This window comes from Scleropages formosus, chromosome 13 (genome assembly GCF_900964775.1).
Source record: "Scleropages formosus chromosome 13, fSclFor1.1, whole genome shotgun sequence".
Taxonomy (NCBI): domain Eukaryota; kingdom Metazoa; phylum Chordata; class Actinopteri; order Osteoglossiformes; family Osteoglossidae; genus Scleropages; species Scleropages formosus.
Window position 1 is genome coordinate 17,121,166 of NC_041818.1, and position 60,948 is coordinate 17,182,113.

General features: G+C 40.5%; 2 protein-coding genes across 7 annotated transcripts; both read right to left on the reverse strand.

Annotated features, from left to right (window-relative positions):
* Positions 1 to 16,204: 16,204 nt before the first annotated feature.
* LOC108936791 (neuronal vesicle trafficking-associated protein 2-like) lies at positions 16,205 to 34,418 on the reverse strand. Of its 2 annotated transcripts, none has more exons than XM_018756360.2 (5): positions 33,883 to 34,418; positions 33,162 to 33,321; positions 29,349 to 29,468; positions 18,721 to 18,831; positions 16,205 to 17,821 (listed from the first exon to the last, which is right to left on the reverse strand). In XM_018756360.2, exons 2-5 carry the CDS (start codon positions 33,288 to 33,290, stop codon positions 17,630 to 17,632), a joined length of 552 nt encoding a protein of 183 aa, XP_018611876.1. In that variant the 5' UTR covers positions 33,291 to 33,321; positions 33,883 to 34,418; the 3' UTR covers positions 16,205 to 17,629. The 2 variants fall into 2 exon arrangements, with proteins under 2 accessions (XP_018611876.1, XP_018611877.1); XM_018756361.2 differs by lacking the exon at positions 33,883 to 34,418 and adding an exon at positions 33,764 to 33,868.
* A 9,771-nt stretch (positions 34,419 to 44,189) lies between these two features.
* cpeb4a (cytoplasmic polyadenylation element binding protein 4a) lies at positions 44,190 to 60,716 on the reverse strand. Of its 5 annotated transcripts, none has more exons than XM_029257540.1 (12): positions 60,636 to 60,716; positions 59,979 to 60,354; positions 58,355 to 59,535; positions 53,098 to 53,188; positions 50,146 to 50,196; positions 49,891 to 49,914; positions 48,984 to 49,154; positions 48,741 to 48,830; positions 48,433 to 48,551; positions 48,017 to 48,131; positions 47,119 to 47,300; positions 44,190 to 45,389 (listed from the first exon to the last, which is right to left on the reverse strand). In XM_029257540.1, exons 3-12 carry the CDS (start codon positions 59,477 to 59,479, stop codon positions 45,162 to 45,164), a joined length of 2,196 nt encoding a protein of 731 aa, XP_029113373.1. In that variant the 5' UTR covers positions 59,480 to 59,535; positions 59,979 to 60,354; positions 60,636 to 60,716; the 3' UTR covers positions 44,190 to 45,161. The 5 variants fall into 5 exon arrangements, with proteins under 5 accessions (XP_029113373.1, XP_018611983.1, XP_029113375.1 ...); XM_018756467.2 differs by having other exon boundaries at positions 53,098 to 53,191; XM_029257542.1 differs by lacking the exon at positions 49,891 to 49,914.
* Positions 60,717 to 60,948: the final 232 nt, after the last annotated feature.

Consider the following 60,948-nt stretch of genomic DNA (forward strand, 5'->3'; position numbering starts at 1 on the left):
GCAAAGAACAAGCCTTTCTGTATTTTTTTCTTCCAAATGCGGTCTTTGCTTTGTGTCCCCAAGCAAGCTCTCAAGTGTTGAAAATATGTTATATTAGTATTATTCAATTTTGAATTATGCTCTCACGCAGGGACTTGAACCAACCACTTTAAGCACCACGTAGGCTACTGCAGCGTAGCATTTCTCTGATGGATGGAACTTGTTCTGCTGGTTATGTAAACTGAAGTCATCTCAGGTTTTTGTCTCGTGTGAGATGGGACACGCGACTGCTTTGTCACCACGAAACCCTGAGCCATGGCTGAGCCAGTCACGATACGGTTCACTTGGCCATAGTTGGCTGCTTCTTAAATCATCGAAATGGTTTCAACTTTCCTTAACTGTTGTAGTGTGGTGGTGCGGTACGAGTCAACATAGCTCACTCTAAATGCACTTCTTCGATGATCGGGGATGACCAGCTGGGTGTTGGTGGGACCTGACGGGGGTCAGTCGGTGTCTATGGGGCAATGAGAAGATCTGTACCGCTGCTTTGTGTTTCTGTCGTCAGCTCCCTCGATTCCTCCTTTCCTTCACAGCCTACACACCATTGCTGATTACTCATTTTGAACGGATGCCTAACCAGGGGTCAGGCCACAGTGATATAATTGGAGATCAACTCCGAGCTCCTCTGCAGCGTTTGAAAGAATGCGAACAGAATCATTTCTCTAAGCGCTGCGTTTCCGGGAAGACGTGACAAGGTGGGGTTACACGAAACGTCGTTTTTTCTTTATCTTCAGATGATAACTGACTAAGACGTGAACCTTACATCACAAATGTACGTTTGAGTTTCAGTTCCATAAACAGTAATACCTTTGATGCATGAAAAGTAAGCATATATCTTAATGAAATAAGAATATACTGTATGTGAAGTTTATTTGTGAAGCTTTAAAATGTGTTTCCGTTAAGGCTTTAAGATTTTGGATTTAAGATGAAGGTAGCTGGTAGAATAGTGGTCAGAGCTGCTGCCTTTGGACACAAAGGTTCAAATCCCACCTCCAGCTGTAGTACTTTTGAGCAAGGTACTTACCTTAAAGTTCTCTAGTAAAATTATCCAGCTGTATAAATAGTAAAATAAGGGTTAGTATCTTAACATTGTCAGCCACTTTGGAGAAAAGCATCAGCTGAATGAATAAGTTATGAGTAAATGTATGATTTAAAGCGAGAAAGAAGCCTAGAGCAGTTGATACAGTAATGAGTGGAGAATGGGGGTCTAAGAAGGGAAAAGGCACAAATGTGACCTATGAAAAAGCAAAAGCGGTTCTGGAGGAGAAACTGCAGGCCGTCTGAGACTTTGGGGTCACAGGGGCGGCCTGGGAAATGAGGCTAATAGAAATGGAACGGAGGGCAGGAAGGTCCACTCTTCTAGTTCTTTACATCTCTCAGTTTCAGAAACTGTTAGAAACCTAGACAGAATAAGAAAATATACCTGGATGCACCCTAATTCTTTTCACAACAAAATGAAAAAAAATTCTGCTTTGTTAAAGGGAAGAAAATATTTGAGGATCATGATGCAACAAGCAGCCAAACGATGCGCTTGTCACCTGAATAAATAACTTTTGTTTTGTTATTCGGCCTGCTGTTCCGCCGCATTTTCCTGTCTATGTGCCCTGATGGTTTTAAAGGCTAACACTGTAATTTCTAATAGTAAATAAAAAAACGAAAGCAGACACGATGAGATGAAGGCTGCCGAGAACAAAAGTCTCATGCATATTCAGTCACGGCCCCCACAACGACCCGCTCCTAGTTTTGTAAAGCATTTGGCTCAGGACTCATGTATTCGCCAAATGAATAATCCTGTCAGCTTATTATTTGTTTAACCTTTTTCCCGGTCCAGGGCATTGCTTTCAGACTCTTTCTGCACATCCCATCGTAAGTAGGACACTCCGCTCACGTATGGCAGCCGTGCCTGTTGGAGTCTCACAGGTTCTGTGATGTTTCAGATGACCTTGCTGGAGGTCACAGCAGGTCGCGTCATCGGTATGTCTGCTGGAGATCTTAGCAGAGGAAGAAATGTCGGTGAATTGTCAGAGGGCGAACAGTGACCTTGCATTCTTACGTTGTTCGGAATTAGCTTTGCATACAGATTGTGACATTGTCACGGATTGCTGTACGTCTGGGTTCCGCGTCGCTGCTACGCGGCCCAGTCTGAACAAAGACTGCTTGTGTCTCCCTGTTAACGCCAAGGGGCAGCGACGGAGAGTTGGTGCGGTGAGTGCCTTTGAAACGTTCTGTGAAGAAACCCGGTTGATTCATTCCTTTTTCCGAAGCTTGGTTTGGTCGCCCGGCCTTGAAAGAAGCTCCAAGTTGTTATAGGAAATGAGGCTACCGGCGCGCCCAAGCAGGCCTGCCTGTCCCTGAAGTGCTCAGAAGAGCTGCTAAGAAATGGTGCATGAAACAAGACCGTCATGGTGCACTGCCTTCGTCTTTAATACATCCAACAGCAGCTCATTTTCATAGTGAACGAACAGCGCAAAATATTTGGGATTCAGTGAAGAAAGCTTCGGTAGGCAGCCCGTCCCAGCAGGAAAAACGAAGGTGGCGGAACCATATGTTACTGTGGCAGCATTAGGTATGTGTCCAGCTCGTGTGCAATAAGGTTACTTGAAAGGGCCGATATTATATTAATAACCAGCATTACTCTGAGCAACATAATGGTTAATATGGCGCAGGAGCCCGCAGATGATGGATGAAGGGTATGAAGCTTGGTGGTTATAAATATGTGCATGACTGAGATTTTCAAAATGGACACAGCATCGCCGGCCGTAAATCACATGAAGTTTTGTGAGAATGCAATTAGGTGCTTTGCAAGTTAATTGGACACCCCAAGTGATGTGGAAAACCACCTGCAAACATCATACAGACATCTGCTCTCCGTTATTCAAATTGATCTGGTGCTTGTTAATCAACCGCATGCAAATAGTAGCAAATGCAAACAGGCATAAGAATAAATCAGTCTAATACAGCGGGAAAAAATGGCTCCGAACAGAAAGCAATTATTCTAATTTCAACAGGGATTTCTGCAGCACTGCGGTGTGATGCGATTTTACTAGTTCTTCATCTTGACTGGACTGAAACTGTGCTAATGTAACAAGGTTAAAACACAAAAGTCGAGTTGAGTAATGTAATCATGGTAATGGTGCCTCGCAGAAAACATGGGATACATTTACTTTGCTCTTTCCACAGTGATACTTTACCGTCCTTCCACTGGGCTTTTCTTCCTCATCCATTTTATACTGAGAGTCCAAACATCAGAGTTGACTTGAAATTAGTGTTATTTTCATTATTCCTCAGATTCTCAGAGGAATTTTCAGAGATCCTCAGATTTCTGAAAGAAGTACAACAGCAGGGTCCCTCCCATGACTTGATCCTTCAACCTTTCAGTTGCCAAACCTTTATCCTTAACCTCTGCACTGTCTGCTACCCACTTCCACCAGTATGACTGATGGATGGGGTTGTCTTAGTTTAGATGCCAACTATCACTTTTAGTAATGGACACCCAACAGCGTTTGCCTCAAAACGCACAAGGTCTATAACCTGTGTAGTGATCAAAAGACCAGCGTCTGCTAACGGTGCTGTGACTAGTCCTGTCAAGTTACGTATCTGTTTATGGCTAATACTGCCTCATATATTTGTAGTTGCACAGTATCAAACTTTGAGCCTCAGCTGTGAATGATCTGTATGGTCTTCACGTGGATGATGGGGGGGGGGGGGGGGGCGGTGGCATAGCAAGTAGAGTTGCTGTCGCACAGCGCCTGGATGGTGCAAGAGGACGTGCATTTGATCCCCATTTAGTCGGTGTGGAGTTTGCGTGTTCTCCCCGTGTCTGTGTGGGTTTCCTCCAGGTGCTCTGGTTTCCTCCCACAATCCAAAGACATGCTGTTCAGGTTCCCCCATAGTGTGTGAGTCACAGACAGTGTGTTCCACTGATGTAGGGATGAGTGACCCAGTGTAAGTAGTGTATCTAGCAGCGTAATTCACCGCGGTGAATAAGGTGTGTGGGCTGATAACACTACATAGAGTTCACTGGAAGTCACTTTGGAGAAAAGTGTCTGATAAATAAATGTCAAATGTACCGATCGGTGCGGCCATTTGAATTTACTTTGATTGAAAGGTGGCTACAGTACGTTGCTTTGACCTTGCGGAGAACGACACAAACTGCCCCAGCTGCCTTAAAAGGAGCCACCCAGGGAGCGACAGACACAGTGAGCTCGCTCCATTCTTCCCTGCTGCGGTGCTTTTACACTTCACAGATCTCATCTCCGGCAGCGGCAGGCTGGGTGCTTTCCGAGCGTTTGTCTGGGGGTTCGCTGGAGGCGTGCTGTTCCCTCCAGAAAGAGCACCGTTCAGAGGGAAAAGTACGACTCACGACTCGCAGGGGAAAATCAATTGCTTTCGAAATGATCCCGCCGCCCCCTCCACCCCACCCCACCACAGCCCACCACAGCCCACCCCCACCCGTGGCATTTTTCTCTTCTGTTTTTTTTTTTTCTCTATTGTTTAGGCAAAGCATCAGGTTGTACAGAGCAAGTCCAAACATTCTGAGGCAGACATGAATTTTGCATGAGATGTATATTCTTCTTTCCAATTCTCCCCTTTGCTTTTTCGGTCTAGGTACATCAGAGAAATCATGAAAACGGACAGTTGCGTTTCAAGTGTCCCCGTCTTCCCGTTGCACTGACGCAGCGTGTGAGATCTCTCCATATCTTATAAAACCGGGAGGGGTGCGAAAGGTTGTTTTCAAAACTTCAGGGTGGAACAGCTTGCCAAGACCCAGATATTGATTAGATTGTTTTGTTTTCATGCTTTGAGGAACATTCAATTATCCCAGTCCACTGCTTTATGTTCCCCTGAAGTATGGGATGATAATTAGATCTCCAATTTCCATTTCCATGCATTCATGTAACTGGTGCAGTGCTTCCATTTTGGAATTGATTTTTAAAACGCAAACACTTGATCCAGAAACAATTTCCTTGGGATAGACATCTCAGATAAGGCTTAAAAAATGATGGAAGGATCAGTGGAAATCCATGGAAAAGTGTTGGACATTCATCTGAGGGTCGCGGCTTTAATGTTTTAAAGGCCTCTCGTTACGCTGTAAGAAGAAAAATGGAGATTGTTAAAGACGGGGTGCTGCACGGAGCAGCGTGTGTCACTGTGAGCCTTTGGGTGCTGCCTTTGTAAGTGTCTAACATTGTCAAGGACAAACTCTATAAAGAGCATAAACACGACAGGCTGAGTGTTTGTTTTGCTGTTTGTTCAGTGTAGTTCGGTGTGAACACGAAACAAGCTGTAACAAGGAGCAAAGACACATATTTCTTATATTTTACAGACAGTACCGAGCCACTCCCTTTATTGACATTAGGAGGCAATGTAGAATTACTAAAAACATTAAATTCTGCCCCCCCCCCCCCCCCCCACCTAAGGTGTTTCTTAAAACTGGAATTTCTCATAAACTCTATTTAGTGCTGCACAGTTGGTCTGGTAAAGCCAAATTACATTTATGTACATTTCTGATAAAATTATAGGTTGTTTTGACACGCTTTTTTTTTTTGAGAATTCAGTGTTGTTTTTAGAGAGAACTTGGTCATTTCCATGCTTCAAATTGATTTTGCTTTCCACTGGGATATTATGTTCATTTTCATATTGGTTGGAGTCCTTTCCAAAAGCACAACAAGATGTTCGAGCCTAGAATCAATAATAACAAAATGAAATTCAAATGTCTGTTATGATTTTATCAAGCATATAATCCAGTTTTATGCTGTACATGTTTTAATACTGATAAATACTGATAAAGCATTAAAATGTTTACACTGCAGCTAAAGGACTGAAAACACTATTCTATCACCAGGTCCAAACAAGTGTATTTTATATTGTTTTCTATTAAAGGAAAAAGTAATGACACACTAAATACTGGCCGAGATTGCTTCCATATAGCTGTAAAGAAAATTTTCCACTTTTTGGTACTTTCTTATAAACAGCCTCAGTCACTACAGCTCAGTGCTATCATAACATTCATAATTTACACTTTTTGAAGTAATGTAAACTTTTAAATCTCAAAATATAATCAAACTCTGCATGTGAAAATTCACTGATGACGCTATCAAAAACAACAGCTTTTTGAAACCTGCAGAAGTCAAGCAAAAGTTATTAATCCTCCTAGATTTTAAGATAGAATGAATTATACCAGAATTTAAATCATAAGATCAGTAAGAGCAAGATTTTTTTTGCTTTTGTTATTCTTAAGGATCGGATCAGTTTTGTGCAACTTTTGTCAAAATTTCATGTTGCTGTTTCATATTTCTGTAAAGTGGGTAAAGTCTGTTCTATGCTTATCCCACGTGGTGCTTCCAGGTGGTGTCTGAAGAAGTAGAAATAACTGGGTGCTGTCAAAATTTTGAGTAAATACTTGCCTCCAAGGGCTGCGCAAGCCAGAGGCCAAAGATGTCACTTGACCAGGTAATAACTGCCAGCGGAAGACGGATCTGCACAACCACATCTCCTTCTTCACCTGGATACATCAAGACATAACTTCAATGAATGAAGTGGTCAGAAGGAAGAGCAAAGTACCTCATAGATGTCATATTTTCTTTAGAAAAAGGAAAGATACACTCTTCCCTGTATTAAATTATACGAACGCTGACAAAATTCTGCATGTTACAGAAAAACAGCTATAGTACCTGGGTAGCTGGTAGTGCTGGTAGTGCAGTGATTGGAACTGCTGTCTTTGGACCAAACGTCACATGTTTGAATCCCACCTCCAGCTGTAGTAACCTAGAGCAAGGCACTTATCTTAAATTACGCTAGTAAAACTCCCCGGCTATTTAAATGGATAAATAATTGTGATTGTAAGTTGCTTAGGAGAGTAGTGTCCTGTGAACGTGAAACTTTAATTGTCACTGACTGGTTGAAACAAGCAAAACCTGAATTGTGCTTATGAGATATCAGATGTTTATCATGAGCTGAACGTTAGATCCAGTGAAGAGTTGCATTTTGAAACTACCCATCACGTAAACTCTTACTTTATCCGGTAAAGGTCTAGTAGAGTCGTGTCTTCCAAAGAGAAGCCACATGCACCGGTATGCGGGCAACACATGTAGAGATTAGCTCCCATTTCCCAGCAGATACTGGGATTGGAGGTAGCAGGTGAAGGCACAAGATCTGTGTGTGTGTGTGTGTGTGAAGGGTTTGCGGTTGCAATTATGCATGTACAGATCAGTGCAGCATCACTGCTTCAGAGACACATTTATAGAGGTTTTCAGTGCACAGAGAGTATGAGCACATGATGGCTATTCAATCTGTTCAATCTGCTATTATTTATTTATTTTCTATTTTTTTTCTCCGACTTGGAAAACGAGTGTAATAATCTGTCATTTGCCTGGAGAAACATTCAATCTAATTCAGACATGGTGCAGCAGGGGAGAATAAACATCTGTAAATACTCAGCTTCTTTCATAAGGCTGCAGGGTAATGTTAGTACATGTTTGTTTTTTTTTTTTTTTTTTTGGAAAGAAGATTTGTATGTTCGACCTCAATCTGTCGGCGGAACGCACATTTGCTTGAGCAGCGCACGTGGGTGAATTCCAAGTGCACGGAGGTCAGGGAACAAGTAGAACTGCACATCTGAGCTCACTGAGATGCGTAAATGTAGGGCTGGTGCTCTCCTGGTAGACTTAAATCTGCCAGAATGAACGTTCACGCTAGTCCCTCAACCCCACTGGCCTTGCTCGTTGTACGACTGTTTGCGTCATACACATACGGGACCACGTGCGCTCACAGACACCAAACCTTACACAAAAACACATTCTCCTCACACTCCCCACAGCAATTATCTCTCCTCAAGCTGTCTGGCAAACATCTGCCGGCTCCTGTGAAGGGTGTAGCTGAAGTGGATCTCTGTGCCGGGCTGTGGGGGAGTGGGGGGGAGAGTTGATGGGGATGTTGGGGGAACTAGGTCATGCAACCATCTGGGTCACACTGCTTCCTCGCCTGCTGCTAATGTAGAACTACACATTGCACACACTCCAGGTGACAGGTGTGCCATGTAAACGTCTTCTGCATGTCTGGGTTCAATGACCTGCTCCAGCCTCTTCCCTTCAACATCCAGAACCATCTGCAGTGATTAGGTCTGAAGAGTCCGCATTCCCGCCCATCTCTCGAGACAACCATTTGGCACCGACGACTCCAACCTTTAAATTGTTAAAGAGGCTCCACTCTCTTTCTCAACTCTTCGTGTCGTCTTGCTGCCTTGTCATTGACAGTCAGCTGCCGTTCCCTTGTGTGATCAAAGTCATGTTTGCAAAGATCACTCCACGCGCTCTTTCTAGGCAAATACTAATTTTTCATTCTTCTCTGCTAGAGCTGCTGTCCAGTATTGCTTAAGCACCAGTTATTCATTTTTTTGTTCAAAAAGTGCTATAGATTTTGCAGGAGTTTTCAATTCTGGACCTGGCTCTACAAGCTACGGCTCTTGTACTGTACATGTTTATTGGCGATGATAGAAGATCAAGCGGAATCATTCTTGTCTCCAGTAGCAGATAACTCACAAAATACCAGCACTGAGGGAAAATTTCATGTCTTTAAATAATATACTTTGGATGAAGACACCTCGTGATGTTCAAAAGTTTTCTTACATCTAAAAAATGTGCTGTTTGTTGACGACATGGACCTATTCAGTCACTTCCTGTGTTTCACACAATTTAATGGGAGCGTGTGATATGTGTGTGGGTGGGGGGTCTGAGATTCACTGGCTTTAGAGGAAAAACTGAGCTGGAGGCAATGGCCTTCTCAATGCCTACCTCTGCTGCAGCGTAAAACATCATGCTTTTGCAGTATCAGTATTGTGCACTATTTTTTGTATTCTGCGTGTCCTATGTCTTTCGTGTCTTTCTGGGTTTGCCCTTAATTTGTCCTTTCCTGCAGCTTCTGCACAGCATCAGCAGAGCATCAGCACTGCCAAATGTTCCAGAAACCAAATTCAGTGAATCAGATGAAAATGCTTAAGTAAACCAAACTGTGCATTCATGTCCTTTGCATATATACTTCATCAGTCCTTAACCATTTGATGGCTGAGAATTTAGTTTATATTCTATGTAAGTACCCAAGGAGAAGCTGTCATATCTGTTGTAATGCAGTCCAGGGGCCTGGATACCCACTAGTACATTTATTCATTTAGCTGATGCTTTTCTCCAAAGCAACTTACAATGTTAAGGTTACAATTCATTACCCGTTTATACAGCTGGGTAAATTCACTGGAGCAATTTAGAGTAAGTAGCTTGCTCAAGGGTACTACAGCTAGAGGCGGGGATCCAAAGGTAGCAGCTCTAACCACCACACTACCGGCAAACACATGACAACGTGGTTACAATAATATCATACACTACCAGCATCTAAGTGAGAGGGACAGTAGATATGGGCTCTTTCTCATAGCTACTATATCATTATGATCATATCAGGTTCACTGACTAACCTTGTCATAATTCTGTAATGCCTGGTCTGTTCTTTTAGAATTTTTCGCAGTTTTTTCATTTACAGCAGCTTCTTGAACAAAGCAAACAAGAATAATAATAATTGATAATCCTGCAGATAGGCAGTCTTGTTCATTTTCCTCTAGAGTAAGCGATCTGGGAATAAATTATCTCTGCATAGGATCCTTCCAACCGTATAATTACAAATAGGCCTTCAGTGCTCCGCCTGTACCTTTTAATTAACCCACAGTTTTCAGTCTGTCAAAATGAGAGCAGATTTACATAATTGATTAAAAGCATTATTTCTGCTGGATGTTACCCTTGGATTGCAGAATGTAAACTTTAATCTAAATCGTAGTGAAACAGGAGATTCTCTGCCTTCATAACTAGTTGATCCAATTCAAGTAGATCTTGAAAAAGTTACAACGGAAATATGGTACAGGCACCGAATTGTTTTCTACTCCTTATACATTTTGTTTGGTTTTCTCTATTTTCAACGTGAGCTGTATGTAGGTATGTCGCTATGCGTTTGTTTATGGTTTGTGTTGCTGACGTGATTGCAGAATCCGCTTTGTTCCCACAAAAATCTTGGGATCAGCTCAAAATTGCTACTAGTCAGCGAGCTGTCTGTCTCGTCCGGTGCGCGCCGAGTTCTAGCAGCTTCTGTCCTGGTTTGAACAGAAGCATGTTGTTTGGATGCACTGTTGTGCCGCGAAGTTTCGTTTCCTTTTTGCTTTCAGACCACATCTCCGATGAGAGAAATGTCAGAATTGAAACCAGAAGAACTCGTTGACTGCAGAATAGTGTGCCTTTCTGTCAGCTGCTGTTTTATTCCCCGAACTGTTTTCATTTTCACTCCACAAGTAGATTTGTCTTTCATTTGTAAGATTTTATACTGCCTTGTTATTGAATACAATCCCCCGTTGAATAGGTGAGAATTATTGGTATATCTGTGGCTATGAACCCTGTAAGTCAAAACATCAGTAGGCTTTGCACAAACACTGGGATCCAAGGGCAACGTCTGCAAATATACCATTATTAACACTGAGCCTTAACATCGCCGTTATAACTTTTTTTATGTTAGCTGTTTATTTCTTCTATTGGTTTTTTTATGTTTTATTCTGATTAATATTTCTTTTAACATTTTCTTACATTTATTCGTTTAGGTAACACTTTTCTCCAAAGTGACCTACAATTGTTTACCCCTTTATATAGCTGGGTTATTTTACTGGGGCAATTTTAGGGTAAGTACCTTGCTCAGGGGTACTATAGCCAGAGGTGGGGATCGAACCTGCGACCTTCGGTACAAAGGCAGCAGCTCTAACTACTAAGGTACCAGCTGATCCATACGTGCAGAACTGTTTGATCTGCTTATTTGTATTACAGTTTCTATATGTATCACACACATTGTCTGAAACCGCTTGTCCCGAGCGGCGTTGCTGCGAACCGGAGCTTAACCCGAACAGGACGCCAGTCCATTGCAAGGCACCTTAAGCAGGGCTCGAACCCCAGACCCACCAGAGAGCAGGATCCCACCCCACCATTGCTATGTATATAAAGATTATTTTGAAGGGTCAGTTTTCTGCCTTCTTTTTCTTGCTCAGCTTACTGGCTTAAAGGGGGCAATAAATGACAGCCAACTGCAAGGTGATGTGCTTCCTGTAGCAGCAGATGGCAGGCAGTGCAGTTTATGGTTTATGGGGCTTTATTGTCTGTGACCTTCAGCTCTGCTGTTGTCCTTCCCTTCTGCCGTCCTGGAAAACACAACAGGGTTCATGACCATTTACTGCAGATGCATTTCCCTGTGGCACGTGAGTCACAAAAGCGTTGGGTCGCGTGGTAAAGTGTCGCATGTGACGGGGAGGCTGGATGCCTCACGGCTGAATTTCAAATACATGAGGTGCCATGCAGGTAATTTCACAGCTCAGAAATTAATCAAATATGAAAATTTGTGACCTCTGGTTTATGAATAGATGCATAAAGGTGGGGTGGGAAATGTGCTGAGGCTGGAGGGGGTGGGCTGGGTCCGCAACAGAATTTCTTAGCAGCTCCCTAGGAGTTTGAAAAAATGCATACTGGAAAAAATGTTTAACCAATATTTTACACGTATGTCTGACAGTTCAGGCCATAATGGCTAAGAGAGAAATGGCTGCTGAGAGTATGACAGGAATGATAAGCATTACAGATGTCTCACTATGTCCTGAGATCCACCAATGCGTTACACTCGGTGACTTTTAGGACCGTGCACGGTGGCTGACTGAGCCTTCATGCTTCTTTGTGACTCATCCCATGGCAGTGTGTACCTATAAACGGAGACATTATCATCCTGGTACACAGCCTTGCTAACAGGAATGAATGGTCTGTTGCACATGATCCCTTTTGAAGGCATCAGAGTGCACCATGTGTCCATGCCTGCTTTTTGATTGAGTGGACACACTCGTGCCAGGAGGATGCGCTCTGCATCACTGCAGACCGTTTCTTGAAAGGATTTCTTCTGGAACCAGAGGCATTGAGCTGTAGGGTGGCCCAGGCTGTCACCACGCAGGCAGGAGCCATTTGTCAGGAACACCTTCGTCGACTCTATCTTATGTGTCTCTACACCTGTAGCCACAGTTTCCTGATCACGCGTCATAAGAATCGGGTCAGATTTAAACACCAGTGTTTTCATTACGGCATCATGCAACATTTTGCCGTTTTACATTTTTCTGTGTCTAAGCATTTGAATCTTTTACCACTAAGGACGAGGAGAAGCCTCCAGAGATATTGCAACTGCTAATGAACCAGCTTTCTTCGATTTTGCATCTCGCTTATTGCAGCCACTTTGTCTTTGAGCTCAGTGCGAGTGAGAACAAGGTGGAACACATTGCATGTGAGAAATGTTCCGTGAGAGACCTGCTCAGACAGACTGGGAGCCAGCTGCGTTTCCATTGTGACAGTCGCTGCAGCTTTCAGTTCATGAAAGGAGAAAGTTCTGAATACAGGAGACAGAGGGATTCATCAGCTGTTTTTTCATCTATGAATCTCCAGGATTAATAAGAATGGCGAATGCTGTACAGTCTCCAAGCACATAATCATATCTCTGAAGTTCTGCCCTGGGGTTTTCAATATGTCTGCAGTAGCTACTGATGGATTTATTTCTGCATCATGGCAATAGATGCCCATCTCAGGTTACCGAACCTTCTTTGAATTAGGCTTAATTGTCTTTAAATCGTACAAGAGCATGGCCGTGGTGGTGAGTTAGCCTCTAATTAAAGCAGACTGATAACATTCACGTAGGAGAGTGTTAAGCAGACAACAGGGCGATACCACTAAAAAAAGGACAGTTAGTTGAATGAAAACTACATTTTCAGAAGCTCTTGTACTTGGCAGTCAGTTTATCAAAAGCCACCTACGCACTGAACCCTAAAATAACAGTATCCTGTGCAATGAAAAACCACTAAAACGGCTTAAGAAAATACATACCCTTTTCTCATGCAATTAATACAGTGCAACACCATTTTTGCCATTATTCAATCTTAATTCCACAATTAATCTTATTTTGTACTGGATTGTATCACTCATCTTGCATGTCAAACCCAAGGTTTATGTCCCTTAGTTCTATCAGTCTGGTAATGTTTCTTCAGGTTATTAACATGGTCACACCTCTTCAAAACCATTTACTTTACATACCTCCTGTTTCTCATCACAATTATAATCAGTCAGTCAATTATCAGTCAGTCACAACCGCCGATTAAGAAAAATATAAATCACAGCAGAAACAGTTGATTCAGTACCCTTTACTATTATTACTGTAAATTCATTCATCTGAAACGTTTCCCCTGAGCGATGTAACAGTGTTAAGGTGCAAATAACAATTTATCTTTTTATACAGGAGAGTGATTTTTACTGGAGCAATTCGGGGAAGTACCTTGATGAAGGATAACAGGATTTGAACCCCGCAACTTTGAGTCCTTAAGGCAATAAACCATTAATGCATATGTAATGAATCCGTTGTTTAAAACATATAAACATCTTTTATGACACAAATGTCCTTTCTATAGCATAACTAAAGCTTTAATCTTGCAATTGAATAATCTTCCCGTGTGAAATATTTGTTAGCAGGGTTACACACAGCACCTGCAATGGCATAGCATTTGTGTGCTTGGCTAAGTGAAAGACACAGGCAGTGATCTTGTGAAATTTTCCTTTATATCATAAACATCTGTGCCCAATAACGGTGTCTCAGTTGAGGATGCATACCATCTCACTCTGTGTTTCCTGGATGAATTGCGGACCTTGGCGATCCTGCCCAGAACAAGCAGTTAATAACAATGGTTGAATTTTTTAAAAAATATCATTAAAAGACAAGCTAGCAATACAGCATTTCCTACAAATATTATATTTGTTGCTGTTATCATTGTTATGCAGAAAAATACCTTTTATTTTCTTATTGTAATTAATTAGTGGGGGCGCGGTGGGTTGGGCCGGGTCCTGCTCTCCGGTGGGTCTGGGGTTCGAGTCCCGCTTGGGGTGCCTTGCGACGGACTGGCGTCCCGTCCTGGGTGTGTCCCCTCCCCCTCTGGCCTTACGCCCTGTGTTGCCGGGTAGGCTCTGGTTCCTCGCGACCCCGTATGGGACAAGCGGTTCTGAAAATGTGTGTGTGTGTGTAATTAATTAGTATTACTGTTTTTTTATTTTAATTACCTAATGTTAGCTTTCAATGCTGTATTTTCTTTTTTTTTTTTTGCTCCGGAACCATATATTTTTTCTGTAAGAAATCATGTTGATTTGACAGCCTTGCAAAGAAAATTTGCTTAATATGGCCATTTCACAGCACAAATTAACCCCTTAAATGTGAGGAACAGGGATACAGAGGATGACCTTTGCTTTTCACCAAGAATGCTTTTTAAAAACTCTAGCTGTCTGCATCATCAGAACTGGCTTTCTATATTAAACTGAACTGGGCAAATTTGTCGGACACCACAGAGACGATTGTGCTGTGGCAGTAAGATGTGTTAGCCTGTTTGTTTAGATGAATTTGGACAGTCTAGACAGAGGCTAGTGTACAGTAGAAGGGTGTATCCTCTAAATAATTTAGTGTTACCTTCATTCCCTAAATATTGCATACTCCGAGCTGAATATATGTCCTCCGGCATGGCAGAAGATTAGTGCAAGGGTAACCAGGAGGCCTAATTGTTCCACAAGAAGTAGGTCATGCTTGAATTACTTATAAGCAAGCAACACCTCATGGGATTCAGCAGGTTCACAGGCTAAATGAAATGAGCAAAAGTACAAGAAGACCTATGGACGCTCCCAGTCCATGCTGTGTTATATCGTTCCAGTGAGCAGGGAGATTCCTAAAGGTGCAGCTTAATTGTTTATGCAGCTACTCATGTTATGTACATTAGTTCATATAGTGGAAAGTAACAAATTAGCTGTGCGTTAGAATGAAGTGTCTGCATCTGTGTCTCTCTTTCTCCTAACGTAATGCACACATTGTATTTTCTGTGAGATGTACGTCCCTTTGGAGAAAAGCGTCTGCTAAATGAATAAATGTAAATGTAAATGAGCCTTCTATAAAGGCCTTTAACGGCAGTAGAAAGTGGGGCAAAGTTTCATATGGAAGCCTAAAGAATCTCATCTACTGTGATAGTTTTAATTCCGCTCTTCGGAATGCCCATACCTGCGAACTAATTACTTACCCAAGAAACCTGTCCAATTTTATCACTTCAGATTAATTATTACATGCATTATCACCTCACACAAAAGGGTTTATGAGCTAGATTAGGCTACTGCCAAAATAGCAATGGTTTGCTGTATAGTACAGCCAACCATATATCAGTGAACTATATACTGTGAGGAAAGTGGATCTCTGAGCTTATCATTCTTTTATCTAAGGTCACCATTTCAAAATGTCCTACTTTCATACGTTTCCTACACCTCTGAGTGAGCTGCTACTAAGAATCAGGTACTGTACTTGTCTGGTTTTACAGAGCGATGAGAGACAAGCTCCCTGTGCACATGACAAGACTCCCCTTCATCCTGCTGTAATGATCAGAGCTTCATTCATCAAACCTAGTGGGACATATAAGGTAGATGAAATATTTCTTGCCAGGGGCTGAGCAGTAAAACATTTTACATGTTCATATTATGTTGCAGTTTAAGAGTTTTGCAGCACTGTTATAAAAATAAGTTTTTTCTTTGCTGAAATTTGTATATATGATAGATATACACATGCACAACATACTCTGTGTGTGTATATATATATATATATATATATATATATATATATATACACACACACACACACACACACATTTTCAGAACCGCTTGCCCAATACAGGGTCACGGGGAACCGGAGCCTAACCCGGCAAGTCAGGGCGTGGGGCGGGGGGGAGGGGACACACCCAGGACGGGACGCCAGTCCGTCGCAAGTCACCCCAAGCGGGACTCGAACCCCAGACCCGCCAAAGAGCAGGACCCAGCCAAACCCGCTGCACCACCGCACCTCCCATTGTGGAACTAGTAGTATATTATTTTCTTGTGTGTATGTGGGTGTATTGTTGGTGTTACATAATATGAAATGTATTTTCTTTCAATTATTTGTTACACAACATGTAAATAAAACCCAGAGACTAAAAACAGCTGACCCCTTCAGAAGTAATGGAAAATTTTTACAGTAAATTATGACTCGAGTTGTAGTAAACAATTATTTGACACAGCTTGTTTTTTATTTGCCAGAGAACTTAAGAACGCACAATGAAAATACTAAGCTTTGCAGGATATCAATCTACAGCACAGACTCATATTTTTCCCTGTTATTAATTTTTTTTTTTCCAGATGAAAAAGTGAAAAAAAAATGTTTTCAGAAGTTACTCGGGTTTGGACTGAAACAGACTTTGATCACAGCAAAGCTAAAAAAAAATAACAGACTAAACATCACAAAAAGTGGTACTTTGGCAGTAACAGGCTTATCAAAATGTGTAAATGAAGGAGACAAAAATTACATTTCTTCTTATCCTCTTCTCTGGATTGTGATGTCATCAGTCAGCAACTAAATGGTAGCTGTATTATTCAGAAGTAAGACCCCTTATAAAAGCACACGGAGATGCCTGTTCCTAGAAGGAAGGATCAACAGGTTTAACTGTATTTGACTGAACTGCGTTTTATTCTCCGCAGCAATTTCTAACAGTCGTAAATTTGTGTTGATTTTTTATATAAATACATTTTACCAGCAAGCAGATAATGTGTGTTACAAATAGATGTGTGCTCTAAAAATTCTTTCTGTGTGGTGGATAATTCCCACGAAACACACAGGAGCACTTTTGAAAATATATTAATTGGCCTTCCGATTGGCTATGTTTAATTTAATTTGCAAAAATATCGAATCACATAATTTTCTAAGAAAAATTTTCATTACATCATCCTTGAGTAAGCCCTTGGACTCTTGCTATTAACTACGTGTACAAATGCACACTTAAAGAAAAATCATTAACTGTCCAGAATGCTTTACATGTGCCTCTATATTAACAGTTTTTACTGAAATTCACAGCATGATTCAACTCTTAGTTAACGGTATTTAATATTAATGGTTTATAATGAATATAAAATATCAACAACAGCTACTTCAGTGGCTAATCTGTAAATATGTTAAAGGGACCGAGATGAATTTCGAGTATTGATTTTTTTTTTTTTTTCTCCTCAGTAAACCAGGCATCCACAGCAATAAGAAACAAAGAGCATCAGTGCGTAGTGAAAATTCCTATCACAGAATCCAGAAACAGTTCCTTTTTTAATCAAGGGTGCATGCCATTTGTCATGGACAGTAGGAAACATCAAACCTTGAAAGATGCCAGCAATTGCAGACAGGTCCCTCTAAAAACCGTATCAAAAACAAAAATGAAATGAAACTCAGATACATGTACAATTCCACTAACATTATTAATTCATGCCTTTTTACAAACACTTGGTTGTTCAATACTGAATACAAAACAGCAATAACAGGAAAGGAACAGAGAAATCAAAAGGTGAAATGGACAGCTCAGGATGATTCTGGGTGGTACTGGCTTCCTGACGGCCATGGGTCGACCTAAAGGTGATGGGGTGGTATTTTCTCTCTTTTCCATTAAAAAGGTGCCTTCGAGAGGCACTCAGTGGTCTTCGGGGCTGGGCGGCTTGGCATCGTGCTGGGCAGAGCCCACCGGCTGCCATGGCGACACAGAGCGGGACGTGGTCTGCTTGGCCATGCTGTAGTGGCTGATGACCGTGTAGAAGCGCCCCCGGGAGTTGGTGTCCTGGGCCGTGTAGTAAGCTTCGAGTGATGCAGGGATGCAACGCTTATGCTGTGCCCACAGAACAAGAACAGTTTGCTTGTGACATTAGGTTACTTCAACACGGTATAAGTAAATTAATTCCCTTTTAAACATCCACTTAGAATTTCAAGTGCAAAATGAACTAAACACAACAAGAACACTGCAAAACAGCGTCTAAAAAGAAACATGAATGTATATATGTGGGCTGGTTTATACTGTAAAATACAGTTTATATCACCACAGATAACCTAGGTTTTGTTGATTTTTATTTTGTTCCCTTCTTTGCAACAAATCCTTCTGTTCCGGTTCTCCCTTTTTCAGTCTAACTGGAATATACTCCAATCTGTCTTTACGAATAAAAAACTTGAATTAACTGAGCCCAGTGAAAATGGAGCTTCCCTCAGGCAGTAACCACATCAAACTCTGCTAAGATACACTATTCCCAGATGATTACAACTGTTTATTCTCTCCACTTACAGTAAGTTCAAATAGCAGCTTATCCCCTGACTGGATGAATATTTTAAATGATGATTACCGAGAAACAGGAACAATTTAGAGAAGTGCATTGCGGGAGCTGAGCGAGCCTAATTAAATGGGGATAATTTATAATATAATGCAAGCCCTAGCTCAAAGTATATGGATCTGCATTTCATTTCTCAAAGGAATTGATTAGAACAAGGAACTGGCAAACTCCCATGGACACTATTAAAACGTGCAGACCATCTCTGTGAACGAAATCCAGATCAGTTTTCTGACTGATCGTATAATTTCTGAAAATGCTCAGGATTTTAGCGAAATGCATAATGTGTTTTTGGTCAATGTGACATTTTCATGAAGTACTCCCTGTTCATCCTTCATTCTGGGTAGGTGTACGTTGTGTGATAAAATCAATGTGTTTGCACTATCTGCCAGGCTGTGAATCATGTCACCTTGTAAACAAAGCCGTCCGGGCAGCTGTGGTCGTAGGTGAAGGCCTTATACACCACGAGGAACACTATGCAGGCCAGGAAGGCCAGTGCCAGGAAGATGAGAACGGTGACCTGCAAACAGGATGGATGGAGAGGGTCAGATTACAGCTTCTTATGAAAACATCACAAATTTTAAGGTCCTTATCCATCTTTCTGCCCAGTCAACACAGATTTTGCGAGAGCCAGGGCTGTACTTAGAATGAGCAAAGAGCTGCTGTCATCTGCTGATGTCCAGCTTCGCCAGATGCTCTTACTTTGGGAGATAAAGGTGCTCCGAGCTGACAAGCACCTCTGCATTTGAATAGCTGACTCAGAAGAGAATGACTCAGACACGCCATTTTCTAAAGCATCTGTAACAGCAAATTAAGGTAAAATGCATTTATTTCACTCGGGGGGGCATGCGGTCTCTTCAGCACAACAGTGACTTTGGTCACATGCGCTTTTTTGAAACAGCAGCAGCTTCCCAGGGTGCTATTGTTGTCCACCGTGGGCCATTTGACGGTCCCATCAAAGTCTGCGCGCCGTGCGTCCGCTCACAGCAGAGCGCCGCTGATTCGGCAGCGTTGGCAGTCATCGCCCTCAGCAGGACTTTGCTCCCGGTGACCAGAGGCTGAGGTGTTCCGGAAGGGTTTACGGTGTTCAGCTTGGCTGCTTGTTTTCCGCCTACTCGCGAGATCACTGGGGGGGTACCCCTTGGTGGACCGTGCAAAAAAAATTTTAGCGCTATTCATGAGGTGGCCCTCTGCATGTACGAGCCTAAAGAAAACATGGTAAAACAATGTAACATCATTTGCGCTTTCCTCGTTCTCGACAAATTCGTTACGAAAATACGCTGCGCAACGTTGGCTGTGCCGAGTGTGGGGGTTGTTGCGGCCGACTCTCATACGCGCAGATTCTATTAGAAGTTCCTCACAGACCCCCTCTCTACAGCTCTCCTTGTGTGATTAATGGATTTTTATCTTCTTCGCCACACAGCAAATTCTCTGGGATGTGCTCCACATGACCCAAAGGGGTGAATACAATATCCTCTTTTCCCCCCTTTGATTCCTCCCTTTGTCGCACACCACGTGTACGACACTCCGCGCTTTCTGTCTTCTTCAAACACGCCTCATATTTTCCATACTACAGCAAAGGCTTCTATTGTCTGCTTCTTTTGTTGGAGGCAAACTGAAATCCTCTTAGCTTATCCTTTGTTTGTTAGTTTTGCGTTTTAAGTTGAGAGCTAGAAATGGTCTTTTAAGATGGGTGGTGGCGAGACAGCAGCCGAAAAGGCAAAAAAAAAAAGATTGCATTTTTAGCGCTTCCCGTCCGATAGACTGCTCGAGCATCCTGTGTACCTGCCCGTAGCGTTAGCGAAACGGCGAAAGCGCTAAGTGTAAAGCAAGGTTCAGTTAGCGCCGTTGCTAATTGTGTCTCTCTCACTTCCGCCAGCCTCATCCAACTGTTATTTCTTTTATAGCACAGTCAGGTGATTGCAGCCGGGGGAGGAAAAATACAAATCTGAACATTACCATGATACTGCGACTTGACTTAAACACAAAATGGGATACAGGATCTTGACATTAAAAATATACCGTATCAGCCTGTTTTCAGTTTGTGAGATTAGTGGTACCGTACACAGTAGTGTTACTCGTGAGAGTAACCGGCGTTCTTGTTTACATGCGTGCTTATTTACGTTTAACCTATGAATCGCGCACATAGATGGATTTCTAAAGGAATATAAAACACTGTTAGAGCTGCTGTCGGTTTCCTCCAGCTTTCCTCCGCCGTGGAGTCCCATCCTCCTATTACCATGTCCTGTACCCTCCTTTTCATGCGCATTTCTTATGACGTATCATTTAAGCAGGGTTCGGCCATTGTTTCATCTCAGTTTTAATCACGTTTGACTTTTCCTTACAGGACAGAGGTTTTCATATGGCTTTTAGGGTATTCATCCCAAGGCTTGTAACAACACTCCAATGGCGTTCTGTCATCCTTGTGGTGCTCCGCCAGAGTGCAGCTGTCAAAAGTGTGTAGCACTCAGCCCCGAAGAGCCTCATATTAGAAGACCCCCTCTCCCCCTGGCAAGTAGCCAGTCACAATAATTACCTAAAACCCTCTCAGCAGGAGCAGCGCGCTGTTTCCCTATTGCCAGGGGCCCTGCTATTTGATACAGGTCAATGGCATATGGCCTCTCGCCCACAGCTTGTTTAATGGTGCCACTGCCCAGCTGCTCAGAGAACATGCAGCCCACACATCCAGACTGTGGTCCTTGACTGCATTAATGGAATATTGCTTCTTCTTTTTTTTTCCCCCTGAGCCATCATTTTTACAAAAAGAGACATTTTTTTATTCATTCATACAGCTGGGCATTTCATTGAAGGTGTTCAGGTTTGGTAACCTGCTGAAGAACATTTCAGCATTTCAGCAGTACCCTACCTGGGCAAGCACTGGGCTGCAGGTAGCTGTTGTATCTTCCAGCCGCAGTAGTGTGGGCCAAAATCTCTGAAGTGGATGGTTTTTATGCTGTAGGTCTATATAAATGTGTGCTGCTTGTTGGTCAGGGCACACTTCTACACTTCCCTTTACTTTGCTATTTATTCTTTTAGTAAAGTAACGTACAAGGTGAATTTTGCACACGAAGCAGCTTTTCCTATTTACACAGCATGGTCATTTTTACTGGATCAATTCAGGGTAAGCACCATGATCAAGGCTACTACAGCGGGAGGATGGATTCAGACCCAAGTCCTTCAATTGCAAACAGCTCTAACTGGTATGCAACCAGCTGCACCTTTATACACTCCCCTCATTCTCTATTTTCAGCTTAATTTATATGATAGAAGTAATATGTACTACAGCCCCTTGAACTGGTAAAGGCTCAGAATATGTGATCATATTCCCATGATAGTACAGCAGTCATTAAATGCTTTAAATGTTTTCAATTACACAAAAAATATCAACTAATAAAAACAGTTACAGCTTTCAGAGTCTAGCTGGTCTCCAGACAGTTAGCTAAAATGCAAATAAAAAAACTAATGGCAGCAGGTTAGAAAGTTAATGTGAATTGCTGGATATCCAATCAGGTACTGCTGCACCACAAGGGGGGGAATTAATTAAAAAAAAAAATACTGAAAAATGTAGGACTTCTTGGATGATAAACATTATAAAGAATTGAATTAAAAAAGAAACAAGCCAATATACTTCTTGTGAATTTCAGGAAGATCACCAGTCAAATACTAATTATTGTATATTGTATAGTTAGTTTTTCACATTTGTTAAATGTAAGACAGCTGCATAGTAAATTACATCAGGTCTAAGTTGAGCTAATTACCTTGTTAGGATTCTGTTAAGATCACTTCAGGTCCAAATTGGTTCAAACTAATTTATTGCTAATTTCTCCAACTGTGATAGGGATGTGTGTGTGACTTCAGTAAGAAATCTGCAGACCTCAGAGACATTTCTAGGGGATGTAACTCAAGGCCTCCATAAACCAACATATCCAGAGATGATTAAAATAACAAGACCCACCGCTTAGTCCCTAATGCACAGCAGTTCTTTAATTTGTTCCATTTATGAGTCACGCACTCTATGGTTGTACTGTTCATAATTTACCCAGCTCCAGAGTGCATACCATATCTGATGACACACACACCCAGGTTTAGTCTATTGTGCTGAGAGAACATGCAAGACAGACAGAAACGTTCAAAGTATTCTGGCAACATTCAATAATGAGTGTCCGATTTCAAGTGAATCAGGCCAGTGGTTCCAAAATGACCTTTAACTTTTTTAATAGCTCCTCACCAGCAGTACTGATTTTCTTCTGACAGTTCAAACAAACACCAGAATTTAGTTTCATACCAAATTCAAGGTTAATCACATTTGACTTTGATCAGTTAAATTTCTGTGTGTGTATGTTTCTTGAAAAAAACCTGTGGAATATCGAGTGAAAATGGATCCTACTTCTTTGGGGTTGAGGTGCAAAATGAGGTCTGTATGGCTGCATGTGGTGAACTTTCCAACACAAAATACATGTTTGAGAAGGTGACACACATTTGTTCTGCCTTTTAATATCTAAATTTAAAGTACAGGTTGTCCCCGATTTACGATGGTTTGACTTACGATTTTTTCGACTTTTCGATGGTGAGTTGGCAATAGATATTCAGTAGAAACCGTACTACGAATATTGAATTTTGATTTTTTCCCGGGCAAGCGACGCGCGGAGCGATACTCTTTTGCGATGCTGGGCAGCAGCAGCAATCCACATCTTCCAGTCTGTCATGCAGAGGTGTGTATTAGGTGTATTAAATGCATTTTCGACTTATGATGTTTTCAACATATGATGGGTTTCGTGGAACGTAACCCCATCGTAAGTCGGAGACCACCTGTATAATATAAAGATTTCTAAAAGCTATCTACCCTGTGTGGGGGGTGTGGCCAGGTCCTGCTCTCTGGTGGGTCTGGGGTTCAAGTCCTGCTTGGGGTGCCTTGCGACGGACTGGCGTCCATCCAGGGTGTGTCCCCTCCCCCTTCAGCCTTACGCCCTGTGTTGCTGGGTTAGGTTCCGATTTGCCGCAACCCCACTTGGGTCAAGTAGTTGTACACATTGTGTGTGTGTGTAGCTATCCTGTTATTATCAATAACTACTTGGGTTGCATTGATGTGGAGTTTGTCCTGGAAACACACATACATTAAAGGCAACCTAGAGTCACCAATTCACCTGAAGCACAACACACACAGACATGGAGGAGCATACAATCTCCACAAAGACTAAATGGATTCAAACCCACATCAGACCCCCCAGCCCCAGAGCTGTGAGGCACCAGCACTACCTGCTACTCCACTGTACTGGCTTTTTATAAAATTTGTACCAATTTTAATTATTTTGTAACACAAAATTTCATCCAATAAGACTGTATTTCGAAGTTCTTTGGATATTATTTCAACGAAATCTTTACATTAATCCTTTAGCACTTCATCACAACTCACCATTAACACTAGTTGGTGGGGACCACTATGCACATTTTTGGACTTTCAACAGAAAACAAGTCACATAAAATTAAATCTGACTTTAACAATTTCTATGGGTTTTGCTACTTTTCCTGAGCCATAACCAGAGGTGACTTGTAATGCAATTCTACAGAAGAGCATGGAGAAATGAAAGTGCAAAGAGGACCCACCAAAACATCAGGCACTGGCAAAGCCCACCAGCACCAGCCTACTTTGCAGTGATAGTTTTCAATCACTGTGATGGCATTTTATGACAAGCATAAATTAAAGAGGTGGACTTGCTTCTGTACAGCACGCTGCTAATAAGGCTCAGATGATATGCAAATGAAGCTAAATGTAATTAGCGTTTGTAGCTGCAGTATTATTATTATTGACAATAATGTTACTGAAGATTAACGTTCTTTCTCGGAGCTGAAGGGATTTCAGTGGTAACCTTCACAGGAGAGAACCAGAATAATTTTGAATGTGTTTCCTTCCTTATGACAAGCTCATTAATATCTATCAGTTCATTGTGGCATATTAATTTCTTTCATCCTTGCTTCACAGCTGAAATGAAGAAAGGATTAGCCACATGATTAGATGGAAGTCCACAGTGTGTGCTGAACTTCTTTCTTCTGCCAAGGCTTTCTAGTGAGAGTCATCTTGGCACCTCGTACAGAGCACTGCCATGGTACAAAGCTGTTCCCTCCTGGAGTTCAGATGACCACAGAGTCTTCCATACAGAATGGGATTCTCAACGGGTTGTGAGCACTACCACTGATGATTACAAACAACTCCCTGTGATCTTCCATGTTTTGTCACTCCAAGGTCTGGACAATGTCCGCCAGTCATTGAATTGTGTCATTTTTAAAAGAAAAATGTCAAACAAATGCAGAAAGCCTTTTGGAAGCTGCTTTATCTGCATCTCCTTTTGAGAAATCAGAGTTTAACTGGGAAAGAGTATGGTGTGTGTTCATCCAACTGAAATCTGGCTTTTTTTCATTATACCCTGCGGTGCTTGGGAAAAGCCAACAGCACAGAGTATTCTTTGGGAGGATATAACATGAAATTACATGAAATTTCCAATTACACAAGTATTACTATGAAAATAAAAAAAGTGTAAATGCTTTATATGTTTCTTACTATTTGAAAACCTTTTCAGGCTGTTTTATTAATCTGCCAACAATCCAATTTTGAATACTAAAAATATTCAATGAACACTCCGTCGGAGAAAAAGCCCAGTTTTGAAATATTCTGAATTAAAATTCTTAAATTCATGCACAAATATTTAAAAAGCCTACTGAAGGGGGAAGAAAAACATTTTCAAGTTCAGAATTAAGATGAGACTGAGTGTTGTAAATCATTCTGTTGCAAAGCACACCCAAGAGTACAGGCAAAGAGAGCATACAAATATCTTGCATAATTAATCAGAAAATAGCACCTCTAACAGACTACCAGTGTTTTTATGTATAACTTCCTCCCCTTTCTTAAAATGCAAATGGATATTCATAAATCTCCACCTAACAGAGGAAAAGACACACTGTGATAATGATAATATGTGGTCTTTGGGTACAACAGATACTAGGGTCTTGAAACTCTACCCCAGCTCAGTGTAGTGAAACACACAGCTCTGCAAAAACCTGTCAAATGTATTAATTGACTAAAGTGGTATTTTTGGTTTGATTCAAATTTTATCTCCAAATTTCTATTTTTTTTCTTCATTTTATACAGTTCATCTATGTAATGTGGCGGAAACCCCTCGAGCACCAAAGGACATTTTTGACTTAGAGTATTTTGGGTTATGAAACTAACTTCAAACACAAAAGGAAATCTCTGACTCACTCGAACAGACACCATGTAAATTTGATAAATTACGCTAATTAAAAACCAGTAATGTTCTAAACGAGTTTCCTTTCAAAGGCAAGGCTGGACTATTTCTGAAATATAGGCAGAAGGCAATACTGAACTTTCAGCTCTGCCACTGAGATCAGCCCACACTGTTGATCGTTCTTGACCTGATAACTGGAGACCCTGCCGCTGCGATGAAGACAGACGGGAAGGAAATGGAAGGCGTATTAAAGATGCATGTAGAAAACAAAGCAGTGACTATTAAAAATTCAAACATCTCACCCCCTCACTCCACACTCCCATCACCCCCCTTCCCCGCACAGCGTTTCTGCCTCGCAGCCTACCTCCCCTGTACCTCAAAGCTGTGTTAACCAGCCCACTTCTCCCTCTCTGCATGCGGTTAATGCCAGGGTATAAAAAGGTGGACGGTGTAGCCCAAAGCATCCAGCACCAGCGCTTCTTCCGTTTCACCTGCTCCTCATCGAGATGCTAGAGGGTCCTTTAGTCATAACGAAACACACACACCAATACTGTATGGACCAGGAGGCCTTTGCAGGCTTTTCACAACTACTCTCAATACCAAGTGACATCTGGAAAACACCATTACCGTGAGCCGGGAGACGCACGGACATGGACGGGCATTGACTCCTCTCTCGCCCTTAGCTGTCTGAACCGGTAATGTTATGAGCCTTCATTTCTCGTTCATCTCCAGATTGTCTGGAAAAAGCAGTCTGTTTTTTCCTGTCCTTGCAGAGCACATCATTTCTAAACTGCAAACAGCCAAACAGACAAAGGCAGCGCCTGGCCACGGCATTTAATTTAGAGCTCTGTAAAGTCGAACGTAAAGTAATTATAGAATAATTGCTACTAACAAGCATTTCCCTGGCGTGTAGTGTGGGCAGAGGTCCAGATACAAATGCCAGTTAGCTCTACTGGCAAACTGTGTATGTCAGACAGCTAGCTGGCAGCTGAAAAAAACAAGCAGACCCTCAGCTTTGCGTACTCTAGAACACCCGGAGTGAGCAGCAGAACAGCACCACTCCAAGTTAAAGACGCCCACTCCTCCACTTAATGAAGCTCTGTTCTTTTATTTCTTAATTTTTGCATTATATGATAATCTGTTCCACCATTTTCCTTAAGACCACTGCGTGTCTTCCTTGTACATGCTCAGCAAATACACTTGATTAAAGAGTCACTAGGGGAATTTGGATGCTCTCTATGACGGGAATGTTGTGGCGATTAGCAGTTCACAATTAAAACTGCAAACAGCCCATGACAACAGAATATAAAGATTCTTCCCTGGTTTATAATAACTGTTTACATTTTCACATTCATTGCGATATACAGGGATTCCCATAAGGCTGGAATCATAGTGGAAAATAATTGCTTTTTTTTTTTTAAATTTATTTTCAAATTTTTCGCTGCCCCACGATGTCTGTAAGTGAGGAAGAACAAGTCTGGGTAATTTCACTCATAGGAAATCAGAGACAGGTAGAGATTGTTGCTGAAGCGAAGCATTAGTATTACTGGCTTTTATTATTTGTCCTATGATTTCAGACTTTTGCGACACCCTGTATATTAGAGGATATCAACTCAAGCTCGAGGGAGGAGCTGACCAAAGTTTGCAAAACCAAAATCAAAAGTGCATCGGACTACAAAAATCTCAATGTATGAGAAAATACATTTTAAATAGTTTGTAAAGCCAAGCCTTGTCATATTTAGCCTTATGAATAATTCCACAACTGGCCCTCGCTTGTCTGGGTTTTCCATTATCCTGCTCCGCATCACTCCTATGTGTGTGCCGCATGAACAGGGCACGGTTACCATTTCTTTGGACTGGTGGGAGAAAAGCATCCTGGTCTTACAGCCTCTCGCTTGCCTTTTAATTATTTTTAAATATTTTTTATTCAACACATATCTTCCCTTTGCCAAGCCCACGTCTCAGATGCAAAACTTTTCCTTTTCTTCCATTTTCTTGTTCCTCTTAATGTTAGCTGAAGTAGAGCAGCTTCTACGGCTCTTCTCTCTTATTATTCAACAGCCCCTCCGAGCCATTCATCCCTGAAGTTACCTAAAAAGGCCTTTCCTACCAAGTGCCATGCTGTTTGTGCTCAATTCTCATTAAAATATGAGCTCAAATGGTATTTAAATGGTGGATCAGATCAACCAGTTTCATTGCTAGAATAGTGCTTCTAATATCAATGCAAGAACACTGCATTGCCCTTGGGTAAGATCTCTGACGGGCACAAATTTGCATTTTGTGTCTTTATGTTCACTGCTCTACAGATACGAATCTTGGGAATCTAGTCTCACTACATATTCACCCACACGTAGAGTTCTGTGCAAGGCATTTATAGACACTCTCCTACGCTGGCATTGTGTGTATTTCCAGCAGCCGAAAACCAATTCTGCTGCCATGGAAACTTATTCTGAACACTATCTCTACAAACCTGAAGAAGCATGTTAAAGCCCACATTCTGTAGCAGTAGATTTTTTTTTCCAAGTTCTTTCTAGGAAATAACAGAAAGCCTTGGAACAGAAAACAATGTCTGAAGAGTTTAAACTGTGTTTTAAAAAAGTTTTCAAGAGGGCCCCCTTTCAGGAAACGGTAAAACTGTGGTGTCGCTTCTCATTTCAGGATGATTGATGTCCAGTTTCAGGCTGCCAGACAGTAAAACATTGAATTACTTTTCACCGAATGATGACTGGCATGACCAAAGAGGTGTAAAGATTTGTTTTCTTTGATCATCCTAGGTTTCAGACATATATAAGCAAGCTTTTAACCATGCTATCTTACCATGATTTTATTCTTTCATTACAATGTGGAAAGCAGAGGCAGACACAACGACACTGTGTAATGTGTAACTTTACTGTTCCAAAGCAAGCTGGATTCCAGTGGAGCAAGTCGGAAAAGCACAGAGGACAGCGTGGAAAATATGCACAGAGAATCTGCGGGATATGCTATTAGCATAGTGGTTAGAGCAGTTGCCTTGACACAAAGATCGCAGGTTTGAATCCCACCTCTAGCTGTCATGCCCTTAAGCAAGGTACTTACCCTGAATTGCCCCACATTATAAATGGGTAAATAACTGTAAGCAGTTTAACATTGTAAGTCAGCTAAATTAATAAATGTAAATAAGTGCCATAAATGTGTGCAGCAATATGGAGTGACATAGTCTTGGGAAGAGGGTACAGAGAGAATGTTCAGCTTTTTCATACTAATTCAAATATCTATGAAAAGTTTGACAAAAACAAAAAAACAAAAGAATTAAATAGGAGAACAGAAGGCAAACATTAAATGAGGCTGGCACTTTCTCCCACCATTACCATTATAAAACACACTAAATGAATACATGATCTCAATAATTGTAAATAACTTATTTCACATCATGATGAACCATTAGCTTCATTTAGTTATTATACTAGGATCTTGTCTTCCCAGGAAAGCTTTTTAGAGCAACCCTTTATGAACTGATTTAAATGGCTTTCAAGAAATACTATTACTTCAAAATCAAGATTTAAAAAGCTCCATTATATTTAATTCTGTCATAGTGGTACCCTTGATTAAAGGGCTACTTTTCAGAAACAACTTAATTTTCTCAGAATACAGCTAAAGGTTTTCATAATTACCATATCATTACTGAACTTTTAAGCAGATAAAATATACACTAAAAGGCACAGTATTTTAACCAAGATTATCATATAATTACAGACTTGTTGAACAGACAAACTATACATTAGGGTAACAGCTGTATATAGATGAGAAATAAATATACCTTGAGTCTTTCTGACACGCCATCATTGAAGCTTATGGTGAATTCCTCCACCTTCGGCACCTTCATCTTTCCCTTGCTCTTCTGCTCCGTCTGATATTCGGTTCTTGTCTTCACCACAACCTGCAAGACAGAAATAAAATATCAGTTCACAAATGCACTCAGTTCTACTCTACATCGTTTATTTCATCATATAGTTCCAGGTCTACTACAGATCATTCTCAACAGCTCTGCCATTTCAACCAGTCCATTGTACTACTTATAAAGACATTTTGTATTGTTTTTCACATGTAAGTTTTTTGTATCTTCTCTATGCCAGACACTGAAAATGTAACCTAAGTAAACGGCAAAAAATAGGAAGAGAAAAAAGGCCCATAAATAGTGATCGGTTTGCACTGATCATATCTAAATTGTGAGCTTATGTGCCATATTAATTTAGTGGATTTAATACTGTCACCAGGAGAAATGCCTTCCTGCTCCATTCAGCCAGTACAGGTTTAAATTTGCCATTGCTACTAAACACAACCAACCTATTGCTCAGATTTAGTGACTCAGCCAAAGCTACAGCCACCAGTGATGAAGGATCATGGACATGTTTGTTAAAAGATTAAGACTTGTGTGGCCTCTCATCTCTCATTTAACAGCAGACCTTGAATCAATACTGTGTAATATCCCAAAGCCTGTTGGAGTAGCTCTAGCCCCTTGACCCAACCTGCTGGTGAAATGTTCTGATCTGCTTCCCGTCCACCCAATCCACATGAATGAAAACTGGCTACTGTAACATTTCCCACTGCTCTTCCTTGCAAATCATACTGGAGTCTTTTTTTTTTTTTAAACAATGTGAATCCATCTGTCGCATCTATTTCTGAACAATAATGATGTGATAGAACTTCTCCTGAAGAGTTTGCCTAGTTATACATGGCAGAGTTAAAGAGGACAATACAAAGGACATTTATGAGTTTTTTGTTCTCGACCTTGATGCTGACAGCTGAGCTGCACAACCGTGAACAGCCTTTCAGATTCATGTCTCAAAAACATCACAGTGAAAAGGCACAGAACATAACTTTTTCAGTACATATCTAGCACTCCATCCCAGTAATGTGCATAAGGTGGGAAATAAAAAACGTCCAACTATCCAATAAAGATGGTTTCTAATGTCAAACTGAGAAGCAAGTATAGAACATTGTTATCTGCCCCCCCTTTCCCTAATTTGAAAGGTTGCATACTAGTGCATGATGAAATAGCTTTACATTTTCAATTTGACAGGGAGAAGTAATAGATTACAAGTGTTCACTTCCTTGACTTAATGTCTTATCTTCAGTCTTTCTCTGATGATGTAAGTCAGACAGAGGTAATATTCACACAAGCAGGGTGGTCCTGTTCTTTCATTGACTTCCATACTTTCTGAAAAACTGTCAGACCAAATTATATGAAAGGCTTTTCCACCCAAACCATTTTGCACTGTAGCCATAATGAAAGCCACTAATGCGCTGTTGGGTTTCTTGGAACACATTAATTACACACATGTTAAATCTGAAGCACAGTGTACTGTCAGCTTAATAAATAGTGTTGAGAAGACCTCAGTGTTCTCATGAATTATAACTACTCATGAACCATAAGTTAAATTACTGGAATTGCACCCAGCTCAAGATGCTGGAGACCCTGCAACTTCCTCACACAGATACTGGGAACAGACTGAATTTCTCTTAAATCCCCTAGAGAGTGTGTCACTGTTCCATCTGCCTCCCCAGCTATCCTTCTGTCTCGTGGTGTAGCTGAAAATGTCGGCCCATAAATATAACCCAACAGGGCTGTTCTTTGTCATAAATAATCCTTATGAGGAAGAGGAACCAATATGAAAAAGTGAAAATGAAACCATAACAGTGCTTGTGCTCTCATTGTGGGTAATATCCATGCATTTGTTTTGCATAGGAACAGAAATGCAGAGTTTGTGAGCACTGCACACCCTGCTGGCTGACAGCTTCTGCCAGGCCACACCCCACAGGGCAGTGCACTTGATGAATTGAGAGAATTAAACAAATGTTTCCATGGTAACTGAGTGTGCACAGAGAGGCGTGATTCTCCATTCCGAGCACAACCCCTCTGTACCGCAGTGATAAATGAGACAGCTGGAGGAGGCAACATTTTGGCCTCTACAACCACATACCGTGTCACTGGTTGGGACCCTCCGGGCAAGGGTCATCTACTGCTGCAGAGTATGGCCCCCGCTGACCTCTCCAAGTCCCAGCCCCACTTCTCTTTGCCAGTCTAATATGGCCAGTATTTATCCATAATTCTTTTCCAGCTCTTTATTCATAGTTTCAATGCACCAAAATATATAATACACCCTGGGACCAATATATATCAACATTTTAACATTTGTGTTACAAATAAATGAAAGATGGAAAAAGATGCAAGTGTATTTTTAGTTTCTTTATTTCAGGTTTCTTCATTTTATTGCTAATTTTTCATACATATTTTAATTTACTGGTATGTCTGCAAGGGTTAACTCCCATAGTCAAAAGACATGTCTTTCAGGTAACTCTAAATTACCTGTAATGTATGAATGTGCGTGGCTGCCTTGCTGGACTGGCATTCCACTCACTGTGTAAGCTGCCCAATGTGCTATCCTTCTGAGATAGGCTTCAGACCACAGTGACCCTGAACAGAACAAGCAGTTTATGAAAATTACGCATTATTTATTCTTTCATGAATATGGAGTGAATAACTGCCATGCATATTGGCTCCAACTAGAGGATAAAGGTAGAATTGTTTTTAAAGACAGACAACTAGGAGTGCAATGTTAGAGCTGCTGCCTTTGGCCTCAAAGGTTGCAGGTTCAAATCCCACCACCAGCTGGAGTACCCTTGAGCAAGGTACTTACCCTCAATTGCACCGATAAAATTACCCAGCTGTACAAATAGGTAAATAATTGTAAGTAGCTTAACATTGTAAGCTGCTATAAAAAAAAAAAAAATAAGCTGAATGAATAAAAGTAAAGAAATACTGCAATGTACTCAGAGGCATTCAAATAACAGCTTTTGAAAGGAGACATTTCAAACTCTGGATTTTTTTCTGCCTATCAATCAGCCACTATGTCTTTGTCAGTGTAGTGCATAAGAAAAGCAATATGTGCATTAAGACACAGACACTTTGACAGCGCCTACTAGACCATCCTCCACAATGCTTGAGGGCAGTTGTGTTACCAGGTGTGTGATGTGAGTGTGACCCAACATCTAACAGGGCTGACCACTCACTTCTACATAAGTGCAATGTACCGGGTCTCTAATGTAACAGGCAGCTCCAGCTATCAGAGCTACAGTGAAATTGTCTCCTCTGTGATGCCATGACAGCACACGTCATTTTCTCTGAGAACACTTTGTGTGTAGGAGGTTAGTTCACACCAGCTGACAAACTTTGGCCAAAGGCATGCAAATATATCTCCATTAGCAAAGTTTTTTTTTTTTTTTTTTTTTTTTAAATGAACACCACAGTTAATGATGTCCCATCATACCAGAAAATTTATTTAACTGAAAGGATAGCGGTGGTTATTTTTCCACTAATAGAAGAAAAAAAAAAAATCACAAAAAAACCTTGTGGATTTGCCATCTGACTACTTAGTGGGGGCTGTTCGTTCAGTTTGATCTACACCAGGTACAAGCTGAAGGTTGTTGGTTTGAATCCCACTCTCACTGCAGTACCCCTGAGCTAGGTAAGCAGGGTAGAATACGCAGTATGAGTATGCTGTTTACTGCACATGGGTAAATGGCTGTCAGAGGCTTTTTGTTTCACACTGGAGGACGTCGGGGCTCCTACCTTGTCCGGAGCTCCGTACTGGAGGTGGTTCACGTCCAGAGGCGTGATGAGGGGAACGGTCTGAAATCCATCCTCCACACTCGCCGCCTTGCTGCCTTTCTCTTGTAAATTACTTCCCAGTTTCACCATTTTTCCAAATCACTTCTGTTCCCTTGTCCTCCTGAAAAGAAGCGAGCGTGTCGCATGAATCTGTGCCCGTTCGCTTTGTTCGCACATTCCGACAAAGCAGCAAACGCCGCACAACCCTTTCTTCGCTAATCATCGCTCATACACAAATAAGATCACATTAAATTAATTATCTACCACTGTGGATGAAAAACTGCCTTTCGTAAATTACGCCATGCGTAGTACAGTAGAGTAGTACATGCAAAGCAGGCTCCAGATTACGGTAGTATAATAATGTAACCCCGCAACTGGCTCTCCGACATTGAATAATAACTTTTAATGGGTTGCTGAAAACCAAGGCCATTTCACAAAGGTTATCATTCCACAAGGTGAACAGAGCATATCAGTGAGAGAACATAAAATGAATGCATAATCAGAAGGAGTCAAGTTGTAGGCTAGAAACTTAAAAAGAGACGCGCGCAGCCTTGCATTCATACCGCAAATCCTTACAAGACAGCAGAGCAGAGAACTTCTTCACACCGCATCCTCCGGCAGCATGACGAACACGCCGGACTTCCGAAAAATAAACATCGCAATCGATGGAAAGGTTACTTACAGAAATGAGAGCTCCTGGTGTGCTGCGGTGTTTTATATCCGTGCGATGGGTGCAGCGCGTGCGGGATGCGGCGCGTGCTGGACGCTGGAGGGGAGCGCGCGGACACAGTGGTGCTGATGAGCAGGCTGCAGCAGAGAGAGCGCTCGAGACGAGCCGCCACCTCGCCGCCCTGCGCCACTAGGGGGATTTGCTCCAAAGGCCCAATGTGCCCCTTTCAGGCGTCTCTGACGGATTTTCTGGTTTTACCACAACATCTCGCGGCGGGGCGCTCTTAGGGCGGTCTCGCCTGGGCATGCCATCGGGGAGGGAACGTTAACTAGACATTTCGAACTGAACACATGAGTCGGACTGGGGATCGATCGGCACAAAGAAACGTTCAGAGTGGGTAACATTATACATAATAAAGAAACACGCATCAAGAGCCGTGTCCTGCACTCTGTTCTTTGTTTCAGTACACACTGCCCGCTCCTCTCGCACGCACTCTTCCTCAGTATCGAGGTCCATTCATTCGTGCGCGCGCCCACAGCGAGCACGTATCGATCCCCGGGCTCAAGGCTGCTGTCCCGACGCGCATGACAATGAAATCGTGTACCGCCGTTTCGAGTTCCTCCTCCGCCACCTGTCGGCCGAACGGCTTCAATACCAGCCGGAGCAATCGTTCACATCATCATCATCATCACCACCACATTACACCAAGTGTGTTATGAATTTTATTTTTAATTGACAGAAAATGGCTCTAAACTAAGCTCATATTTAGAAAACTCAGCTTTCAAAACTTGCCATGCAAGATAAATTATTTAACTGAAGATAGCTTACTGATAAACACAAACGAGACAAAACATTTTTAATATTGTTCTCATATACATAAACACAGATACATTAAATAAATAGTTAGAATTTTGTACCATATGTATGCACGTTGCGCTCTAATATTATATGAAGTATAAATACATAGAATTACAATTATATGCAATATGCAACACAACAAAGTCTGTTACACAACTCTAAAGAACATAACATCATACATCAACATTAATGTTACATAAGTTTAGATATAACAGAGGGTCACCTGTAAATTATTAAAGAAAATGTTTGTGAACTTTTTCTTTGACTTTTTCAGACTACTACCCTTAGGAGGCTAGGAAATGTTTTTATTGAAGTTAGCCTTTCATCACTCCTCTAGATCAAACCTGAAATGAAACAGAATACAGCTATATATTAAGATTAAATTGACAGCAGCATGCTGTGTCAGAGTCTGTATGTTGTCCATGTTTTGCCAGCTCTTTCCTTCAATTAGCCAAAGACATGTTGTTCAGGTGAACTGTTCACTCTAAACTGTTCTTGCTAAATGTGTTTTATCTAGGAGGATCCATGTTTCTGAAACTATCTTGCATGAGCATGAATAAATATTTAAAAATCCATACAGACAGCATAATCATATTCAGGGCACAAGCCAAACATCCTTATAACCAGAGATTTAAAAGTCTGTGACAGCTGTCATACTATTGAAAAGCATCCATCACCACAGCCACAGGGACCCGGACAGCACTGTACCTCTGACTCTCTGCTCTGTTTAAACGAAGGTGGTCCAGCCGCTTTCTGATGTGCCCATTTTCCAAAAGCATCTTTGAGATGGTTCTCAGAACATCCTTCTTCACAGCAGGCTGCTGTCAAAAACAAAGAAAGACAAAAACCCAGAAGATACAGAAAAACACAAGAATTTACAGTCATATTTTAACAAAAGGTTTTCTGTTCCTATTATTATTATTATTATTATTATTATTATTATTATTATTATTATTACAACAACATACCATTTTTAAAGGTGTACCTTTACTGCAGAACAAAAAATTGAAAACATCTCCATTTGGTCTGCAGCGCCTCCCTGAAAAAAAAGCATCTATTTAATCTGTGTGAAAATCCATTTAACAATGTATAGTTAATAATGATCATCTACAGTTAAACTGTGTACAAACCTTGAGAAAATGCAAATCCAACTGTTTTCATGAACATCTTCTGATCCCAAACAAGATTCTTTGTACATTCTGCGTGCAAAGCACAGTGGCTTTGAGATGAAAAAATACTGCACAAAAGTAGTTTCAAAATGAAAACACAGGGTGCATATATGAAAAATGTGAAATGTACTATGTTAGATTATCAGATATTCTGGCTATCAATTCAGGGTGTGCACCTCGATCAAGCGCACTACAGCAGGAGGGTGAGTAAAACCTTCAACTTGCAGAGTGCAAGACAACAGCCCTACACGATACATTTGATCTCCCTCGATAATATAATGTAGAAATAATAAGCTTTGCTGACATTTCTATTCTTGTTCCATTTTAATATGGTAAGAATTTAATCATTCAGTTCCACTATATTCATCATCATGTTTATTCATAAAGTTTGAAAAAGATTTAATCAGCTTACACTGCGGCCTAGCAACGAATACACAAATATAACACAGAAAGAGTTCTTCTGGAAAGAAAGTAATGTGCTGTATGACATGCCCTGTAGTGAGTTATCATGCTTACTAACTGAGATAATCATGGTAATTTATCACTAAGTACCAGTGTCCCATCATCACGGTGCCATTTCAATCAATGTGCATTTAGGTAGCAAACCATGAAGAGGCTGGAGTATAGCCTGGGCTTGTAATGTCAACACAAATGTGTGCCAAAGACACTTAATTTTTAATGCAATCTTTTTCATTGTTTACTGTCAGAGTAATTTCTACACTTTGAAAACGCAGCGAGGTTAGTGGTAGACAGACACTGTGCTCGCTGCAGTGAGCTATAAATCTTTCCCGTACAGTAATGGCTGCCTTACTATTTCCGGTGACGTCACCAGGGGGCAATGGCGCCAGGAAGTCCTGTTCTTGATTTTCTGCTGAGGCTTTTTCGAATAGGTTCGGGGAAATTATCTTATTTTTACTTGTGTCAATGGGGTCTGTTTTCTCTTTTGTCAGTACTGGTATGGATTCAGAACTTTTCTTTGTCACAGCGTTTAATTCTAGGGTCTCGCACAAGTTTTCTTTGTGCGTTAAACCAAGAAATTCACTCGTCTGTCCATCATCACGATGATCATCATGTCCTGTTTTCTTGCATTTTACACCCGACCGCGAAAGAAACTGAATCCCAAAGTTACGCGTAGAAACGGTCTGAACTTTTACCTTTACCATTTTGTTCGTTATTTATGCTGGCGAAATAATCGCTTTAGCCTCACAGTTATGTAGAAGAAAAGGCACAAACGGTTTGAAACTGCGAACCAGTCAGGTTCTTGAGGACGCCGGCCGGGTGGGACGCTCGTTAATCGCGGCTCGAGCGCATGATAGAAGGTCAAAGGGTAGCAGCTGTACATTATTTCAAATTATTAATTACTATTATTTCAAATCTTTTCATATAAATGCAACAGCATAAATGTGCGTCTAATATGAATGTAATCAATGGACATTTGGACGTCAGTGGAATTTTCACTATATATTGTTCCTGTGTCTTGAACAAAACCTTGGCGCTACATTTGAATATATATAATATATTCAATATAATATATTAAAAAACGCAGGACACCAAAAAGCCGTATTATATATAATACGGCTTTTTGGTGTCCTGCGTTTTTTCAGATTTTTGGATAATTAAAGTTTATGTATGTGTATAATTTGTTGTGTAGCTCACAGTATGAATCCACTTCAGCTTTGTACTCCTATGATGTTGTCTCAGGGCCTTTACTGTATGATCAGGTTCAAAAAGTACAAGGATACTACTGGTAATGAATATTGGCTTAATAAGAAATCACAGGTGGAAACCAAACCACAAACAGCGTGGGGAGGCTATGAAGGAGAGGAAATAAAACTCCTAAGGTTGGAGAAATGGAACAGAACAAACCCTTAAAGCTCATGCCAACAGGCTTCTTGCCCCTCCTGGGCAAGATAGTGCTGTGAAAATGGTGTTTGTCCTCTCTTCAGTTTTCTGTTTTTGCTACAGTTTTATTTAACACTAAATTTGTGTGAACTGAAATGCCTCCACAGTGACATGACACCATGGTAAAGTGCTTGCTACGGGTATCGTTCACTTGCAGTCATTGCAGCTCAATGTGCTACAATCAGTTTACATTCATTTATATAGCAGATGCTTTTCTCCAAAGCGATTTCCAGTGGATACTATGTAATGTCATCAGCCAATCAATCAGTTATTGCTGCAATAGGCAGGTATTCTATCTGGGGGGTGTCTTGCTTGTCCTGGTGCCATGAGCTTCTGGAACACCGTTTCTCGCTTGGACAAGTGGTTAAGGCAAGCGAGCAGGTGAGTGAGTTTGCTTTTGACCGTTAAGGCGCAGTTATTTTTCTTATAACACCTATTATTGCACTCTTCATTATCTTCTGCACAAGAAAATTACATAAAAACAATATTGCTGTCATTTTTTTCTCTATAAAGCTCCACAGAGATCTTGTTTGGTCAGACAAAAAGGTCTGTTGACATCAGAACTGATGTCAAAAATAAGAAAAACAAAAAAAAAAAAAAAAAACAGACAAGAGGGAGACTGTTTTTTCACAGCGCTGTACCTCTACCTGTTGTTGAAGTGTTGTGTGCACGGTGTCAAATGTAAAGCAATCAACACATGGGAAAAAGAGTAGAATAAGTCCTTCGGGGTTGTACTTGACGCTCCATGTTTTCAAATGGAACTCTTGCTATAAATACCGTGTTCTGAATCTCAGAATATACAGGTTTGGTTGAGATTGGGTGACAGAGGTGTCAATTCCAGGTTCTGCTTATTTGCAGTGGTTTGTATTCCTCAGATGTGTCTGTCTCTTTGTGAGTTTTTATTTGTGAGCAGCATTAGCTGTACCTGAGGTGCTGAGTTACTTTAGTTAAGTGATGGAATGCAATTTGATTTGATGTCTGTGGCAACAGCTGAGCACCCTTGCCTTGGAAGGTTGGACCTTTCCACCTGTAGACAGCAGTATTCAGCCCACCACACTCATTCAATAACAGCAGCAAGAAATCACTAAAGTTCCTCTACATGCAGCTGCACAAAAGAGATGTCCTTCGCTCACAAGTTGCATGTCCCTAGGCTGTCGTCCTCATAGTGTTCTGCCCTTGCAGCCAGCTTTAGTCTCTCTCTCTCTTTTGATTACTGCTGGGCCTTTTCCCATTTCGCTTTACTTCATGAGCCATTATTAGTCACTTGCTTTTATTAACTACTTTGCCTCCAGTTTTTTGGGCAATTTGATTTAAATTTTGCGTTCTTCGTGTATGTTTGTCATCAGTGAATGGGGCAATATAATGCAAGCTATAATGGACATTAATAGAGCTACATACATATGTATGTATGCATGTTTTGGAAAGTAGGTTTTATTTCCGTTTTATGGCTGAGTAAACTTTGTAATGTTGCCACGAGAGGGCGCATTCTTTACAGAGTTATTTTGGCAACAAGGATTTTTAAGTCTGGTATTTTTTATTAGACAATTTGTCAGAATTATCACCTACTCTTTTGTCTTCTTTCGTTTTCAGTACAAATTAGCACTGTTATAAATCTTGGTTTACATATGTTTTATTCATCTGCCAAGAGAACTCCCCATTCAGTTTAAATTTACATTTATTCATTTAGCAGATGCTTTTCTCTAAAGTGACATACATCTCACAGAAAATACAATGAGTGCATTACTTATGGAGAAAAAGAGACATAGTTGCAGACGTGTGATTCTTAAGTACAGTTAGTTGGTTTCTTTTTCCATCATATGCACCGATGTTCATCACACAAGTAGCTGCATAAAACTCAGAATATCAACGATTCCTTATCACCTCCTACTAAATGTTTTTTTTCTTTTTTTTCTTTTTTTTTTTTTTTGGAGATACACAAACATTTACGTACGTTAGAGGAGTAGCTGCGTAAAGACTTATCTGGGCGTGATCATGTTATGATGCGTGAACATTTACACCTTACATGAACTTAAAAGATCATGAACGAAGTGAGTCTGGAAGAGGTAAGTTTTCAGACTCTTCAAATGTGGACAGAGATTCAGCAGTTCTGAGGAGTGAGGGGGGAGGTCGTTCCACCACAACAGAGTCAGAACAGAGACCCTCTAAGCTTTACCTATTGTAATTTGATCTAAAAACATCAAATGAAGTTCATCAGTACTAAAGCCATCTCCAAATATTGTTGTGAAATTAAATTTAATGCCTTGCTAATTTCTGAAGTAAAATGCATTGTTCCCATCATCTCCATCCTGCATGGAATGTCCAGTCCAGTTTTATGCTGAGTTATTGAACTAGCATACTTTGAAAAGAAAGGCATTGTCATGAATTTCATCTGCTAACATGAGTTGTGTCCACTGATGGTGGCATTTCTCTCCAGTCTGTTTCCTGGCCCCTGAGGGCAAGCATCCACACTGGACTGGATTCTCTCAGCAGAACCTTTGTTTGTGCAGACAGAGAAATGGATGATGTCATCAGAGCTTTTCATCTACAGTATGGCTGTTGGGGGCCATTACTGTGTGTTCATTTTCCTGTATCAGAACAGTTTGGCCACTGCAGTGAGCACAATCCTGCTTTCACAAATCAGGAGCACCAGACTTCTTTCAGTGCTTCTTAAGTGTGTATACAGTGATCCATTGAGTCAACAAAGTTGGCTTCTGTATAGCCCTAAGACAAGTGGTGGCATAGTAGTTAGAGGTGCTGCCTTTGGACCCAAAGTTTGCAGGTTTGAGCCTCATCTGCAGCTGTAGTACCCTTGAGCAACATGCTTACCTTAAATTGCTCAAGTAAAATTTGTGCCAAGCTGCATAAATGGGTAAATAGTTGTACCCTTAACATTGTAAGTCACTTTGGACAAAGCATCAGCTAAATGAATAAATGTGTAGCCCCTATGCATAAAATTTTTTTTTTGTGGCAGAAGAGCAGGTATGAAAGATGATCATGTCTTCAAGTATTAAAGCAAAATATATTGGAGTGATTACAGCAGTGCAAGATGTTGAATTGTTTATAAAAATGTTCTAAAAAGTTTTGCAAGACACAAATAGTTGTAGTTGTAGTGTTCTATTGGGACCATTAAAACATTAGCTTGGAATAAATACAATACTAAATAAAAAGGTTAAATTAATGATTGTGTCCAGTCAGTCAATGTTACTAGAAGTGCCACTAGATGGTGGTAGCTGGTCCAGGTGCTAGTTGTATGAACTGGGTGAACACTGCCTCCAATTTTGGATGTGGCATAATGCTTTTGCCTCCCCTTTTTCCCTCCATTGGAAATGAAGGGGATGAGCTGTAACCAAATTAGGAAACAAGAGCTTCTGTGTTGCACATCTAGGCTGTATTTGCTTTTTTGAGGAGCTAGAATGAACTCATGCATACTCACATTTGTCATATTATGTATGTCTTTATGTAGTCATACAAACTGAGCTGAACTAAAAATACTTGATTTTTGGCTAAATACCAGACATGTTTGTTTGTTTTTGCAACTGCCATGAGCCATTTTTGTTACACAATGTCTTTGGTACAAAAGAAAATCCAAATGCAGTGCTGATGTCAAAGCGTTCCCTAATTATGATTTCTGGCATGCAGCAGATACCAAGCACAACCTCTGGGTGTATAAAGGAAATCTATAATTAAAAAATCTATTTTAACTGAATACAAAGTAGAGGCATTGCACAGTAGATCCACTTAGAAAAATAATCTTTTGCAATAGCTTCTCACAGTTAAGTTTATTCATTCAACATTTCACATTACAAATATTTAAAAATTATGCATACTGTTATAAATAGTTGGCTGCAAACAATTAAATAACATTAGATTTCTTTTTGTGTCACTAGCACTTCTACAGACCAACTAGAAATATGAACATTTGTATTACATAACTTAATTAGAAAGAAAAATACAAAAATAGGAACTTATAAATGTGAAATGACAGTAAAAATTAAGGTGATATCTTAAGTAAAAAAAGATTCTATTAATAAATACAACAACCTTCCCATACACAGTTAAAAACTATTGAAATTTACCATTAGGTAACATTAACAGACATTTATTTTTTTCCTTCTGAAAATGTGAACCATATATTGTGGAGCACAATATAGCAATTAGTAAAAACTAAACACTATAACATATTAAAAGCCTCACCTCAAAAATATAACAAAAATCTGATCAAATTATAAAAATTAATCATACATTCCAATCAAAAAATATACCAGTAAACTGCTAAATACATTGACTTAATTACAATGCTATCAATCACAGTAGCTTGAAATAAAGTAACAAAATAAGCAAATGAGCACAAAACTTTCAATGTTTTAAAAATAATTTTGATTATTTATATTAGTACAAATAGTTTGATTTCTTTTTCTTTTCTTTTTCTCCTTTTTTTTAACAAACACCAGCATGAAAAGGATTACAATAACAGTAGAAAATGACCGTGAAAAACATTAACATCTTCTTTAAATGTCTGCAATTAAAAATGGCATTAAGGAATTACATTGCAAAGATTTCTGTATCTGAAATTTAAAAAAAAAAAAAAAAAAAAAAAAAGTATTGCACATAACAACTTGAAGTTAACTTGCAACATTTACCACATTCAAGTCTTAATGTTCCCCTACAGTGTCTCAACACAAAGGGGTACAAGCGATCAAGTCTTTCCAACTGATGCTTAAGTCCTGCACTGCAAAATTGATTCAGAATTACATGTGTGCATCCTGCAGAGGCCTGTGTATGGGGAAGGCAGCGAGATTAACACAAGGGGAGGCAACAGGAGGTGTGGGACTTCTTAACAAATCAAAGTTTCCAAACACATCTGTAGCACAATCACAACAATTAGTTTTCAAAAGCTATTTCCTGTAGTTCATCTCATTTTATGACATGCATGCTAAGAATTACAACAGGACCTAGTTAGCAGTCCAAGAATATATATCTTAAATGTTAAAATATTTAAACACCTAACATCCATTCTTGTGATACAAGATACAGCCTAACATTACCCAAATTAGTATTATTCATGTTATCATATTCCAGCTACCCAAGCCGAGGGAGGCATTACTTTTTTTCTGTCTAGAATAGCAAGGTGCTGAGCTTATTTTTTAGAAATATTAATATTAGTTTAACGACAACTTATTCTTGTCATGCTGTAAGATCTGATACATTTTCTGCTTTAAAAGAAACACCTAGTTTATAAGACCTTTAGCAATACACTTTCAATCTTTCCTCTGCAGAATTGAAGTCACTACAACACCAGTGCACACATAAGTGTTTTAAAAGATTTCTCAGCACTGAAATGTATAAAAAGCAGAATTTAAAATAATATATTTATATATTTATATATATTAAAATCATTCTTTTCATTTAAATGAAGTTTACCATATATGCAGATCTCTCAGTAACAAAAGTACAAAAGCTACTTTTCACAATGTGAAAAATTGAGGTATTGCAAAAAGGAGTTCCCATTTGTGAAAAACATGCCTATAATGACTGCTGGGGAAAAAAAGATTAGAAAAGTAGTGCATAATAAATGTATATATGTGCATGACAAAATAATTTGCTAAAAAACACTGTACCAAAAATCAGCAGGCCATGTATAAAAGAATTCTCATTAACAGCAGAGTCTTCAAAAAGTGTTAAACTACTAAATGTTCAACCATCACACCACTCCACAAACATAAGTCTGGTAGAAACGGTGCAATAGAACACCATCAAGCCAATGTGAGGATAAGTTGTCACTAGTATATTTAGTTATATTTTAGCACTAAATCCCTGACAAGTAATATGTAAGCATATGTAGATATTACTGTAATCACCAATGTTAGCTCAATTATTCCCCCTTCCCAAAAAACCTGCTCATTAGAATGCCAATAGGTTCTCCAAGATTTTGACCTTTGGAACGTCGGGAACAATGAGACCCCTCAATCTGTAAATGAAGCCATCTCACCAGTGTCTCTTAGGATTACGACTGCTATAGATCACTTTGAAGTCAATCTTTGGTTTGCCCGTCTCACCCTAGTAAGAGAGCCAGCCAAGAACTAAGTAGAAAAATAAAAGACTTGGGAAATGGGGGAATGCTCTGTCCTTCAATGTTGTACAACCATCTTTGGTTGGAGTTCTCTAAAGTGTCCAGGTATTACCTCTTTATTGCAGTCTGAGTGAGGAACTTGCAAAGCGGCCACGAGAATCTAAGGGCACTGGCCTGAGCACGCAAAGGTCAGAAAGACTCATAACGTGCCACACGCTGTTATTGAAAAAGCAGGTAACAGCTAAGTTTGCACTCATGACAGAGGAGCAGTCAGATTATCGCATTTTATTCCAACATACAAGCACATTGTCGACGTCCTATTTTTTTTTTTTTAGTGTTGTTCATGGTGTGTTGAACACTTGAAGGCCCAGAAGATTCCTGGCGCTCAGAGGAGTGCTGCCATTATTTTGGAAGGGGACTACAGACAGACGCCAGTGGCCAGTGTGTTTCGGACAACATATACCGCATATCTGAATCCAGACAAAATTCAAAACATACCTTGAAATAAAACACTTCAAATGTACCTTTTGCCATTTCCCTTTGATTGTGACCTTCAGGTAAAGGGAGGGAGCTTTTGTGTGTGTGTGTGTGTGTGTGTGTGTGTGTGTGTGTGTGTGTGTGAGATAAGGTGAGGGGCAGCTTGTTTTATACATTTCACTGATTACATTAGCAGCAAAGCTTGAGGTATTAGGTTCTGCGTGTCAAAAATAGGGGCTGTAATGCTAACAGCTCTAATGGGATCAAATTTGAACAATGGTTTTCAGGAGGATGACCTAGCATGCTGGAATGGGCCACCTGTCTGTACCTTCTGCAATATCTGTATGCCAGTTGTTACCAAGCTTTAGTTCACAACTAGGATAGTTGCACCAAATCTGAATCCTCAAGTAGAGAAATAAGTGCACCCTTCTTTTAGCAGGACACCCTTTAAATCTAGGACAAGATGCATTCCGATTAATCATGAATTAAAAGATCAAGAATTAATGCTAGAATTTCAGTCAACTGGAGTTGGGGGAAATTGCAGTCACATTAGAAGACACGACAAGTCAATTTCTACTGGATGCAGTCAAGAATGCATCGATGTACAAACCAAAATGGAATTAAAGACAGGGAATGGGATTGCTCCTGAATATTTTTTGCCTCCCTAAAGAATTCCAGTTTTAAAATAAGTATTTTGTGATTAAATTAAAAACTAAACTATTCAAAGACTAAAAAGGAACCAGCAACAGAAAAGTGCATTTATATGACATTTTGCAACTACGCAGCCCGCCCCTTCCCCATCTCCATGCCTTCTCTCAATTCCACCGGAAAGAGATGTGCCGGGGCCGGTCGCCGCCCTCCTTTACCAGTGGCTTGTGGAACTCCCGGCCGGCACGCGAGTGGATGGCCGCCCAGCAGTATTCACAGTAATACTGGAGACAGGTGACATTGGCACAGAAGAAGGGGGCAAATTTGCCCCCGCACCGCGTCCCCTGACACTCATCACACAGCTGGTCATCCAAGACATATGGCTTCACTTCCACCTGTGTAGTAAAAAGAGAAGGAAGGAGTGACTGGTCAGACTGGAATTTCCAACTGGTCAGTAGAAGAGACTAATCTAGGCTGACTCTTGACTACTGTGTTGGATTTTTAATGGTATATTTTTGAGGGTGCAATCTCAGTACAAACACTCAAAGGAACATGTCAAAACTAGCTGCTACAAGACTGACATAACTAGGAGAAATAGCATAATATCCAAGCTTGGATCGAACAAAGCTACAGGTGACAGAGCAAGACAACAACTAAATTAATATATATTTTTTTTTTTTAATTCCTATGAGTTAGTTTCTTTCAGAAACCAAAAATATTACCCATGCCCAAATAAGTACCTTCCACAATAAATATATTTATAATAAATTTATAGTAAATATAAATGAAAAAATTTAATCTATATTATGACAAAATATCATCATAAATAATATTGTTGTACCCAGCTTAAAGGTACTAATCAGTTTAATCTATGAGGGTTGGAATCTTTCAAGTGAAAAGAAATGGGATAGACCAAGGCAGAAGTGAGTCCGAAAGAAGTGAATAGAGGCTTCTTTTATGTTTATAGTTATTCATTTAGCAAATGGTTTTGCCCAAAGCAAATTATAACATGGGGCAAATAAAATTGCACTTGAAAATAAGCAAAGAGCTTTAGATAGACACACAACTGCCAAAGCACAGCATAACTTATGGAAAAACTCCCAACAATTTAAAGACTGTAAGGAAGAAAATTTTTGGAGGACAATTAAAAGTGTGCAGTACTAAACAGGTAGTCATCTACTTGGGGAAACAAAACCTTTGTTTGCCTCAGTAACACCATGGTAACTGGATGTAAAATGCTGCTTACAAGGACCATCTGTCTGTGTGTTGCCAAGGATCAGTGTACAGAATCCATTTTGATCTAGTACTGAACTTATGGTGAAACGTCACCATATCCGTTTCTCTTCCTTCTCGGGAAATTGTGTATTTTTTTTTTTTTTTTTTTTTTTTAAATAGCAATGTTATTTTTCAAACTCAACTGACAATGTATACAGAGATACTGTCTGCTTGATGGAACACTTAGCCTATGAAATAATTAACAGAAATATAGCCCCGGCTTCTAATAATTTTACTTCCTTCTCACTTATTTCAGTCATTTTAGAAAATAAAATGCTCTCTAAATACAAGATTCGTGGCACAATTTCTAGCAAAGATTAAACTTCAATTTTAATAAAAATTGAAACTTTACAAAAACTTACAGAACACTGAAATTTTTCTACCTGGCAGATCATTTCAGGTTTCCTTTTAACATAGACTGCCAGTACCTATACATAAACTTCATTTCATTAGAGAGTTTGAGAATTTACTGCTTCCTCATCTTACACCAATGGGATTTTAAATCCAAGAAAAGTACCAAACTAATTCAATAATTTACATTAACAGTAATACCATACACAGTATATTAAGTTAGTATCACAATCATACTTTTTACTTCTTACAAAATGTTGCATGAAAAAAATTGTCACCTCAGGTGTTCTGTATGAATAAACTCAGCTGGGAAATGGAATCACACATGGCAGAATAAGCGCAGACAGATCCTGGTTTCACAGCAACACTGAGAAACCAAACTGAGGGGTTTAAAAAAAAAAATGTGCCCAACACATTATCAGTGCATTATTTGTGTATCTGTACATGAAAGAAAAAGTGAAAGTGCAAACGCTGGAAGGCAGGTCCCTGTTCACTCACCCGTTTATCGATCTCTCCATGCTGCAGTTGTACAAAGCGAGCGCTGATAGCAGCAATGTAACTCTGCTGATTAGAGAAGGCAACCCGCCCTGCGCCCTTTGGGTACTTCAGCTCTGGGTCCGTGTCAATACCTGCATAGCACACTCCTCCATACAGCCTGTCCATGATCATCGCCAGCTCCACTGGGGAGAGGACAAATACATAGACAGACACAGAGACACACAAAATCAAAACTAGTACCAAAAGGCAGTTCTGTGAAATGACACATTGGAACAGCAGGTAGTATAGTGGTTAAAGACTTGGACACATAACCAGAAGGGTTGCTAATATGAGCCCATGAAGAAACCCTGCTGCTGTACCTTTGAGAGAGTTAAATTGCCCCAGTAAAACATGTCTGTACAAATTTATGAAAATCAAGCTGTTTTTGATAAATAATAACAAAAGCAATTAAATAAATGTCTCATTACAAAAAACTGACAGGACACCATTCACACCCGGATCCAATTAATAGTTTCTCAATAACATCATTTCCCATCAAGAGGAGACAACCAATTAAGTAGCAGCTTGGTTATGGGAAAACTACAAGATGCAAACATCCCTGAACTAAAACCACAAGATGTAGGCCTGTAAGGGTTTTAACAGAATGACCCAGTGTTGAACAGAGCATATGGCACAATACTTTGGCCTGACATAATCGGAAGACCAGACAGTCCAGTGCTAGAGAGTGTAGATGGCTGTCTCTGTGAAACCCAACACTAATTTGTACAGCAGTCTTATGTACAACCCCATTATGATAGTAGTGGAGGCAGCCCCTCCTGTCCAAACCTCACCTCCCGTATGAGCAGAAACAAAAAGACTGCAGTTTCCTCACAGCTGCCAACAGAAGCTACCATTTTACCTGCACGCAGAGGACGTGGAACTCCCCCCACGAAAATAGTCTTCCTTGGGTCAAGAGGCTGAGAGCCATCCATTACAAAGTCACTGTCATTGAGATTCCAAGGTCGGATCTGGACCTGTGGACATACAAAAGAACATGAACAACTCAGGAGATCAGAATATCATGCGATCATTCGACAGATGTTATCTGATTACTTAGTAAATATTTTACTAGAATAGGGAACCTCTTAGGATGGGGTAGGGGCATACTCAAAGTTATCGTCAGTACTGTTACCCACTACCCTACTCATTGCCTCACTGATGATGATCTAGTGGTGAGAGTTTCAATGGAAGACAAGGAGAATTCAACAGTTTTTGCTCTGTTTAACGTGAATGCACGATAGCCGAAGCATCTTACTTAATGCTGGAGACACATACTGGTTTGTCTTTGATGGTGGGGCTAGAGACACACAGGTAGAGCTTGCCATCCTCTTCCATGCAAGCGTCAATTAGAGCCTGCACTGAGCTTTCGTCTTGGAAGAGGAGGAATGCATAACCTGGGAAACAAAAGAAAAAATCCTATTAAGCCACAGGTAGCAGCTGTCACTGTCTTCCACTTTAATTTACACATTCCTGCAATTTACCATACTACTACAGATACTAGTTGCCTTTTTACTATGTTGTTTTGCTTTATTAACAAGTTTGTGTTCAAAAGACAAGTTGAGCACGACATCAAAAGAACTCACCTTTTGGGGGGAAGTAAGACTTGCTCTCTGCTTTGTGAGGCCAGTCGACAAAAAGATGACCAAAACGGCGGAAACTCGCAGTTATCTCATCTACAACAAAATGTCACGTACATATTCCTGACTGAGGTCAGAGAGAACATGACTTGGGCAGTCATACCAATTTCCATATTTCTGCAAGGATTTAACTGCAAACATCTATCATATTTAAAAACATAAATCATTAAAAGTTGACTGTGGTCATACCTTCATCTATGTCAGGAGGAAGACCCCCTACGAAGACCTTGCGGGAATAACGCTCAATGCGCTCCCCGTTCTGATGGGGGAAACAGTGAGGTGAACCCAGCCCAGTTAGGCTTTGCTCGGGCCGCTCATCATCAGCAAAGCCGTCCTCCATCGGGAACAGGGAAGAGTGACCTGGAGGTGCGGAGCAGACCATCTGATTAGTCACAACATGTTCCTAATCCTAATTACTCAGTCCATAACTCACTCCATAAGTTACCAAATCTCACAATTACTTTTCTCAGTAATGTTTATGTAATCCTTTTTGCATCATTAGTTTATTTCTTTGAAAGGCACACACAAAGGGGAGGAGGTTTCAAAGTTCCAGGTGACAAGGTGTACCACTGACATGAGAGTAGCATTCTTTCAGTCACCGAGATACTCTGGGGTAAACCACAAGTACTATAACACATTCACCTATTACACGGCTGAGAATTTCATATTGTTATGCTGCTACTCCCTATTGTCCTTTTAGGACAAACATGAAATGAATTGTACAATAAAAGATGTTTATAGGTGTTTACAAGACAGACTTAGTTTGCAGTCTTCTCTGTAATTTCATTACGCCTCAGCCCGAATAGCTTGGCATAGCTTTGTGAATGTCTGTAATAACTGGCCAAGAATTCCAGGCAAACTGAAAATTCACTGACGCAAACACATAGACCAATGCATATACACATACAGACTTGTGCAAACACATCAGACACACCTACAAACTCAACAGTGGCGCTTCTGCACTGAGACATACATAACTTAGCTACAATGAAAAAACATGAATTAACAATGGACAAATTCATATATGTCCCACAAATAGTGACAATGTGTCTATGAAACTGTCTAACCCTATCCCTGAAAATGTGGTAACTTTTACCTCGTCGTCTCCCAAAGTTCCTTGCTGCATGTAAAATAAAACAGATGATCCATGAGTAGTGACAGGACTGTTGTACAGCAGAGGCGACTTTGTTAACCAAATTCTCACCTCTGCTTTAACATCCCCCCCGAAAGAAAACACTGTACACAAAAGAAAAAAGAACACAGCTGGCTGAACAACCCAGCATGTGCAGGTTCCGTTCATAAGTCAGTATATGGTCAACCAGCACAGCCAAGTAAAAGCACATTTATTTACCATTTATGGGCAAAGGACTGTCTCCTCCGGGGTGAGAGAATCCCAAGCGACCTGTAGGGAAGAAACACCAACACTGAGTTTCTGGAGAATGTTTACAAAGATGTGTAAAATTAGTCTTCAAAAACTCAAGAAAAAATGTTTTCCCTTAAAGTGGACATCCTTTAAATCTGCATTGAGATGTGGCTTGGGAAAACAAACTCACCTCACAGATAAAGTATCCCTGACTGAGACGGGTTTGGTACAAAACAATAAAAACAGGAAGTATTCCAGCAGTGAACACAATGAGGCTGCTATGAAGAGAAGCTTGGGTCTCAAAAGCCCCTCTACCCCCTCCTCCTAAAGACTGGCTGCCAGTGGCCCCCAATCCATCACAGTCACACTTTATTAGGAGCACCACGTTTTAACCAAGGGCTTACAACACTGTGTTCAGGTCAAACAAGGCTGCAGAGTGCAGAGAAGCGGTAAAGGAACAGAACGTGTATGCACATGGTCCAAGGAATACCGGACTCAGAAAGAAAAAAGGTAGGTGTGCTTAGTTGTGCTTTAAATCAAGAGAATCACCTACTGCCTAATGAGGTTTGAAGTGGGAAAGAGGATTTTAGGTAATGCAAACACTGCCAAAAACACAACGAAGAAATTACTTTTGCAGTCTCCACTTTTCTCCTAATGCCTCACTGTCTAGTGTTGCACCCAAGAGTAATGCATATATGTATGAGAAAAGAACAGTGTTATAAATAAAACTACTCCGAGTGCTGAAAATCTACACGTAAGGAATTGGGATACACATTTCAGCCAATTAAATCAAACGGTATACATATACAATGAGATTTTATAATATGGAGAAGTATGGTCAACAGAATCAGCACTGGTGAAAAGGATCAAATAAAACTTTTTTTTTTTTTTTTTTTTTTTTTTAAAAAGAAAAAAAACTTCACATATTACTTTTGAAATTCAGAAATGTTGAGTGGGGAAAAACTCCTGGGAAAGAGGCCATGAGACAAGATGAGGTGTAGAAAGGATAACTTAGAAGACAGAGGACCAGAAAGGTTTATACAGCAGAGGCCCTGAAGTGAACATGTGCAGAGACAGGCCCTTGTGAGGTTGAACGTAGCAGCAAAGCAACATGAGAGGAACATAAGAGAGCGAGGACAGGGCCAAGCAGCAGAGATGTATATTAGCTAAACACCATGCCAAGTATAAAAAAGGGAAGACTAGGAAAAAAGTTACAGCTATCTGTTTTGAGACATAGTGCCTTTAACAGGAATGAAATGAATATTTGACCAACTAGTACATCTGGGTACTTCTTGAAGAGTAATTCAGGGTAAATATCTTGATCAAGGGAACTAGAGCAGTGGTAGGAATAGGATTCACACCTGAAACTTTGAGCTTAAACATACTTGCAACTGATTAACTGCTTTGCTCCCTGTCACACAATGGCACAAGGCTCATGTTCATGAAGCCTCGTGGTTCTGCCAGGACCTGGGTGGGGCAACCACTGGTATTGCTGATCGAGAACAACTTGTCCCCTCTCTCCCAGGAGTGCTCCCACAGTGCCACAGCAGTAATCAGACTGAGTGCTGCAGGATGTCAAACCATTGTACAAGCAGCTCAGGCCTGGCCAGGCAGGATGTGTACCCTACTACGGCTCTAATGGATTGTTTTTGGCAGCTCCTCGGAAAAGCCACAAGACCTGATCTCAAAAAAAAAAAAATTTTCCAAAAAGCCCACAAGAACTACTATTAAAGAAACCTGGGGCTTAGAAGTAGGGCAGGAGCATCTGAAACTAATTACCTGTAATTCATTTTATTATTGTACTCATTTCTTGCTGACAAGATTTATTACCTTCATAAACCACAAAATTTTTGCCACCTTTTCCTTTTCAAATGTCAAAATGAAGGCTCAAGTTTGCAAGTGTAAGTGTACTGAAACAGTGAAATTATACAGATTAAACCTATAAGAGATGCTGCATGCATTTAGTCTAAGTCAGATAAAACAGTTTCAACTAATAAGACTTCAAAAAACAAAATGAGAGAAAACTGAAGTGTATTATTCACAGAGGAAAAAGACCAAAATATTCATGCAGCTGTACATCATTCATTCACTTAAGGCTAGGATAATTAATATGCTATGCTTAATCTGCATCTGGAATGAGTAGCTCAAAATGAGCAGCACGGCACACTAAGCAACAGAGTACTGAATGCCTTACGAATTGTTTCTTAACTCATGAATAATAGTAATTCTCTGTTATGCTATGCGATGAATTCAATTTACTTTCAGCAGCCTGATAGTCCTGGTGCGATGCCTTCTTCGGTGGCTGGTTTTGTCATTAATGGTACTCATTTAGGCAGAACTAGCCACATAGCATAAAATGCTAAACAAATATGGTGTGATGCAAACCAATGGAACGCACACAGCAACCTGCACAGAATGCAGAGTGCAGCACAACCCTTAGTTGGAATGACTGGCCATGGAAATATGAAAACCAAAGTATCTGAAGGATAAATATTTTTAGCATTTCTAATGTATTATGTACAGACAAAAATTTTCAAAACAATGCAGTTATTTACAGTGAGAATTTGGTTTACGCCTGAGCTTTCACATCCTCATACATACTTGTACACATACCTAAGGACACATTTAATAAGCTCATTCAACAATATTAGCGTAAATTAAGCTTTTAACATTCCAGCTCATGAATGGCTTCAGATTCACATGAATATTTTCAGCAGACTGTCAATGATTTCAAGAATTTATCGATTTTCCCCATACTGCTGTATCATAAACATAAGAAATTCAGCAAAAATTATTAGTACTCAAAGATCAATTGTAACATCTACCATTATTTTAAATGTAGCCTCTGACTTTAAAAATGGCTTAATTTGCACATCTAAACAAAGTAACAGCTTTAGGGAGAGAGAGAGAGAGAGAGAGAGGACTGGGTGAAAACATTACCTTTCAGAGAATCTTGTTCTGCTCTCATGATGTCTATCAGGGAGTTCTCTAAAGAGTGCATGTTGAAGCCATCGAAGGACCTGGTGCGCTCCTGCTGATGAAAGAGAATTGGTTTGTAGAATTCTGCATCTATGGGGTAATCTAAGAAGGGCAAAACAAAGAGAGCCCTCAAAAATGGTACATAATGTATTACCAGAGACGTATGATTACCTGTGCAACCAAAATGCCACTAAAACTCTACAGGCAGCTACTCAAGTAACATGTGCCTGCAAAAACAATGGTATTAGACAAACTGCTTTCATAATTCTGTGTCTATTTAAAGACTGTTACAGAACGCATTTTTCCCTCAGTTGTACACTACTCTACAGAAAAGCATCTGCCAAATAAAAAAATATAAAATGACCCCAGGACATGTACAACTTAGCATTCGGAAAGAGGGCTGATACCCAAGGGATTAAACCAATCATTTTGTTTGGAATCTACTCATATACAGTAAAAACGTGCAAAATTACTAATACAAGAGCTTTTACAGAATTCAATTCAATTCAAATGCACAGCAGTTGAGGCAGACGCCCAAATAACACAAGGGCATGCAAAACCTGATGACCGCAGACTTTTGCAAGATCTTTGAACAATTATTAACTATTTCACTTTGGGCCAGGAAAAACAAGTCCTATAATTTCCATGCCATAACATTCTGACACCTAATGGAAGACTAAATTATCCTGATGGGATAAATCTGGACCTCAGATAACACAGTAAAACCAAAATGACAACTAATCTGGTTGACCCTATTGGGGTCACTATGTTGGTTACGTTGGAGTTGACCTCAGCTGTAAGGAGGGAACGATAATAGGTGCACTTTAGTGAGGTTCTCACCTCTAAAGGTCTTTCCTAACCATTTTTAAACTTTTTATACTAGGTTTAATGACCTAAACAGTAAAGCCATATGAGCCGGAAGGCAAGTCTTTTGTATGTCACACAATACTTGAGTAACCTGCATTTCATTGTTTTTCCTCATACTTCCAAGGTAAGATGCTATTCATTATTGTCCATGTTTAATGGACCCATGTTTAACCTGACCAAGAGATGCAAAACCACACAGACATGAGTGGGGTTCTATTTAACATGTCCCTTAAGTGAAATACAGGGAAACTAAAGCCTCAGACATAGTGGAACTACTGTACTACTTGTCAGAGTTCCAGTTGCTTAGACAAATGTTTGGACTAGCACCAGTGGTAGCACCAATTTCACGCCTGCCAGCCTCTCCTTCATTTCAGCAGCAAACAGAAAGCTCTGACAACAGACAGACCCCTGCTGACTCCCTCAAAGCCGAACAGGCACAAGGGACATTTCTAAACTATATTTCAAAACATACAACATACAATAGAGTTCTGCTCATAACTGGCTTGACAAATGACCTTTTTCATAAAAAGCAAAAAGGTCAGCTGACTGTTTAACATTGCTATGCCTGTCTGAACAGAAATTTTACAAAAGGTACCTGCAATCAATCACTACTTTCATAAGTTAAAGTTTCCCAACTTCTTGTCAGATTCTGAGATGCACTTGGGTGCTGACCTCACAATAGTCAGTGCAAAGAAAAAGAAATTAGACCAGTTTTAGTGAAGGAAATTGTCAACTAGAACCTCAAGACTGTTGAAGAAAAAAGCATGGTGCTAACTGTGGTCATGGTGATTCATTTTACCCATTGAAATAGGTTATTACAACCATGTTACAACATACAAAGAACAGAAAAGGCCAGAGGAAGACCATTGGTTTTGTTAACTATTTTGCTGTGCAAAGGAATAAAGTATGTTATAAAATATGCACTGACAGCCATATTAAAGGAATAAAAAATAACATGGGGGGTGCATAACACTGACCAAAAAAAAAAGCATTTCAAAGCCTTCCACATAAAATCACTTTAAATTCCATTAATCCACCCTTTCCACAGTTAGGGGCAGGGGACGGCAAGTCTTTTCACACAAGACCAAGACTGACTACAGTGATGAAGTAATTAACTTCTTGAATCAGCACTTCATCAAACCCTTCAGTAAAATATCTGTGGCAGCACTGCCACCCATTCCCTTTGTTATACAAGATGTACCTCTTTTTAAAAACACACAGAATATTTCAACAACTAAGAATTGTAGGTCTTTTATTATCAATTATTTATTCAAAGTATCACACAAAGTTTGAAAGTACTATCAGATGAACCAGTTCTTAATTTATTACTTGCACCTAGTTTCACAGCTGTAGAAATATTTGTATACACACTTCACATGCAAAAACAGCAAAAAGTTAAAAGAAAAAATTTTACAAGATCAAATAAGTTCTAAATTCTGTTGCTAGGATAATAAATACCCACAACACCCACAAGCGAAGAACATTTGCATGCTGGCAACAGCAATTTTTAAGATCAAATTTTAATACAAGAGTGCAAGTAATTACATAGTTCCATGGGGTGATTTAATTAATTCTAACATCAGTTTCCCAGTTAAAATTAAATATGCACTGCCTCCTGTACATACGAACATAACAGCATTAAGTCCATAAAAGGTCAAATCTGACACCTACACCCAAACCAAAATATGACTTTTGTATGTATATTTCATATCCATGACTAGGAAAGATTTATAATAGATATGAACGTACAGTGTATGTCACGAATATGAGATGAAGAAAAACACTGTTTTGACGTTCAAGATGAACGCTAGTGTCCTAACACTCATATTGCATGACTCTGAAGATGAATAACGCTTTATTCATGTTTATATCACCTTTTGAACCAGAGTTAATCTTTAAAAAAAGAAAAAAAAGAAAAAAAAAAAAAAGACATTTGATACTTCAAAACTGTAGTGCGCCAACTTAGAGGGCAATTTTAATATGATCACATGTATCTTTATCTACTGAAGTGACATTTATGTTCATGTAGGTAGAATAATCACATAGCTAACATTTTTGATGTTTAGCTGAGCAGGCTATTTGGTAGGCTGAAAGATTAGCAGGGTAGTTGCGTTCCTGTTCTACAATGCAGGATCACTTCTCACATGAGAAAACAGACTACTCTGTCATCCAGAAGAATATGGGAATTTCCCAATCAGACTGGAAATAAATGCCACATACATTTCAATTAAAATGTGAGTTATGTCCTCCACGGAATCAAAAGACATGACAGTATTGTCAAACAAACAACCACAGGCTCCAAAACTTTCACCGAACAGAGCGTGGTCCAGTGCTGTATTTCCCTTGGATAGCCACTTTTGCAGATTTGCTCGACACACAAAACACAAGAAACCCACTAAAATGCACAGGGAAAAAAAAAATACATCTGTAAAATAATTTTCACACAAAGTCTAAGAATAGTTGACTGATTAACAAGTAGATAATTTGTTTTCCCTCTTTTAAAGTCAAAAGGCAACGTGAAAACACTTTGGTCACAGTGCCAGTTTCATGCCCATTACTGTCACTTCCATCCTTATTTTCGCTCCATGCCACTGGTTAATTGTAGACACTGTACTCCACCAGAGACTGTGTACTACAACGTAGGCCGTAATGGAGGAGCAATGTGTCCATGGCAGAGGGCCAAAAAACGTTGACAATCTGTTTTACAAAATAGTTATGATAAATAAAGGCATAAACCCAAATTTTGTTAGTGTCAAATAACTTCAACTGGGAAAATGACAAAAAAAATGTATACGTGCAGTTTCTTTGGAGTTTTGCTGCTGAAACTGATCTTACTTTTTGACTCTTCCTTAACTGGCCATTAAGAAACACTTTTAAACTTGCAGAGGGTAGCTTCTCTGCACCAGGCTTTGACTGGGCTGAAAGGGAAGAAAAACAACTTAAGACAATCCTTTGCCTGTTCTCCAAATGAAACTGAAAACAGGGTGAGTGGAACAGTGGATGTTGATATACATCCTTGTGACAACCAAGAGTGTTGTCAGTTGTTCAAACTCATTACATTTTATTCAAAATAGGAAGAGAACTTCAGAATCAGGACATCTAAGTAAATAGACACGGCTCGTAAGCGTAAATATTAACTCTGAGACGTACTAGACGAAGCAAAACAAACCAGAGTTTTAGTCACCTAAAATTAATTTACTCTTTGGTGGGCTAGGAAAAGGAATGAAAGCAGACATTTCTGTGTTATTTATATGGCCTGAGAGGGTAACCAATATTTCCTCAAAGACCCTGTTTATGAAGCAATTTCTGATATCTTTTTACACCAGTCTAAGTCAAGACAAGCGCTAACCCAACCCATCAACAAAATAAAACATTTTCTCAATATTTACCAAGTCACTGAGAGCAGCATGAAAGGTATATAAAAAAAAAATATGTTTTTTTTTTTTTAAAGGAACAAAGATATTACTTCATAATAGATCTAGTTGTACTAGTTTTTCTCAGGCATTATTTTCCACTACTGCCTGTAGGGCAAGCCTACAATTAGAGAACTGGGTGCCAAATCCCACTGTCATTCCTCTGTCTAACGTGGCGTAATACCAATTATGCGAGAGCAGGGATAACTCCCGAAAGCTGGCGCTACTAAAAAGGAAAAACAGTTTTCCTGCTCTTTAAAATTAGGACCAGGCAGGGCGGTGGTGGATGATACACAGTGGATCAGAAGAGAAGAATGGGATTCTGGGACAGGGCTTCTCATGGTCATCAGGCCAGTTCTCAGAGGAGTGTTAATAAATTCCTCCCCTATCTAACTCACTCTGTGCTGCCTCTCCAATCCCTAATCAATAGAGGAAACGCATCATCATGACCTCTCAATTGCTCATTTTGCTGTTGCTGACAAAATGGAATGCAAAATATGTTAAGAATTAAAGTGTCATATTTGCTGAAAGTTAAATCACAGGACCATAGAATCCATTTTTCCACTGATGATTTTCCACCATGATCATCTACATATCATCAATGAGCAAAAAGAAAATTCTTATTTGTTCTATCAGTATCAGTTCTCTAGACAAAGAAGCTAATCTGCTTTTGACATACTTGCCCTTGTCTTTTTATATCAGCTAAAAAGAGTTTACAGAACTGGAGTGGCAGGGTCACATTACTCATCCAGGCCCCTGGCATTCAGTGCACACTGCTTTGATCTATTACTGCAATCCATCTATCAAATGAGGCCACAAGAAGGACTTGTGATAATCAGATCAGGCCTGACCAAGCAGTTACAAGGTTGGCCAATGTTTTATTTTTTTGTTTAAACAACTCATCTGTTGCTCTTTTGTTTTTAATAGCTTCACCTCACCTGAAATGGAAAGATGTTGTCGCTTCGACTCAAGTTGTCCTCCATCCAGGGTTTAGGATTGAAGGCAGGGCTGTTTCGGGAATACTTCTGTGATGACAAGTGATTGTTAGCAAATGACTTCTTCAGGGGAGAGATGGAGTTGAGGGGTGCCATTCCGGCATTTAGGCCCCTACGATAGTCCCGGCTCTGGGACCCTCCTCCCCAGCCACCATAGCCTCCACCAGGGCTCCAGGAGGTGGATGAAGGTGATGGCGATGGACTTTGGTAGCTCCCCCATGGAGAAGGGGGCTTGTTCAAATTATTGGACAAATGTGGTAACTGGTTGAAAGCAGCATTCCTGTGGGGGAAAGGGGGAGGGTGGGGGCTTGCAGGAGATCTTCTGTGCTGTTGGTGCTGGTTGTGAGGGTGCTGAAAGTGAGGGTGTGGAGGGGGATGCTGAGAAATGGGTCCAATCTGTGGGGAAAAACTGCCTCCAAAGCCTGGACTGACATGATGGGAGAAATTCTGGAACAGCAGAGGACCATTGCTGGCAGAGGCAGCGGGGTTAAAGAAGCTGACATCTTCATTTATTATTGTGGAAGGATTGGGCGGGATGGCAGCTGACCAGTTGTTAAAACCAGTCAGAGAGGAGGCGGACGAGGTGCTGGACTGGGCAGCAGTGCCCAGGCTTGATGTCTCCTGATAATCAAACCCTGTGAGCACTGGGGACTCCATACGAAGCTTCTCCTTCCCATTACTGCTCTCCCCAGTGCCATTCTCCCCCTTGCTCTCCTCAGGTCTTGCGCTCTCCAACTCAGATATGATACTGGTCTCCTGGTGGCCTGGGGAAAGCTGCTGTTTTTCTTGTGGTTCTTGTATTTCCTGTGGCTGCTGCTGGCCTTTAGATTTTTCTGGACCCAGAATCTCATCTTGTATGTTGCTGTGGGTAGCTGTAGTGGGGAAAAGCCAAGCCGACCCAGCACTACTGCCATTGGCAGCTGCACTGTTGCTTATAAAGGCAGCGGGGCCTGAAGACGCATTCTGATGATGATGTGCAGGCTGCAGATGCGGGTGAATTCGTACAGGGAAAGCCGATTTGTTACTAGTGTTGTTCTGTACTAGGACTCCAAACCCGTAATCCCCCATTTATGTTCTCCAGTATATTCTCCCTCTCAAAAGTGTATTACTCTGGTCTCTATTACCTAGGAGAAGGGTGACAAACATCAAAAGGTGATAAGGTCAATTTAATAAAAGTATGTTATTATATCTGAAATTGTGTCCAATTCCATTATCTGGAGGCTTAGCGGGCTTGTTACTTAAGATTAGTGCACTGATGTCCTTAAGTTAATGGACCCAAATTAAACTGAAAACAGGTCTCATTTGCACAGACACCCAAAAGGCACCAGATCTCCACCCTGCCCAACAGCAACACACTGCGAGCTCTCCACATCTTCTCCACCAACAACACCAACCGCTGAGCTACACATTCAATTGACATTCACTATGGGAACGGGCTGGTTAGCAATGTCTCAGCCTGCTCCACCTCCAGCTACGCACTTACCATGGGAAATATGAAGCATTCACATCAAGAAGAGGAGAAAGGCAGGGCAGTGCGTGCACGGGAATGTTCTCGACACTGGCTTACCTCTCCCGACTCGCGTGCCCTTCTCGGTCCGCCTTATCCAGACTTCACCATCGTCACCGGGGGAAAAGCTGATGGCGTCGTCGTCTCTTCGCTCGGGCTTCGGGCCACTTCCTAAGTTCTGTCCCTCTTCGTCCTTCGCCCTCTTTTCCGTTGCGTATCTCAACAGGATCAGCTAACTACAGACATGTCGTCGCGGGCTCGGCAAGCCGTGGGGATTTTCTCTCGAGAGCAAGGACTCCTCTCTCTCTCCCACCCAGCTGGTTTGCCCTTTCCCCCAGGACGACGACGACGACGACGACGACGACTCCGGCAGCTATGAAACGAAAGCTCTTGGCCGGCGAAGCGTTGTCCCTTAGTTACGGCTCTCGCCTCTGCCCTAGAAAATAAAATATATAGTTATCTGGTCGTGCTCCTTGACAGCGGTACCGTAGGTGAACTGCTTCAACCAGCTAGCTAGTTAGCCAATTTTGTAACGTTAGCCGGCGGTTCGTTCCTCGCATTGAAACAAAAAAATGAAACTGTATTTTTCTCATCTATGTATTGGACGGTTTCATCGAGTTGCTGGACCTGACTCCTTTCGATAGACGATGAGTCTGATATGTTTTTTATTTATTTCTTTTTTAATTTTTTTTTTTTTTTTTTTTTTTTTTTTTTTACCCTTTGCGTTCCTCTGCCGTCGTCCTTCTCTCCTCAGAACCCACCGAGGCTAAATGACAGCCAAGTAAGCCGCGAGACACTTCCGGCTATGGCCCCACCCCCATAGCGGTATCCCCACCCAAAAGGCTCGCGATTCCGCCCACACCCAGTGCGTAAGGTATTTCTAATTGGACTTTCTGTCAATAAACCCCGCCCACCTTGGGCTCGATAAACCTATAGCGCGACTGTGTCTCCGCCCTTTAAGGTCATTTAAAGTGCCGGCAGAGACGATCTTCCGCTCCAGTTCTCCGCCCGGTGAGGTCTTGGTCTTACG

Excerpts from the sequence above, each read along its gene's own strand:
- LOC108936791 (XM_018756360.2), bottom strand. The coding sequence starts at position 33,290 with ATGGTGAAACTGGGAAGTAATTTACAAGAGAAAGGCAGCAAGGCGGCG. Across the intron at positions 18,832-29,348 it reads GCGTGTCAGAAAGACTCAAG|GTCACCGTTCTCATCTTCCT; the intron begins GTATATTTATTT and ends TCCTGTTTGCAG. Across the intron at positions 17,822-18,720 it reads CGGACGGCTTTGTTTACAAG|CATAAGCGTTGCATCCCTGC; the intron begins GTGACATGATTC and ends CTGTGGGCACAG.
- cpeb4a (XM_018756467.2), bottom strand. The coding sequence starts at position 59,479 with ATGGGGGATTACGGGTTTGGAGTCCTAGTACAGAACAACACTAGTAAC. Across the intron at positions 49,155-49,890 it reads GAACTTTGGGAGACGACGAG|GTCACTCTTCCCTGTTCCCG; the intron begins GTAAAAGTTACC and ends CCGCACCTCCAG. Across the intron at positions 47,301-48,016 it reads TCCACGTCCTCTGCGTGCAG|TGGAGCTGGCGATGATCATG; the intron begins GTAAAATGGTAG and ends TCCTCTCCCCAG.